Here is a 69,906-nt window from a genome sequence, read left to right as displayed (position 1 = left end):
GCTCTTCAGCTCAAGGTTAGCACTCTACCACTTGAGCCACAGTGCCGCTTCTGGCTTTTGCTGCTTATGTGGTGCTGAGGAATCGAACCCAGGACCTCAGACATGCAAGGCAAGCACTCTACCACTGAGCCACCTTCCCAGCCCAGAGCTTTTGATCTTGTAATGCTCACCAGGTGGTGCTGGTTTCAGGTTAATTTTTTCTGCTGGGTAATTAGAAATCCTTTCTGTTGCTATTGTTTTCATAAAGTTGGTGTTTATTTTCTGGTAAGAGCAACAACAACAAATTGGTAGCTGGGCACCAGTGGTTTGTGTCTAGCTGCAAGGCAGGCTGAGATCAGGAGGACAGAGGTTCCAGGCCAGCCTGGGCTTACATCTGTCATGAAGCTATGACAGGAAGCCTAACCTAGGCAGACTGTGGTTCAAGTACCTGGGCAGGAAATGAGACCCTATCTCAAAACACAGCAGCAAAGTCTGTGGCTCATGTCTGTAATCATAGCTACTCAGGAGGCTGAGATTTGGAGGATCAAGGTTCAAAGCCAACCCAGGCAGGAAAGCCCTCAAGATTTCACCTCCAAAATTCTGGAATGGAGTCATAGGCCAAGTGGTAGAATACCAGATGAGAGCAAAAAAGCTGGTGAGAAGGCAAGGCTCTGAGTTCAAACATCTGTACTAGCACAAACAAAACAGAACATTGCTGAGCCCCAGCCCTGCAGTATCTGATCACTGCCCTGGAGTGGGACTTGGGGTTGTGTATCTGTCAGGTTCTGAGGTGAGGCTGAAGCTGTGAGTCGGGGACCATACTTGGAGAATTTGTACTTTAGAGATGTCTCCTGAACTACTTTGCAATGGATTGATGGACCTGGAGCTCTGAGTCTGCCCATCCACATCTACCATATTGACATCGATCCACATCTACTGTACTGATGTACATCCACACATCTATTCTATTGCAGCAACTTGTGGCACCAAATGCTTTCCAGCCTCCCTGGCCTCCTCTCAGGACCTTCTCCCAGTAAACCCGTCCTGGATCTAGAGATCTGGGGAGAAGAGCCGGGTGAGGTGGATCTTACCTGCAGTGTAGAGATGACGCCAGTGGCCACCTGCAGGACTGCACTCATGGTGTCTGACACTTCAAACACAGCTTCCTTGTCCTCCTGTGAGGCACATGTCAGACAGTGAAGCCCAGCAACCCTGTCTCTGGGGGAATGCCCCATTGCCTCCCGGGACTCCCCACTGCCTCCTCATGTCTCTGTGGGAATGCTTCACTGCATCCCAGGGTACATTGAGTGCCTCATACACCCACATCAAGGAATAGTAGCAAGCCCATAGGGAGACCAGGGTTTGAGACAAAGATAGGAGAATGGCTGAGTCCCTGCCAAGGTGAGCTAGACTCCTAAGCACTGACTGCTGTTTGGCAGGGAGACAGGAGGTCCTTCCCTGCCCCGCAGACTTATACCTGTAGGTCCTTGTTGTAGGTACTAGGTAGTCCCTTGAGGGTCATCAGGAGCCCAGCACACTGCAGGAAGAATGAGGCTCAGGAGCTGGGACCCAAGAGCTGTTCTAGTCCCTTCAGGGCCTGCTGGGTCAGCCCACTTACCCGTCCAAACACTCGCCCTGCCTTGCTCCTGATCAGCTCTAGGCTGTCTGGGTTTTTTTTCTGGGGCATCAGGCTGCTTCCTGTGCTGGGGACAGAGAGGCTGGGAATGAAGCCTTGCTGGCCCTCAGCTGGTCCGCTGGAAGGGCAGGTTCGGGTCTGGGCATGGGTGGAGTGGGGAGGAAAAGAGTCACACAACAGGTGCAATGGTGAGCAGGCCATGTGGCAGCCCCGGCCTTACCTGTAGGCATCTGAAAGCTGCACAAAGCTGAATTCCTTGGTGCCGTAGAGGATGAGGTCCTCCGCCACCCTGCTGAGGTGCGTCATGCACAGGGAGGCCCAGAACAGGAACTCAGCTTGAAAGAAAGGGGAGAGACACAAAGCTCTGGGGCCATCAGGTCTTCACTGGTTCCACAACCAGCCTGGAGAAACTGAGGGTAGACCCTGTGGTGGCAGGAAGAGGCTGGAGAGAAGCTGGGGCCAGGGACAAAGCAGAGGCCATCTTGGAGACAGTGAGCTGGCTTCCAAAACTCACCCACAAAGTCTCGCTCACTGGTGGCGTCCATGCTGTTGAGCGTGATGGCCCCAAAGTTTAGTTCTGGAAGTGAGGAGAGAAGAGGTCTGGCTTGGAGGGCAAGGAGGTGGGCAAGGAATCTCTGCACAGGTCCCAAGAGGGCAGCATAAGCCCCCAGTTTCCCTGGCCATGGACAAGCCTGGGATCACAGCTAGTGAACCAACGACCCACCCCTTCTTGTGCTGTGTGAGTCTGTGGGACCTGGAAGTCCTCCTTAGGGAGGATGGAAGGTTACCTCACCTGCTCGGAGCAGCTCCCGGTCCACACCCAGGGGGTTGCCAGCAATGGCCCCACTGTCAAAACGGAAGACTCATGGTGACCAGACGTCTTGGCAGGCAGGCTTGGCATACCACACGTGCATACCCAGAACCCAGCCTTACTTGCCAGGGCTATGGTGCTCTCCCTGGCCCCACCATCTTAGGCACCAGAACCTTCCACATGTAGAGAACAGGGTGGCTGTGGGCCCTGGCTGGGCTCTCTGGGAGCCTCCTTGGAGAGCCTTTGTTTTCTGAAATAGTACTGGGGACTGAGCACAGGGCCTCACGCTTTTGCTCAGCTTTTTCCACTCAGGTCTGCTGTTTTACCACTTGAGCCATGTCTCCAGTGAGCTTTTGTTCTGCTCAGACACATTCATTAGCTTGGCTAATGAGACCTAGAGGCCCATACAGCGTGTCCTGGCTAATCACCAGCTTTCCTTCTTTCAGCATCTCCCTTGCTCTCCACTCTCAAGGCCATGTGCACCGTGAGAGTGCCCCCCCACCTTGAGGCCCTGCTTACCTTCCCAGGGGCAGGACGTTGATCCGCTTCTGCACCTCCAGCAGCCGCTCAGAGTCTCGGGTGAGTGCCACAGCATGGCTGGGAAAAGCCAGGGCTGGAGGTGAGGGCTGCCCAGGGCCTGGCCTCCTGCTGCCCTGGCCCCTGCGCTGCCCTGAATTACACCTGCTCACCTCAGAATCCAATGGCTCCAGCGGATGGGCTGAGCTCTCTGCAGGTGTGTGTAGCCAGGAAAGAGGATGTCACGCTCTCTATAGGGCAAGAAGGAATAGGACAGACACATGGGGGCTGGGTCCAGCTGGGCCTCAAGTAGAGGCTTAGGTGAGTCCTAACTGTGTTTGCCTGGGCCTTCCCAGTGAATAGCAAGGCAATGCTGTCAGACTGCCTGCACAAGGGACTGGGTGCTCTCCTATGGACAAACAGGAAGAATGGGACAGTGAGGTCTGGGGATGGACTGTGGAGAGAGAAAGTTTTCCTTAGCCTGGGCAGAGCCTGTTGGTAGCTCTAAGTGGGGCCCAAACAGAGGAGGAGGCTTGTGTGGGGACCACCTGGTAATAAGGCTATATTTGTGAATAAGGCTGTATTTATGGAGCTCCTAAGGACCCCAAGATAGAATAAAGTGTAGTGCTCATGCCTGTAGCCCTAGCTGCTTGGGAGATTGAAAGTAGGATTGTAGTTTGAGGCCAGCCCATGCAGAAAAGTTCAAGACCCACAAGTCCTAGCAGCTCAGCCCTCCCTGCCACCTGCCCATCTCAGGACTCACGCCTCTGCACGATCCACCATGGTTCTGATGAGTGCCCAGAGGAGAGCAGAGAGCTTGGAGCAGGTCTGCCTCATCCACAGCCTGAGGTCCGTGACCACCTGTGGAGAAAAGGCACGGCACTCAGTGAGGCAGAGTTGCTTTCCTGGGCTCTGGGGGCCCTGCACCATCTGGCTCCATGACTGGAAGCCACTTGGTGGGGCTCAGAGGGGCTGGTGGCACCTGGTCATTCCGGCTTCGTCCTGTGTGCAACTTCCCAGCGGTTTCTCCAATGAGCTCCTGGGAGTGAAGGGAGGCAAAGGCTTAGGGAGTGGCTAGAGCTCACAGCACAGAGCATCGTCCCAGGCTGGCTGCCCTCCCTCACTGCGTAATCCCTGGTCCTGCCAAGGTCTCCTGTTTCTGCTCTGCCCACTCTCTGACAATGAGGAAGGGAACCAAAGTGGCTGAGGGCAGAAGGGGCACCCTACCTTTAGGCGCCGCTCATTGGCCGTGTGGATGTCCTCATCATTGGGGTTCAGTCTGAAGATGCCTTGGGCCCACTCTTCAGCCACCTATAGCAAGGAGCAACAAACCCAGGGGACCAAATGGACAGGAATTATTAAACTAAGAGGACCCTGCTTGCTTCCTCCTCTCTTCTAGATGGCCAATGGTCCTTGTGCAGAGCTGAATCCTGTCCCCCAGTCCCTTGCCCACCTGATGGGGAAAGATGATACCACATCACATGGTAAGACCACCCGTGGCTGTGTAATGACTACAGAGATCCTCTCGGACTGTGTAATTACCATACAGTGAGATGCCAGCTCAGGGTCCTGTGCACAGGGATTGGGTGGGGGCCTGGTGCCACAGGAAGGGGCTCTAAGGAGGGACTCTGGTCTTGGAAAATACCTTGTCCAGGCCACTCAGGATCTGGTCCATCTCTGCCTTGGTGAGGAGCCCGGCCTTCTCCAGGCCCCTGCTGTAGGCCTTGCTGCCTTGCACATCCACCTCCCACAGGTGCCGGTCATAGGTGATAGACGAGTTGAATTTCTCCATGATGGGGTCCACTGCACCCACAAACCGGCCGCCCCACAGCTTCCCGCTCTGCAGAGAGAGAGCAGGCACCATCAGTCACCTCCACACCCTACAGAACAGAGCCTCTCAAAAAGGGCACCAGGAAGCAGTGGATGGGGTCATGGGCAGGTTTCTGGGCAGCATTCTTTCCCGCTGCAGAGCATGACCCCGGGAAGATGCTGGCATGCCCGGGACTATAACAGAAATCTGTGGACCTTTCTTGTCACTGACCAAAGGGAGAAGTGATCCTGGAACCTGAGAGTTTTTTTTTTTTTTTGGGTCCGGTTGTGGGGCCTGAACTCTGAGCCTGGGCGCTGTCCCTCAGCTCTTCAGCTCAAAGCTAGCGCTCTACCACTTGAGCCACAGCGCCACTTCCGGCTTTTTTCTTTTTGCTTATGTGGTGCTGAGGAATCAAACCCAGGGCCTCAGGCATGCAAGGCAAGTGCTCTACCACTGAGCCACCTTCCCAGCCCCTGAGAGCTTTTTGTTTGTTTGTTTTGTTTCTGTTTTGAAGCACCTGAGTTTGAACTCAGAGCCTCATGCTTGCTAAGCAAACTCTCTGCCATTTGAGCCATACTTCCAGTCCTTTTTCATTTGATCTCAGCTAGGACTCCCACTTTTTGCTATGGCTAGACTTGGATCACACTCCTTCTCCCTTTGTCACATGAAGAGCCAGGATTATAAGCTTGTACTACTACAATTGTCTTATTTGTTGAGAACCAGGCTTCTTTTTCTTGGCTGGGCTGGCTTCAAACCTTCATCTTACCATGTCCTTCTGAATAGCTGGCATCACAACCAGGGGTTTAAGAAAACCCCGTGTCCAATGAGAATAATACCTATAAATGTATTAGCTAGCATCTATTCCTTTCTCACTGTGTGCTAGGCACTGGCAGCAACCCTCTGAGGTAGGTGCCAATACCATCCTGCTACCGAGTCAGGGGACCCAAGGCACAAAGAGTTATGCAGCTTAGCCTCATAGCTCCCAGCCAAAAGTCCTCTGGTGCAGAGTAATCTCCATGTGACCAGGGGTGGGGCAATGGGTTGAGCTGGAGCAAATGATTGACAGCCAGATCAGAATCTATTTTCTATTATACCCTCTCTGCCTGCCTTTGGGGTCCTGACCATCCACCATGGGGATAAAGAGGCAGGTGAGGGTCACCTTCAGGTAGCTGTATCTCTCCCCACAGCTTGGTGGGGAGGCTAACATGTCACCTCCCACCACTCTGCCTCTGGAAAGCACTCACCCCAGTAATCACTGCCCTTCTAGGAAGTCACCCCCAGGAGCCGAGGACAGAGGGATAGGACAGAGACAAGGGCAGAGGAAAGGGGCAGAACCAAGGGCAGAGACAGCTGTGTTTTGAAAGAGGGCATAGGCCAGGGTATAGGGCAGAAGGGGGAGGGGTACAGCACGTGTGGAGCAGGCTGAAGGCATGGAGTGCCAAGGGCCAGGATAGTAAACCAGGGGAGGAAAGCATGGCTTCCTTTATGTAGAGGGAGTTCTAGAAAGGCCACATGGTATGCATGTCCTCCACTGCCCTATAACGCCCTGAATGTCTGTGAACACCTGAGCCTTGGGCCATCATAGATACAAACACGGTGATGTATGGCATTATATAGCATGTTATCATATGACTTCTCCAAACAGCAGTCTGTCTCTGTCTTTGTGTAAAGCAGGAATGAAACTGTCATCTAACAGGCCTGATAGAGTACTCAGTGAGATGGTGTTTGCAAAGTGAACGCACAGTACTTTCACGTGGTGTGAGGGCTTGGAAGATGTAGCTGTAATGAAGGGAGAAGCTAAGGTGGGCTTTACTTCCTCTTCTGATCCCTATGGGGACTCCATAGACCTCTACCATGCTCAAGCACCAGCCTGAGATGACCTCTGACCCCTCAGTGCTCATCAGCTCTGGCTGCCAAAGGACTCCAACCAGCAGAGGCAGCCTCCACCCCTCTCTGTGTAGTGATGGGATGCCTCAACCCCTCAGCTCCCTAACCCAGATTCATCTCTACAGAGCACCAGGTGGAGCTGTGGGCTTGATACCAGCTTGGGGACCAACTCCAGCTAGTCAGAATTGGAAGCCAGCCTGGAGGGGGTGCCCAGGAAAGAGCTAGGCACTGTCTCTCTTAGTAAGCTGTTGGACCTGGCTTGTTAGTAATAACTGATAAACAAGCACTACTGCAACCAGACCACTGTGCTTCCTCCATACTCTAGGACCAAGCTCCCTCTGACCCCTCCCTTCAGTATCTAAAAGGCACCTCCAACAGGGCACTGAAGAAGGGAAAAAGCCTACTTGGGGAGAGTGAACGCATCTCTCAGACAAGAGGTGTCTGATCCAGAATGGCTTCAGGACAGGGAGGCAAACACCACTGAGTTAACAGAACAGTTAGTTTAGCAGGCACAATTTAGCTGTGGCTTGGCTTGTAGGATTCAGCATATGAAATACGCCCTCCTGTGAGCTGGGTGCTGCGACCCTTTCCTTGATTTACAAATGAGCAAAAGATGTCCAAAGAGCTCGTCTGTTTGGCTCCAAAGTCCAGGCTGGGCTCAAAGCTCTTCACCATGAAAAAACGTTCTTAATTCATTTATTCTGCTGAACGGAAGGAGAGCAAGTGTCTGGAGAGCTAATAGGGGCCAGAAAGGCCTGGAAAGCGGAAACCGCTCGCAGGCCCCTGGTTCACCTCGCCAGCATCAAGCAAAGGGCGGTGAGCTCACGACCGAGGGCCTTGCAGATAGAGGCAGGCAATGCCCCTTGCTAAAGAGATCCACGGAGGCTCGCGGAGGCCCACGCCTGGTACTCCTGTCACTTTTTCTGCGTGGGGGCAATTGTTGGAGGGTCTGGAGGAGGGGGCGGCATCATTCCCCGCCGCGCCCTGGCGGGTCCCGCGGGTCAGCCCCGCCGTGGCGGGTGCGTTTTCAGCCCCGGCCTCCCAGGGGCGCCGGCAGCGCGGGCGCACGTGAGCCCCGGCCGCCGGCGCCGGCGAGGACCGGACGGAGCCCCAGCGCTCCCACTCACCTCCGAGGCCATGTCGGGCAGTTCTTCTCGTCCGGAGCCTCGGTCTGCCGGGTCTGGAGGACAAAGCCCGAATGAGGACCTCGGCCCGCGCGATCCCGGGGCTCGAGGGGCAGCTCGGAGCTCCGAGCCCGACCGAGCGCCGCCACGGGCCCGGTCCCCGGCGCTCCTCCAGGTTCTCCCAGTCCTGTCCCCGTCCCTCCTCCCGGTCCTCTCGGCCTTGCCCTTGTTCCTCCTCCCCGTCCTTCCGGTCCTGTCCCTGTCCCTCCCCCGGTCCTGTCCCCGTCCCTCCCCCGGTCCTGTCCCCGTCCCCCCACCCGGTCCTGTCCCTGCCCCTCCTCTCGATCCTCTCGGCCGTGTCCCTGTTCCTCCTCCCGGTCCTCTCGGTCCCATCCGGCTCCGTTCCTGGCGCTCCTCCCGGTCCCCCGGTCCTGTCCCAGTCCCGTCCAGCCCGTGCACGTCCTGCCTCCCAATAATCTCGGTCCTCCCGGCCCCGTCCCCGTTCCTCCGGTCCCGCCAGCCTCTGTCCCAGGCGCTCCTGAGGGTCTCGCCCAGCCCGTGCACGTCCAGCCTCCCAGTAATCCCGCCGCGTCCCTGGCTCTCCACCCGGTCCGGCCCGCGCGGACACCTCGCACTTACCAGGCTCACGGTGCACGCAGTTTCCAGCCCCGAGCGCGCCGGGCTTTTCTGGCCGGAGTGACGTCACTGCCACTAGATCCGCCTCCTTGTGGCACCTGAACCAATCCAAGCGGCACAGGAAGGTGGGTGTTTCCCCAGACCTCCAATCCCGGCTGTGGGCGGGGCCGCCTCTGGCCGAGCCCCAGGCCCAGGCTACCAGGCTGAGGCGCTAAATCAGCTCTGGTGGCTCCGAAGACCTAGGCCATGGGTGAAGTCACACGATCCACAAGGTGCAATAAATGGTACGCCCGCTCTTTTGTTCATCCAACAAACTCATTCCAGGCACTTCTGTAGCTTACAGAAACATCTAGGAAAAAGAAATGAGTGTGAGAAATGTCACCGGCGTGGTGGTGCGTACCTAGGAGGCTCAGGCGTGAGGATCTCAGCCTGGGGTACATAGCAAATCCACGTCTCATACACACATGCACACTCACACGGAGGTGGGCGTAGACTGGGGCCTGATGTAAGGTGAAGGACCTTCCTGAGGGCACAGCTCAGCGCAGAACCGAGCAAGTTGGAGGAGTTGAGTTCAAATTCCAGCCCAAGTCCACCTCCCCACAGCTTCCCCCATCGAGTCCTAAGCTGGGGGAGGGACTAAAGACGGAGGGTGAGGAGGGAGAGGGAAAGGGCGAGAGGATCTAAATATCAAGCAATTATTTGTTGAACTTATAGTCACAAAACGCCAGCTGATTTGAGGGTGAAAAGTTAAATTTGGCAACAATGTTGGAGGGATGGGGCCAGGGACGTGCCCTGTGGGTCTGAGAAACTCCCACCTCTCCACTATATCATTCTCAACCTTCCAGTTGGCCCTTAGGAGTCTAGCTGAACTTCAGCATCAGGTTGACTCCAGGCTGATTCAGGTATCTGAATCCCCAGTTCTCATGGGATCCTGGGAACAGGAACATCTAACAGTCTTTCCTGGGATTTAGGAACACTGTAGTAAAGGTGATTGCTTCCCAGTCTTCTCCATCAGCTGCTATGAGCTCACCCACATTGGCTATGTGACCTGATTCCATTCCTCTCCTATCTTCCAAAGAAGCCTCAGAACTGGGCTTCAGTAGGCCACTTGAGCAGATGTAAGCAGTGGGGTCCTGAAGGAGAAGTAAGTCTCTGGAGTCTTTAGCTGGTGTCTCAGGTGCGAAACCCTTCTTAAGAAACTGAATGAGAATGAGGTTAGCAGTCTGCAAACAGGAGTGCACATTGTGGAATAAAGCAATGACAACAACAAAGAAAAACCCTCTTGTTTCATTTCCTGGAGTTCATTTCCATAAATATCATTTTATATGATCAAAGCAATTATCTAATTTTATGTCAATCTCATGCTGTTTTGAATACTGTCATTTATAATAATTCTTGTGTTATCTTTTCAACTTCTTTTTCAGTGTTGTTTTAGCATTATTTGTATTTACATGTGAATATTGGAGTCAGCTGTCAGATACTATGAAAATAAATCTGCTAGGAATTTTTTTGTCAGTCATGGGCCTTAACTCTATGGGCGCTGTCCCTCAGCTCTTCAGCTCAAGGCTAGTGCTCTACCACTTGAGCCACAGGGATACTTCCAGCTTTTTTTCTGCTTATGTGGTGCTGAGGAATCAACCCAGGGCTTCATGTATGCAAGGCAAGCACTCTACCACTGAGCCACCTTCCCAGCCCCTCTGCAAGGATTTAACTAGGTTTGCATTACATTTATAGCTCAAGTAAGAGAGAACTGACATTTAAGACTATTGAAGCAGGGCATAGTTGGCATGTACCTGTAATCCCAGAACTGGGGAGGCTAAGGCAGGAGGACTCTGCATGAAAGCTACATTGTAATACTCTTTTATTGAGATCTTCAATTTCTCAAGCAATTTTTTTTGGAATTAAAAGTACAGATTGTTCACATCTCTATCAGTTTCCAAGGGTTGCTTTAATAAACTTCTGCAAACACAGATTTATGTTGATGTGGCTTAAGGCAACAAAAATGTATTGTTATAGTTAACAGATGGTAAAGTCAAGGTGTTCTTACTCTTTCTGAAGCCTATAGGAAAGCATGGCTTCCTGCCTCTCCTAAAGCTCCTAGTACAACTAGCTGTCTTTGCCGTCCTTGGTCATGTTGCTGTACCCCAGGCCTGTTTCCTTCACTTGGCTTCCTTCCCTGTTTCCTTTGTCTCTATATCTAAATCTCCCTCTCATTTCTCTTAAACACACCTATGGGCAAGCCTGTGTGCATGCCTTAATCCCAGCACTGGCAGTTGAGGTGGGTGAATCTGCAGCAAGGTATCATCATATATGAATGAATCCATAAACAAAAGAAATATTGGCTCTGTGTTTAAATTCTTATACTATCTCCTTAACTTAAAACACATAACCATTTCTCCATGTCACTCCCATTCTACTGATGAGAAACGACCTGGAACAACTAAATCATCTGCCCAAAGATCCCTGGGCAGGAAGTGGCTGAGCTGAAATCCAAGCCCAGAAGTTAGCCAGAGCTGCGTGCGGGGAGGGGGGGGGGGGAATGCTCCTGGAGTGAACCAGGAGTTGGTTTGTCCTAAGTTAATTCCCTAAGGGATCAAATTAATGAACAGCTGGCTAAAAGAATCATTTCTGAATCTCATGTGACCACTGCCTTTCTGGTCTTTGTGAAAACACAGGGCCTTGACCAAAGGGAGTAGGGCTTAGCTCAGCAGAACACTCCAAAGCGCTGGCTTGCACTCCCCACCCCTCCAAATTAGTTAAAAAACGTATGATTGCTTATTTCTGTTTTTTTTTTTTTTTTTTTTTTTTTTTTTTTTGTCGGCCGTGGGGCTTGAACTCTGGGCCTGGGCGCTGTCCCTCAGCTCTTCAGCTCAAGGCTAGCACTCTACCACTTGAGCTACAGTGCCACTTCCGGTTTTCTGGAGGTTTATTGGAGATAGGAGTCTCACGGGTCTCTCCTGCCCGGGCTGGCTTTGAACCTCGATCCTCAGATCTCAGTCTCCTTAGTAGTTAGGATTACAGGTGTGAGCCACCAGTGCCCAGTGATTTTTTTTTTTTTTTGGTCCAGTCGTGGGGCCTGAACTCTGGGCCTGGGCGCTGTCCCTCAGCTCTTCAGCTCAAGGCTAGCGCTCTACCACTTGAGCCACAGCGCCACTTCCGGCTTTTTTTTTTTTCTTTTTGCTTATGTGGTGCTGAGGAATTGAACCCAGGGCCTGGAGCATGCAAGGCAAGCGCTCTACCACTGAGCCACCTTCCCAGCCCCGCCCAGTGATTTTTTTAACAACCAGCTGGTTTCCTTCTGTGGACAACTATGAGATTCTGCATTTGATTCTCAAGGTTGTTTATCTGGCAGGGTCTGGGCTCTCAGCACCACCAAGAACAGCATAGTTCAAGTTCACCATGTTCTGTGCCTCCTTGTTTTATCAGGTCCTTGTGCTCTTCTCCTCCACAGGCAGAATCTAACCATGCTTCAAGTTCAGCCCAGACAACAGCTCTGACTCCTTGGGGCTGAGAATGTAGCTTAGTGGTAGAGGGCTTGCCTAGCATGCATGAAAACCCTGGGTTTGATTCTTCAGTATATAAACAGAAAAAGCCAGAAGTGGTGCTGTGGCTCAAGTGGTAGAGCACTTGTCTTGAGCACAGAGAAGCTCAAGAACAGTGCCCAGGGATTGGGAAGGTGGCTCAGAGGTAGAGCACTTGCCTTGCATGCATGAGGCCCTGGGTTCGAATCCTCAGCACCACATAAGCAAAAAAGAAAAAAGTTGGAAGTGGTGCTGTGGCTCAAGTGGTAGAGCGCTAGCTTTGAGCTGAAGAGCTGAGGGACAGCACCCAGGCCCAGAGTTCAGGCCCCACAACCGGACCCTCCCCCCCAAAAAAAGAGCAGTGCCCAAACACTGAGTTTAAGCCCCAGGACCCGCAGAACAAATAAATACCTCTGACTGCTTCAGCTTCCCAGGTGGAAGTCTCTGTCCCCTGAAACTGTCCACGTTTTCTCTCTTCCTTCTCTTACCTCACATTTCCCATCTACCTGGTATCATTTGAGGACACATCTCATTGTAACACTGAGCTATTTTATTTATTGCTTATTTTATTTGATTTTTGTCTGTGGTGGGGCCTGAACTCTGGGCCTGGGTGCTGTCCCTCAGCTCTTCAGCTCAAGGCTAGCACTCTACCACTTGAGCCACCTTCCCAGCCCCAGACTGCTTGCTTTAAATGGATTTGCTCACTGCTACATTCCCAGGTCTTTAGAAACTTGGTTCTGAGAACTTCCTGTTTAATGGAGAAGCAGCTCCATCAAGGTCAAGGAGCCCTTTAACATTAGTTCATTGAAGAAAAAAGACCTATCAGCAGGTGGCCAGGCTGCTGTTTGTGGGTGGGGTCCTAGGAATTCCCTACCGAAAGTCTCACCTGAGCTGTTTTATGGTGGGGTCTCAGAAGCCTTCCCTTCTCTTCCTCAGAAGTCACTCCCCGAACTTTTAGCCTTGTACTCCTCCCCTCCCCACCACAAACACCCTCCAGCTTTGGGAAGCCTCTCCACCCCATTAGTCATTCCCTCCTCTACTCCTGCAAGCAGTGAATACACTGTAGTTATTTCTACCCAGAGCTGGTTCCCCAGCCAGGCTGTCTGCCAGCAAGGGCAGAGCATGGGTTTGTTTCATCAGTATCCCACTGGTCATTTCTACCTGTTTCTTGAAACAATAACACAATGAACATCTTTAGGGTTTTTGTAGGGCCCTTGCTCCTGAACAGATGGACCCTTTTCACACAGGATCAAACCAGCTGCACCTGGGGTAACATTTCATTTACTTGATTGAAATATATGTACACATATACATACATACATAGGGAGAGAGAGAGAGAGAGACAGAGACAGAGACAGAGAGCGACAGAAAGCTGTTTTTTTTTTGTTCCTTGTTTTTGTGCCAGTCCTGGGGTTTGAACTGAGGGCATGGGTGCTGAGCTTATTTGCTCATGGCTAGCACTCCACCTTTGAGATACAACTTCCAACTTTTTAGAAATGCATTGGCAATAACAGTTTCATGAAGCCGGGTGCCAGTGGCTCACGCCTGTAATCAATCCTAGCTACTCAGGAGGCTGAGAGCTGAGGATGGCAATTCAAAGCCAGCTTGGGCAGGAAAGTCCGTGAGACTCTTATCTCCAATTAAAAAAAAAAAAAAAAACAAACACTAGAAAACCTTAAGCAGTAGAGCTCTCACCTTGAGCTGAAGAGCGCAAGGATATCGCCCAAGCCCAGAGTTCAAGCCCCATGACCGACAAAAAAATAAGTTTCATGAGGGGGCTGAGAAGGTGGTTCAGTGGTAGTGAGCTTGCCTTGCATACATGAAGCCCTGGGTTCGATTCCTCAGTACCACATAAGCACAAAAAGCTGGAAGTGGCACTGTGGCTCAAGTGATAGAGCACTAGCCTTGAGCTAAAGAGCTGAGGGACAGCACCCAGGCCCACAGTTCAAGCCCCACAATCGACCCCCCCCCCCAAAAAAAAAGTATGTAATAAGAGTTTCATGAGCAGGGCGCCAGGGTGGCTTACTCCTGTAATCCTAGCTACTCAGGAGGCTGAGATTTGAGGATCATGGTTCGTAGCCAACCCGGGCAGGAAAGTCCATGAAACCTTTATCTCCAATTAACCACCCCCCCCCCCCCCCCCCCCCCCCGCCAGAAACCGGAAGTGGCGCTGTGGCTCAAGTGGTAGAGCTCTTGTCTGGAGCTGAAGAGCTGAGGGACAGCACCCAGGCCCAGGCTTTTAACTGCAATCCTCAGATCTCAAACTTCTGAGCAGCCAGGACTACAGGTGTAAGCCATGGCACCCAGTTAGAGTTTTGTTTTTTTTTTTTTCCCCAGAGCTGAGGATGGAACTAAGGTGATCCCCACTACCCCCATCAGAAGTATGGCATTCAAGCTACTGTTCAGCTGCAGAAAGTCCTTACTCCTGCTGTCTAGCCACACTCCCTCTTGCTGCAGAGAACTTATTGTCTTCCCTGAGCCCTCCTTCCTTGGGAGAGGAGCTCCCAAGCATATCCCAAATAATGTATCTATCATTTCCCCTTGGAACTGCCAACACTTACTGAATGGATTAGGCAAGCATTAAAAACAGACCTGTAGATAGAAACCCCAGGTTAATTATTAAAGAAACTTCTCAAAAGTAAGGACTCAGAGAAAATTAAGGAGTTAGACTGGTTAAGTGTGATAAATAACAGTGAAACTCAGAAAGAGCCCGGAAACCTGGAGGGTAGTGTGATCTAGAAGATGAAAAGAAGTTTGGAATGTATTGTGATAAAGGTCAGCTAGACCCTTATCAGGAAGAAAACAAAGGGGAAGTCTAGAAATGACTTATTGCCTTGTTATTAAAGTTGTAATTGTTATTTGTAATTTCTTACTGCTATCTCTACTTTTTTTTTTTTTTTTTTTGTCAGTGGTGAGGTCTGAACTCTGGGCCTGGGTGCTGTCCCTTACAACTTGAGCCACAGCATCACTTCCAGCTTTTTCTGCTTATGTGGTGCTGAGGAATCGAACCCAGGGCCTCATATATGCAAGACATGCGCTTTACCACTGAGCCACCTTCCCAGCCCCCTGGCTCTGCTTCTGTAAGCCTGCTTTCTATCACATATCCCACCACCTGTGAGTGACCTTCCTGCCCCTTTAAAACCCTGCCACAAGAGAGCTTGGTTGCTGGTCTTCACTGTCTTAGTGTAGTGAAGGTCAGATGCTGCAGCTAATAAAGGTTCTTAGCCTTGGGCTGGGAAAGTGGCTCCTTTAGCCAATTGTTGGTTGGAGTCCCACAGGCCTAAGGAAGCTGGGATACTTACTAGGCAAATGCTCTTCCACTGAACTAAATTCCCAATCTCTATAGTGTTTTTGACAGGGTCTCAACCTATGGCCTATTCTGCCCTAGAACTCACCATAGTTTTCTCTCATCTTCCTGTGCTTCAGTCACAGGTGTGTGCTGCCATGCTTACTTCAGGAACTTATTAACTCAGGGTCTCAAGCTTGTTAGGCAGGCAGGTTCTCTACCACTTGAGCCACATCTCCATCCCTTTTTTTGTTACTTTGCAGATGTAAGATATACTAAGTAGGTAGGTGTCATTAGGTAGCCAATGAAGAGAACAACATGCGATATTCAGGCAGGAAAAGTTTATTTACCGAACTGCCCCTAAGTGCATGGTGGAGAGAGATGGTCGAAAGGGGGAACCCAGTTCCGAGCCAGGACTTATCTAGGCCCAAGGATGGGAAGAAGTGTGGCAAGGTGGGAGAAAGGTATGGCCACACTGGATCTGGATGTGACCTCAGGGCCTGAGACCCTTTTAGGGTCAGATGGGAGGTGTGATCAGGGGCAGCCAGGGATGTGATCTAGCAGGAGGAGGAGGTGACAGCTTTGTATGCCAGTTACCTAGGTAACAGATACTGGGCAGAAACTTAGCGGAGAGGTAGGGAGGTGTCTGCACAGGACCAGGGGCAGACCTTACAGCAGATAGGCCTTCCACTTTTGCCCATTATGTCTCCCTGAGTAAGTAGTAGGTAGGACTATAGATATACGTACCAAAATCTCTCTCCACGCTTCTCTTTCTTTCGCGGGTCCAGAGGCTTGAATACAGGGTTTGGGCACTGTGTCTGAGCTTTTTCACTCAAGGCTGGTGCTCTAGCAACGGCTCCACTACCCTTTTTTTTTTTTTTTTTTTTGCTTGCTATTGGACATAAGTCTCTCTCCGCTGGCTTCGAACCGTGATCCTCAGGTCTCAGTCTCCTGAGTAGTAACGTGTTGTTGCTTTGTGGTGTGTTTGTCAACGCATTCACACAACAAAATTCACCCAAGTGTACACTTCCTCGACTCTTCCAAAGCCTGCCGGCCGCAGCAGCACGCGATGATGAAGCAGAGCATTACTGATGCGTGGCGAAACCCAAACCATTAGAGGAAAACAAGACGGAGACAACACAAGCCCAGCCCGCCAGGATGAGGCCCTGAAGCCAGGGGCGGAAGTACCTGGCCCACCGAGCTCCCAGCGTGCCCCGCGCGCGGGGCGCGGAACCGTGACCCGGAAGTGCTGCGGCGGAGTGGCGGAGGCCGCGGTGGTGGCGTGCTGCGCGTGGGGTGAGGGGTGTTGTCTCCTGGCGACCAGACGCGGACGACATGGAAGTGTAAGCTCCCCCGAGCGTTGCCCAGTGCCGCGGGGCCCGCCTGCGGGGCTTAGACCGCGGGCCGAGTCTGAGGGGGCCGGGGAGCCGGCGCGGCCCGGGGTGAGGGGCCCAAGGAGCGGCCATGGGACGGTCACAGGGGCGTGTTGACCAAATGCACACGTGTAATTGAGGTGAAAAGTTCTTGAAATAAGCAGTGTGTTCTGACATTCTTTTTAATGAACAGAATGAGGAAGTGGCGCTGTGGCTCAAGTGGTAGAGCGCTCGCCTGGAGCTGAAGAGCTGAGGGACAGCGCCCAGACCCAGAGTTCAGGCCCCACGACCGACCAAAAAAAAAGAATATATATGTATATAAACGAATAGAATGATGATCTACTAAATTAATTTTGCAAACCTATCGGTGGAGTTTTAATTCACAACTTGACAAACCCTCATAGTCATCCCTCTAGGTTCCAGGACCTTACAGATAGCAAAATCCAAATCTCTCAAATAAAAGAGCTTAACATTTGTATGTAATAACCAAATCTACCTCCTGTAGATTTCTTGTGATACCTAATGTATCAAGTTGTGTGTACAGCTTCTATGCCGTGCTGCATGGGAATAAGAACAAGAGTCTGGGTAGGGGAAACAAAGGAGGAGGCTACAATGCTTGATAAGAAATGTAGTCATTATCTTGCCCATGTAATTGTAACCCCTCTGTACAGTATCTTCACAATAAAAAAAATAAAAATTAAAAAAAAAAAGAACAAGAAGGCTGGGAAGTTGGCTCAGTGGTAGAGCGCTTGACTTGCATGCATGAGGCCCTGGGTTCGATTCCTCAGCACCACATAAGCAAAAAGAAAAAAGCGGAAAAGCGGGAAGTGGTGCTGTGGCTCAAGTGGTAGAGCGCTAGCCTTGAGCTGAAGAACTGAGGGACAGCACCCAGGCCCAGAGTTCAGGCCCCACGACCGGACCCCCCCCCCCCAAAAAAAAAAAAAGAGTCTACATGTGCAGTACAAATACATATTTTTCCTCATATTTTTGAATAGCACTTAATTGAACCCAAGAATGCTGAACTTTGCAGATAAGGGTCAACTTATTGTGTTACTCAATCTGAACCATCATTATTAATTTTTATTTATTTAGCTAGTCCTGGGGCTTGAACTCAGGGCCTGGGCACTGTCCTTGAGCTGCTTTTGCTAAAGGCTGGCACTCTTAACACTTGAGCTATTGTGTCACTTCCAGCTTTTTCTGTTTATGTGGTACTGAGAATTCGAACCCAGGGCTTCATGTATGCTAGGCAAGCACTCTACCACTAATCCACATTCCCAGCCCTCATCATTAATTTTTTTTTTTTTTTGTCGGTCCTGGATCTTGAACTCTGGGCCTGGGTGCTGTCCCTGAACTCTTCAGCTCAAGGCTAGCACTCTACCACTTGAGCCACAGCACCACTTCCTATTTTCTGCTGGTTAATTGGCGATAAAAGTTTCAGGGACTTTCCTGCCTGGGCTGGCTTTGAACTTTAATCCTCAGATCTCAGCCTCCTGGGTAGCTAGGATTACAGGCGTGAACCACCAGCGCCCGGCTAGAATATATTTTGATATAATTATTTCCCACCATCGCTGCTGCTGATTATGCACTCTGTTATCTCTGTTCTAGATTAAGCAATATATTATTTTTGGATTCTATTCACTCCTACCCTCATTTTATTCTACACAGCAACCAGCAGTTTTACTATTATTATTTTTTAAGACAAGGTTTTTCTGTGTAGCGCAGGTAGGGCTTAAACTTAAACCTATGATCCTCCTGCCTCTAGAGTGTTGTAATCCCAAGCACTCACTATCCTGCTGGACTCAGAGCTGTCTGACTTTTTTTTTTTTTTTTTGTGCCAGTTCCAGAGCTTGATTTCAGCGCCTGGGCACTGTCTCTGAACTTCTTTTGCTCAAGGCTTTCACTCTACCTCTTGAGCCATAGCGTCACTTCTGGCTTTTTCTGCTTATGTAATTCTAAAGAATTGAACCCAGGGCTTCATGCATGCAAGGCAAGCACTCTACCACTAAGCCACATTCCCAGCCCCAGAATTGTCCTAAATATTGGTTGGACCAGGTTACCCTTTTTGTACAGTGAAGTTCATTTTTTATGTGTGCCAATACAGGGGCTTGAACTCAAGGCTTGGGGTGCCACTCCTAAGCTCTTTTTTTGTTGTTGTTGGTCATGATGCCTGAACTCTGGGCTTGGGCCCTCAGCTCTTCAGCTCAAGGCGAGCGCTCTACCACTTGAGCCACAGTGCCACTTCCGGTTTTCTAGTGGTTTATTGGAGATAAGAGTCTCACAGGCTTTCCTGCCCGGCTGGCTTTGAACTGTGATCCTAAGATCTCAGCCTCCTGAGTAGCTAGGATTACAGGAGTGAGCCACGGGTGCCTGGCTCCTAAGCTCTTTTGCTCAGGGCTGTCGCTCTACCACTTGAACCACAGCTCTACTTCTGGCTTTTGTGGTTAATTGTAGGTAGAGTCTTGGCTTTCTCCTGCTTAAGGCCAGTTTGGAAATGCGATTCCCAGATCTCAGCCTCCTGTTTTAATAGGATTTCAAGCATGAGCCAGCTGCAACTGATCACATTCCCAGCCCCTATTTTTGTTTCTTGTACACTTTGATTTAATGAAATCTTTCCTTTAAATAATTACAAGTTGAATCAAATGCTGGTGCCTTACACCTATAATCCTAGCTACTCAGGAGACTAAGGTCTAAGTTTGGAGCTAGCCTGGACTACTCTCCAGTTAATTATCAGAAAGCTAGAAGTGGAGGCATGGCTCAAGTAATAGAACACTATCCATAAGCCAGAAAAGTGAGCAAAAGTGCAAGACCCGGAGTTCAAGCCCCAGTACCAGCCAAAAAAAAAAGTACAAATCGTAATAGATATGCTTACTTGTTCAGTGCCATGAGAACAAGGGGCAGTGTCTGTTTACCTAGTGCTTAGCTCATACACAGAGCATCCAGGAAATATTTATTGAGTATGTGTGAGGCACTGGATTCAAAGCCTATTTTTGCAAAAGAAAACAAAAAAAAAAAACTTGGTGTGTGCATGTGGGGGGCGAGGGACAGGGTTTTACTGTGTATCCTAGACTGACTTTGAACTCATTATGTAGCCCAAGCTGGCCTGAGAGATAGGAGTACTGAGATTGCAGACAGGGGAGCTTGACCCAGAAAAACTTTGTGGGGTGGGGAGGAGGTGGGGTATAACTGAGTTTGAACTGGTGCTAGCTAGCCTGGTATCTACCACTTGAACCATGTTCTCAGCCCTCAAAAAATCTTCTTGAGCATCATTTGGAAATGTGTTTTTTTGAAGTAAAAGGACATAAAACAGAGCAAAATTAAATTATTCTGGACATGTCTTCTGAATGTTATATAGTGCTTCAGGATTATTTTATTTATTTATTTTTTTGTTGGTCATGGGGCATGAACTCTGGACCTGGGCACTGTCCCTGAGCTTTTCAGCTCAAGGTGAGCTCTCTACCACTTGAACCACAGTTCCACTTCCATCTTTTTCTCTTTATGTGGTGCTGAGGAATCGAACCCAGGGCCTCATGCATGCAAGGCAAGCACTCTACCATTGAGCCACCTTCCCAGCCCTGGGCTTCAAGATTATTTAATGCCTGGAGAGCTTTATGTCTTCTCCTCTCCCAAGAACCTACTGCTCTATTCCATGAGCTATGCCTCCATCACCCAGGCTGGCCTCAAACTCACTCTCCTACCTCAGCCTCCCTAGTTCTAGGATTACATACATCTACCTCTGTGTCAATACCTACTCACAGTTCTTGAATTTCAACATGTCAGGGAAATTATACACACTGTTTTGTAGAAGTTATTTCAGGATTTCTTCCATGTTTATAGCTAGAAAATACTGACTCAGATTTAGAAAAAGTGAATAATAACAGCAATTTAGTAACAGGACTGAAGATGATATTTGTTTGCTAGCTCTGAAAGGATGCTATAGGTTAAATTGCTCATTGACTTCAAAGCTTGCAATTTCTTGTAGAACCAAAGTTTAGTCTTTCAGAACATGAATTGATAGCATAGGTTGGAGATAGGGAAATTGAGCAATACTGTTTGTCATTGTATTCGTAAGATAACTGTGAGGCAAGTAATAGTGTTTGCCTGGGTTTTTGTGTCTGTGTGTGCTTTAAGGAACGTGTCAATAGTTCATTTTGTTCTGTTTGTTCAGAATTTGGTTTTTCAAAGTGGAAAATAAATTGGCTCAGCAAATTTAGCAGATTTTGTAGGTTAAATTTCAAATTGTTTCAGTCAACTAACTCATTACTTAAGGAAAATCAGTAGCTATTTCCCTGTGACATAGATTCAGTCTTTGAAATTTACTTGGAATATTTGTTTTAAACCCCTGTAGGAAGTGGAAGTGTGGCTTCAGTGATAAAATACTAGTCTTGAGCAAAAAAGACAGGAGAAAGCAAACCCAAGAGTTCGTTCAAGTCCCAGTACTGGCATAAAGTAAATTAATGAATGAGGTGAGCTTGTAGTAGATGATTTTATGATTGAAAGGCAGTACATAAGTCCTGCATGAGAATATCAAGTTTTGTGGAGGTAGGCAGTTTCTTGCAGTCTGATTACATATGACTATATTACATAATACTTAAGTTAGCAATATAGATCAGCAGTTCCTGAGTGTGTAATTGACAGGTGTGTCAGGGACTGATTCTAGTAGCTCTAAAATGCATTGGGAGAATGCATATTACCCCTCAATTATAAATCATAGGTACACTTTTTTTTGTTTTTGGTCAGTTGTGGGGCCTGAACTCTGGGCCTGGGCACTGTTCCTCAGCTCTTCAGCTCAAGGCTAGCGCTCTTCCACTTTGAGCCACAGAGCCACTTCTACGTTTTTCTGTTTATGTGATGCTGAGCAATTGAACCCATGGCCTCATGCATGCAAGGCCAGCACTCTACCACTGAGCCACCTTCCCAGCCCAGGTACACTTTTTTTTTTTTTTTTGGCCAGTCTTGGGTCTTGAACTCAGGGCCTGGACACTGTCCCTGAACTTCTTTTTCTCAAGGCTAGTACTCTACCACTTGAGCCACAGTGCCACTCTGGCACTGTTTCAGTGGTACTGAGGAATTGTACCCAGGGCTTCATGAATACTAGTCTGATACTCTACCACTAAGTCACATTCTCAGCCCTCTTTTAGCTTTTTTTTTTTTTTTTTTGTAGGTCATGGGCTTGTTCCTCAGCTCTTCAGCTCAAGGATAGCACTCTACCACTTGAGCCACAGTGCCACTTCTGGCTTTTTTCTGTTTATGTGGTGCTGAGGAATCGAACTCAGGGGCTCATGCATGGGAAGCAAGCACTCTACCACTGAGCCACCTTCCCTCTTTTAGTTTTATATTTCCATTTTCCTTAACTTTTTAGCTTGAAACATTTCATACTTACGGAATACTTACAAAAATAGCAATGTAAGTACCTGTATATTCTTTACACAGAGTTATCTACCATTTGTTAACTTTGTGTGTGCATACACATGCATGCTAATATTAGGGCTTGAATTCAAGAGTGTGGGCACTGTCCCTTAGCTTTCTTACTCAAGTCTGGTGCTCTGCCACTGGAGCTCTACCATCTGACTTTTTGGTGGCTAATTGGAGATGAGTCTTAAGGACAGGGTTGGCTTTGAACTCTGATCCTCAGATCCATTATTATTCTGGCTCCCAAATAGATACATTAGGCCGAGTGCCAGTGGCTCATACCTGTAATCTTAGCTACTCAGGAGGCTGAGTCCATGAGACTCTTATTTCTAGTTAGCCACTAGAGAAAACCATAAGTGGTGCTGTGGTTCAAGTGGTAGAGTGCTTGCCTTGAGCTGAAGAGCTGAGGAACAACGCACAGGCCCAGAGTTCAAGCCCCATGACCGACAAAAAAAGAAGTATATGAGGAGCAAGGATATAGCCTGATTTTATTTTATTTTATTTTTTTTTTGTCGGTCGTGGGGCTTGAACTCTGGGCTTGGGTGCTGTCCCTGTGCTCTTTAGCTCAAGGCAAGCACTCTACCACTTGAGCTACAGTGCCACTTCTGGTTTTCGAGTGGTTTATTGGAGATAAGAGTCTTACGGGGGCTAGGAAGGTGGCTCAGCGGTAGAGTGCTTGCCTTGCATGCCTGAGGCCCTGGGTTCGATTCCTCAGCACCACATAAGCAAAAAGAAAAAAAGCTGGAAGTGGCGCTGTGGCTCAAGTAGTAGAGTGCTAGCCTTGAGCTGAAGAGCTGAGGGACAGCACCCAGGCCCAGAGTTCAGGCCCCACGACTGGACTCCCCCCCCCCCCCCAAAAAAAAAAAGAGTCTTACGGACTTTCCTGCCCAGACTGGCTTTGAACACGATTCTCAGATCTCAGCCTCCTGATAACTAGGATTGTAGGCGTGAGCCACTGGCGCCCAACTGTAGCTTTTTTTTTTGGGTCCGATCGTGGGGCCTGAACTCTGGGCCTGGGCGCTGTCCCTCAGCTCTTCAGCTCAAGGCTAGTGCTCTACCACTTGAGCCACAGCGCCACTTCGGCTTTTTTTATTTTTGCTTATATGGTGCTGAGGAATCGAATCCAGGTCCTCAGGCATGCAAGGCATGCTCTACCACTGAGCCACCTTCTCAGCCCCTGTAGCCTGGTTTTAGAACCCTTGCTTATGCTTGCTTGATCTGCAGTGTAAATAAGCAAATAGAATGTGTGAAGCTGGGTCCTGGTGGCTCATGCCTGTAATCCTAGCTGCTCAGGAGGCTGAGATCTGAGGATCACAGTTCAAAGCCAGCCTGGCAGGAAACTGTGAGACTCTTATCTCCAATTAACCAACAGAAAACTGGAAGTGGCCCTGTAGCTCCAGCGGTAGAACTCGCTTTAAGCTGAAGAGGGCAGGGACAGCGCCCAGGCCCAGAGCTTAAACCTCACAGCACGACCGACAAAAAAAAAAAAAAAAAAAGAATGTTTGAAAGAGAACTTCCCACCTCTTGTGTTCTATAGGAAAGGATGTATACGGGTTCTTTGGATTCTTGCATTGGCAATACTAACTTCAGTAGTTGGTCAGTAACTTGGAGGGACAAGGACTGATTTCTCAGGGCATTAAATGTTCAGGGTGGGTATGATTTGGAAATGAAGTTGTATGGATGACATTTGTCTGCTGGCCCTGAGGAGAATTAGCATTTGTCTTTTTTCCTGGATCATGCTTTTGTGTCTTGATATCATAGGCACAGAGCTGCTTTGAATGTACAGAGAATTGTAACTCAATTTCAAGCAACAAAAGGAGGAAGCCTTGTAAGCTAATTTCCTGATTCAGAGGACAAGTGATGTGATTTGTCATTTTTAATATTAACTGAAGTATACCAGATAACACTAATTTTGCATTGTCTTCCTGTGTTAGAGGAGAGTGTGTGTGTGTGTGTGTGTGTGTGTTTGTGTGTGTGTGTGTGTGTGTGTGTGTGTGTGTGTGTGTGTGTGTGTGTGTGTGTGTGTGTGTGTGTGTGTGTGTGTGTGTGTGTGTGTGTGTGTGTGTGTGTTGTGGGGCCTGAACTCTTGTCCTGGGCACTGCTCTTCAGCTCAAGGCTAGCACTCTACCACTTGAGCCACAGTGCCACTTCTGCTTATGTGATGCTGAGGAATTTGAACTCAGGGCCTCATGCATGCAAGGCAAGTACTCTACCACTGAGCCACCTTCCCAGTCCATGTGTTAGTTTTCTTTGTTTTTTGTTTTTGTTTTTTAAAACTACTTTGTGACCAAAGTGCAGTGTGCTCAGTTAGGCAAAGCAGTGCTTATGAAATTGTAGCTGTTTGTTGAGTTACTCGTAGTGTTTGGTCCAGCCTTACATGCTGGCTTGATCATGGTGCTGATATTACCTAAGGTCTAGGTTGAGTCCCTAGGTTAACCTAGTTCTACTGTATTTGTTGACTGGGGAAATTGTCCATAGTTTGGTCCATGGTTTTCAAATTTTGTGTTAATAGTTTTCTTCATCAAACTCCACCTCTAGTGTAATAACATGTGGTAGTTCCTGTTATATGTTATGTCAGCTCCACGTGAATTTTTAGGATTTTGATTACTGATTTTCATTTAGTCTCTTTTTTCACAATTTGATGTTTATATTCCTTTTCTCTTGGGCTTCTTGCTATGTTGATCTGGAGCAAGTTACTTAATCTCTGAGCTTTAGTTTCATTATTTATAAAGCAGGAATCATATAATAGTACTGATAACTTCTGTATCACATATTTTATTCAGTAAGAATTAGGTGAACCAGGCACCAGTGGCTCACACCTGTAATCCTAGCTGCTCGGGAGGCTGAGATCTGAGGCTGAGATCCCTTTTTTTTTTTAATAAGGTTGTTCATATTCTTTTTTTTTTCTTTCTTTCTTTCTTTGGTCAGTTGTGGGGCCTGAACTCTGGGCCTGTGCGCTGTCCCTCAGCTCTTCACCTCAAGGCTAGCACTCTACCACTTGAGCCACAACGCTACTTCTGGCTTTTTTTTTTTTTTTATTCTGCTTATGTGGTGCTGAGGAATAGAACCCAGGGCCTCATGCATGCAAGGCAAGCACTCTACTGCTGAGCCACCTTCCCAGCACAGCCTGTGAGATTCTATCTCCAATAAACCACTCAGAAAACTGGAAGTGGCACTGTGGCTCAAGTGGTAGAGTGCTCACCTTGAGCTGAAGAACTTAGGGATAGCGCTCAGGCCCAGAGTTCAAACCTCACAAATGACCCCCCCCCCAAAAAAAAAAAAAGTCTCACTGGCATTCCCACCCAGGCTGTCTTTGAACCACGATCCTCAGATTTCAGGTTCCTGAGTAGCTAGGATTACAGGTGTGAACCCCTGGTGCCCAGCTTTTGTTGCTTTTTAACAGGGTTCTTTGTGTATGGGGGGAGGGAGGGGTCCTGGGGTTAACAGAATCCTTGATCATTGAATTTCCCAGTGGTAATGTTACTATAACATAGACCATTTCTGCTGATTATGCAGGAGGACTTGGCTGCCCAAGATGTTGGTGGCTGATTGGAGATAGGTGGTAATATTGGGGAGAAACATAGGCTCAAGATGGAGAAACACCCAAACTTCTTTTTGAGTCCCTTTCTCCTCTTTGGCTTTTGTCCTTCCCCCTCCTCCCGTAACCAACTCCTGCCAGGTGTCTGATATCTCTTATTTTTGTCTACATAGATTGGAATGAATGTCACCTACCTGGTGATAGATGTGTGTTATGCTCATAAAAAATAAAGTTTGAAAAGCCGGGCGCTGGTGGCTCACGCCTGTAATCCTAGCTACTCAGGAGGCTGAGATCTGAGGATCACGGTTCAAAGCCAGCCCAGGCAGGAAAGACTGTGAGACTCCTATCTCCAATAATCACCAGAAAACCGGAAGTGGCGCTGTAGCTCAAGTGGTAGAGCGCTCGCCTTGAGCTGAAGAGCTGAGGGACAGTGCCTAGGCCCAGAGTTCAAGCCCCATGACCGACAAAAAAATAAAAAATAAAGTTTGCCCTGAAGTTGTCCACAGCTAGCTAACTCCGCGAAGACCTTAGGCCATTTCTCAGTATTAGGTTGTATTCACACACTCCTGAACTAGACTACTTGATATTGGTAAAAGAATTATTTTATAGACATTTAATACTCAAAAAAGGATGTGAACCAAGACTGATATTCACTTGCTTTTCTTTTGCAGGAAAGATGCAAATTCTGCACTGCTCTGTAACTATGAGGTAAATAGCTTTGAAGTGTACTGTTGTATTTTCCTCTCAGTTTGTCTTTTGTGATGATTATAGAATTATTTTGGTTAGAAATTACTAAACTCAATTTGGACAAATTTTGTTATCTGGAGGAACTTGGAATAATATTCCAAGTAAATTATGATACTTTAGGAAGCTGGAAGACTTTCGTTTTCAGAAGGTATCCTTCCCTAAACTCAATTTGGACAAATTTTGTTATCTGGAGGAACTTGGAATAATATTCCAAGTAAATTATGATACTTTAGGAAGCTGGAAGACTTTCGTTTTCAGAAGGTATCCTTCCCTAAGTCCCAAAGGCTCTAGATCATCATTTGCGATGCCTTCATGTAATGGAGTATCATGTAATGGAGTAATTAGAGCCATTTTATTTATTTATTTATTTATTTTGGGTCCGGTCGTCGGGCCTGAACTCTGGGCCTGGGCGCTGTCCCTCAGCTCTTCAGCTCAAGGCTAGCGCTCTAGTACTTGAGCCACAGCGCCACTTCTGGCTTTTTTCTTTTTGCTTATGTGGTGCTGAGGAAGCTAACCCAGGGCCTCATGCATGCAAGGCAAGCGCTCTACCACTGAGCCACCTTCCCAGCCCCATGGCAAGATTTTTTTTTGCACACAAAAATGGCTCTAAGGGCTGGGAAGGTGGCTCAGTAGTAGAGCGCTTGCCTTGCATGCCAGAGGCCCTGGGTTCGATTCCTCAGCACCACATAAGCAAAAAGAAAAAAGCCAGAAGTGGTGCTGTGGCTCAAGTGGTAGAGCGCTAGCCTTGAGCTGAAGAGCTGCGGGACAGCGCCCAGGCCCAGAGTTCAGGCCCCACGACCAGACCCCCCCCCAAAAAAATCTTGCCTCATGCATGCAAGGCAAGCACTCTACCACTAAGCCACCTTCCCAACCCCTCTGCCAGATTCTTTTTTCTGCCGGTCGTGGGGCCTGAACTCTGGGCCTGGGCGCTGTCCCTCAGCTCTTCAGCTCAAGGCTAGCGCTCTCCCGCTTGAGCCACAGCGCCACTTCCGGCTTTTTTCTTTTTTCTTATGTGGTGCTGAGGAATCGAACCCAGGGCTTTGAGCATGCAAGGCAAGCGCTCTACCACTGAGCCACCTTCCCAGCCCTCCCTGGGCATTTTTTTGCTTTAGGCAAGTGCTCTACGGTTTTGAGCCACAGCACTACTTCTGGTTTTCTGGTGATTAATTGGAGATAAGACTCTCACTGGGGCTCGGAAGGTGGCTCAGTGGTAGAGTGTTTGCCTTGCATTCATGAGGCCCTGGGTTTGATTCCTCAGCACCACAAGCCCTAGTGCCACTGTGGCTCAAGTGGTAGAGCGCTAGCCTTGAGCTAAAGAGCTCAGGGACAGCATCCAGGCCTAGAGTTCAAGCCTCATGACCAAAAAAAAAGACTCACAGACTTTCCTGCTAGGCCTGGCTTCCAACTACTATCCTCAGATCTCAGCCTCAAGTGGTAGCTAGGATTATAGGCATTAGCCACTAGCACCTGGCTAGAACTCCTTTATGTTTGAGGAAAATTGACTTACATATACTAATGTGCCTTTCAGATCAGAGGAGATTAGTAATTTTGTATTGATATGAAACATTTATTTAATTTTGCTAGTCTTAGGGCTTGAACTCAGGACCTGGGAACTGTCCCTGAGCTTCTTTTGTTCAAGGTTAGCACTCTACTACTTGAGTCATAGCACCACTTCTGGCTTTTTGTATTTATGTGGTAGTGAGGAATTGAACCCCAGGGCTTTCATGCATGCTAGGCAACCAGTCTACCACTAAGCCACATTCCCAGCCCACATTTTAAGTATTTTAAGGAAACTTGTGAATTTTGGGTATTTGATTTATTTAAAAGCTCTTATTTGCTCTAAACCAAAAGTTGGGAGGTGGGTGTGTTAGAAGAAAGGAGGTATTTTCTGATTTTTCTTCGAAATCATAGATCTTGGAATACATTTCTCAAACTTACTCACAGAAGTCTTGTATATCTCTTCTCAGGTGTTCCAGTTACTAACGGATCTGAAAGAGCAGCGTAAAGAGAGTGGAAAGAATAAGCACAGTTCTGGGCAACAGAACTTGAATACTATCACCTATGAAGTAAGCCTGGGCTGCTGGAGGCCTGCCCTATCCTAAGGGACATTGGTTTGTTCTGCTGATAACTAGCTACCTCTCACCTGATTGAAGTAGTTTTACCTAGATCCAGGTTTTATTCTGTTTATAAAAATGAAAGGTGGGGCTATTCGTATAGCTCAAGTGGTAGAGTACCAGCTGAGTAAGCATGAGGTCCAGGGTTCAAACCCTAGTACCAATAAAATAAACAATTTTTTTTTAAAAAAAGAAAGGTGTTTGGCCGGCCACCAGGATCAGTAAGCTTCAAAGCTAGGAGTAGCTTGTAAAACTTCCCTCACTGTGAACACGTCAGGTTTGGGAATTCCTTCTTAGAACCATGATCAGCTTTTGTAATTCCCAAGAAGGGTCACAGAACTCACCAAACCTGTTATGTTGACAGCTATAGTTTATTACAGGGTAATGGCCAAGAGAAGTAGAAATAGTCCAAGGAACATTGCAGGATCATCCTCCTCCCTCCCAGTCAGGACATAAGTGTGTGTCCATCCACAGAGTTGTCAATCAGGGAAGCTCAGCTGGGTCTCTGTGTTTAGACTTCCTGCTCTAAAACTACAGATAAGACCAGCCTCGAATGTATGTCAGATAGTAAACCTGTCTAGTGTAATGGGGGCCCAAGCAACTATATGCCTGATTAGAGAAAGCATTCCAAGGGCCCAGAGATCATCCCTAGAAGCCTAGGGCAAAGCCAAGTTTTTTTTTTTTTTTTTTTTTGTCGGTCATGGGGCCTGAACTCTGGGCCTGGGCTCTGTTTCTCAGCTCTTCAGTTCAAGGCTAGCACTCTACCTCTTGAGCCACAGCACCACTTCGGGCCTTTTCTGCTTATGTGGTGCTGAGGAATCGAACCCAGGGCTTTGTGCATGCAAGGCAAGCACTGTACCACTGAGCTACCTTCCCAGCCCAGTTTTTTTTTTTTTTTGGTGCCAGTCCTGGGCCTTGAATTCAGGGCCTAGGTACTTCCCTGAGCTTTTTTGCTGTACCACTTTGAGCCACAGTTCCACTTTCAGTTTTGTAGTGGTTAATTGGAGATAAGAGTCTCATAGATTTTCCTGCCTGGGCTCTCTTTGAACCACGGCCCTCAGATCTTAGCCTCCCAAGTACCTAGAATTACAGGTGTGAGCCATTGGTGCCAAGCAAAGGAAACTTAATTTAATTCCTTTTTGCTAGGGCTTGAACTCAGAGCCTGGAGCTCTCATTTGGCTTTTTGTTTGTTTGCTTTTTATTTTTTGTTCACAGTGCTCTACCACTAGAGTTACGCTTCTGCTTCTGACTTGCTGGGTCTTCCTTTGTACTGTGATCTTTAGATCTCAGCTTCCTGAGTAGGATTATAGGGATGAACTATTTGTATCTGGCTTCTCCCCACTTTCCTCTTTTTTTTTTTTTTTTTTTGGGTCCAGTCGTGGGGCCTGAACTCTGGGCCTGGGCGCTGTCCCTCAGCTCTTCAGCTCAAGGCTAGCGCTCTACCACTTGAGCCACAGCACCACTTCCGGCTTTTTTCCTTTTGCTTATGTGGTGCTGAGGAATCGAACCCAGGGCCTCAGGCTTGCAAGGCAAGCGCTTCTACCACTGAGCCAACTTCCCAGCCCCCCACTTTCCTCTTTAGTGCTGGTATTAGAGCTTGAATTTATGACCTAAAGCTCTGATTCAGCTTTTTTGCTCATAGCTGACATTAACTCTTTTTGTTTTTGGGCCTGGTTGTGGGGCCAGAACTCTGGGCCTGGGCGCTGTCCTCAGCTCTTCAGCTCAAGGCTAGCACTCTACCACTTGAGCCACAGCTGGCATTAACTCTTGAATTATCTCTTCAGGTTGGGTTTTTGTTGGTTAATAGGAAACCAGTGAGTCTTGTGGAATTTTCCGGCAATGCTGGCTTTAAACACAACAGTCCTCCAGGTCTCAGCCTCCTAAGTAGCTAGGAATATAGGAACGTGCCAGTGGCTTGAAAGATACTTGAAATTTCCTAAAACTAAAGTATAACCACTGTTTTCCATTTTTATTTAGATTTCTTCATCTTATACTTTTTTTTTCATTTTTTTGTAGACATTAAAATACATATCAAAAACACCATGCAGACACCAGAGTCCTGAGATTGTCAGAGAATTTCTCACAGCCATGAAGAGCCACAAATTGACCAAGTAAGTAAATATTATCATAAATGGGAAGATTAACACATAATGAAAAGCCATCCTTAGCCACTGTATTTATATTTAGTTGAACTTTGGGTTTTTTTTTTTTTTTTTTTGAGCTTTGGGTTTTTAACTAGCATACAGTAAATGATGTTTTAAAGATAGGATCATGATTTTTTTTTTTTTGGTCAGTTGTGGGGCCTGAACTCTGAGCCTGGGCACTGTCCCGCAGCTCTTCACCTCAAGGCTAGCACTCTACCACTTGAGCCATAGCACCACTTCTGGCTTTTTTTTATGTGGTGTTGAAGAATGGAATCCAGGGCCTCATGAATGCAAGGCAAGCACTCTACCACAGAGCTACCTTCTAGCCCTAGAATTATGATATTTTGACAGCTGCAAGTTAGACATATAGTCCCATCCAGAGCCAAGAGCAGAACTTAATGATTTTATCTCTAGGTCCCAGTTCATATGACCCTTCACCCCCTCCCAGCATTAGGCTAATTTGGATAAAGAGTAGTGTTCATAAGTTAAAGTACTTTATAATCCTCCAGATCTCAACTTTTTTTTTTTTTTTGGCCAGTTGTAGGGCCTGAACTCTGGGCCTGGGTGCTGTCCCTCAGCTCTTCAGCTCAAGGCTTGCACTCTACCACTTGAGCTATAGTGTCACTTCCAGCTTTTTCTGCTTATGTGGTGCTGAGGAATAGAACCCAGGGTCTCATGCATGCAAGCCAAGCACTCTACCACTGAGCCACTTTCCCAGCCCCCAGATCTCAACTTTTTAGTAGCTAGGATTATAGACTTTGGGATAATTTTTCTTTCTTTTTTAAAATTAGCATATATAGCCGGGCGCCGGTGGCTCACGCATGTAATCCTAGCTACTCAGGAGGCTGAGATCTGAGGATCGCGGTTCAAAGCCAGCCTGGGCAGGAGAGACTGTGAGACTCCTATCTCCAATAAACCACCAGAAAACCGGAAGTGGCGCTATAGCTCAAGTGGTAGAGCGCTCGCCTTGAGCTGAAGATCTAAGGGACAGCGCCCAGGCCCAGAGTTCAAGCCCCACGACCGACAAAAAAAAAAAAAAAAAATTAGCATATATTGATGTTGGTATATGTGGAGGGGAAGGGAAAAAACAAATCGTTAAAACAGAGATACAGGAGGACCCATTGCAACAATGAAATGTACAAGTCGTTATGTCGAAAAACCAACTTTACAACTTTGGTGGGGGGGACGAGGGAGGGGGTGGGGGGAAGGATGCGAAGGGATGGGAAGGCAAAACAAAGGAGGAAGCAACAATGCTTGATAAGAAATGTACTCATTACTTTGCCCATGTAATTGTAACCCCTTTGTACAGTATTTTCACAATAAAAAATATGTTTATAAAAAAATTAGCATATATTAGTTGTACAAATGGATTTCATTTTGATATTTCTAAACATACATACAATATACCCTGATGAAACTTGCCCCATTTATTTTTTTCCCTCATCATCTGCTCTTCATTAAAACAATCTGAACGGGTTTGTCCTATTTTCACACATGCATATGTAGTACTTAAGACTACATTCACCCTCACTCACCCTTACCATTGAGGTAATCTCTGTCTTTGTTGGGTCACATTGTTTTTTCATCTTGGTTTTCTATTAAGCTCACATATACTTTTCAGTTCTAATGTTTAAATATGTTCATAACTTTGTCTCTTTCCTAGAACTGCTATTGTTCTGTTCATTTCAAGAATGTTTACTTTTACCCCATACTGTTATTATAGCTAATAATACCTTTGATAATTCCAAGATCTGGATGTGATTTTCCTTTTCCCTTGAGAATTGAGTTGTGTTTTCCAGATTGAAGTAGCTTTAAATTGTATCCTGAGCATTTTGAGTATTATACTCAAATAGTTTAAATACTTGTGTTTTGGTGAAAGTCTGGGCAACATTGAGTTGGTTTCGGGGTTTTTTTTCATGTAGAATATAATCAAATGATCAGCCTAGTTATGTTCAGAACTCAGGTCCTCCTTTCCATAGGAAGCATTTCACTGTTAATTTAGACTTTAGAACCTTTGCCTTGCACGTTAGATTTTTTTTTTTTTTTTTTTTTTTAAGTATGAGACTGTAATGTTGATTTAACAGGCTCACTCACAGGGTATTTACTGTACTGGATGCAGGGCAGAGTGGGTTCCCTTGCTGACCTCACCTGCTACTGTTGTTTCATCTGTGAGCAGGCCTTGCATTGTGAGCTTCACTTGGATTCCAGATTCTAAGGGCTCCCCCTCTCTCAGCAAGGGAAACAGCAGCAAGAATTCACATCTCTCTGGCTGGGAACACTTCCTCCAATCTACCTGTTTTTGCTTTTCAGAATCCTTTGATTATTGCTTTTGTAATTTTTTGAGATTTTTGTTGTGGAGATAAACTTTAGTGGACTTGCTTCATCTTGTCTGCATCAGAAGTTGCAGTAATTGATGTTTAAGTTTCTTCTCATTGAATTGTCTGGACTGGTGTTTTACTTCCTAATTTCTACATCTTTTCTACTACAAATAGGGACATGGCTACCATCCAAGAAACCCACAAATAGAAATGCCTTGCAAGCTGATTCCTAATTGGTTGTAATCTACATAAATTTAAAGCAGACTGTGGTGTTCAAGGATGATGATGATTGATAATGGTTAATTTGATGCCTGTGGTTCGAATTCAGGGCCTTGGTGCTGTCTGAGCTGCTTCTTTTTTTTTTGGGTCCGGTCGTGGGGCCTGAACTCTGGGCCTGGGCACTGTCCCTCAGCAATTCAGTTCAAGGCTAGCGCTTACCACTTGAGCCACAGCTCCACTTCCGGCTTTTTTCTTTTTGCTTTATGTGGTGCTGAGGAATCGAACCCAGGGCCTCATGCATGCAAGGCAAGTGCTCTACCACTGAGCCACCTTCCCAGCCTCCTGTCTGAGCTTCTTTTGCTGAAGGCTAGTGTTCTACCACTTTGAGCTACAGCTCCACTTCTGGCTTTTTTGGTGGTTAATTGGAGAGTTACATGGACTTTCCTGCCTGGGCTAGTTTTGAACTATGATCCCCAGATCTCAACCTCCTGAGTAGCTAGGATTACAAGAGTGAACCACCAAACACCCCGCCCTCAAGGATTAATTTTAAGTTCCTTTTTTTTTTTAAATTTAATTTAATTTTATTTGTGAACATACTGTACAGAGGAGTTACAATTACATGGGCAGGATAATGCGTACATTTCTTACCAAGCATTGCAGCCTCCTCCTTTGTTTACCCTTCCCATCCCTTCCCAGCCTCCCCACTCCCCCCCAATCCCAATCCTTCTCCTCCCCCCCCCCCCCCCCCCCCCCGCCTGCACCGATGTTGTAAAGCTCGTTTTGGACATGACAACTTGTACTTCTCATTGTTGCAACAGGTCCTCATCCTTAAACAACTATATCCTTAAACAACTGGTTTTTCCCCATCTCCTCCACAAGTTATACTGACATCAAATATAGTGAAAGCAGGGGTTATACTGTGGGGGAGGGACATACAAAGCAACAAAGAGATAATCTTATAAATGCGTTAGAAACACATGCATGAAAGAAAAAAACATTAAAATACACATCTAAGGGTTCATTTTCCTGATATCACATTATCTGACCTTTTCCTTAAGTTCCTTTTTTTTGTTTTGTTTTTTTTGTTGGTCGTGGGGCTTGAACTCTGGGCCTGGGCGCTGTCCCTCAGCTCTTCAGCTCAAGACTAGCGCTCTACCACTTGACCTACAGCGCCACTTCCGGTTTTCTGGTGGTTTATTGGAGATAGGAGTCTCACGGTCTCTCCTGCCCGGGCTGGCTTTGAACCGCGATCCTCAGATCTCAGCCTCCTGAGTAGCTAGGATTACAGGCGTGAGCCACCAGCGCCCGGCTTTAAGTTCCTTTTTTTATATGTGATTCCAAAACTGAGGATTCATGAAGTCCTTTGTGACCTATATGTGTGTATTGGTTTGGGGGCTTGAACTCAGGGCCTGGGCACTGTCCCTGAGCTTCTTTTGCTTAAGGATAGTACTCTACCCCTTGAGCCACAGCTCCACTTGTGGCTTTTTAGTGATTAATTGGAGATGAAAGTCTCATGGACTTTCCTTCCAGGGCTTGTCTTTGACCACAATCCTCAGATTTCAGCCTCCTGGGTAGCTAGGATTACAGGTATGAGTCACTGGTACCTAGCCCTTTGTGACCTTTTAAAGTATACCTTTAAGTAGTTGGTTCTATGACTGTTCAAGAAGCCACAGGCTTCAAAACAGCAGCCAGTAGAGGGTGCTGGCAGGCTTCTTTCATAAGGACTATGTCCTGTCGCCTGGCCTGGTGAACGGACCCCTTGGCTACTTGCCAGCTACAGTCACCAAGGCCCTGCTTGTGCTGGCTAGAGCAGTTTAACACAGGAAACTGCTTTATCTGATTATCCTCAGTAGCTTTTACTATCATGCTGTCAGGGAGAGATGATCCAAGATCATAGTATAGGGCTGGGAATGTGGCTCAGTGGTAGAGTGCTTGCCTAGCATGCATGAAGCCCTGGGTTCGATTCCTCAGTACCGCATAAACAGAAAAGCCCGAAGTGTTGCTGTGGCTCAAGAGGTAGAGCACTAGTCTTGAGCAAAAGAAGCTAAAGGACAAAGCCCAGGCCCTGAATTCAAGCCCTAAGACAAGATAATAGTATAACTGGTCCAGTTCTGTTAGGCAAATTCTGGGGCTCTGTTCATTTGCTTAAATTTGTATACTACCAGAGTGGGTTTTTTTTTAATGTTATTACAAAGGTGGTGCACAGTGAGGGTACAGTTACATAAGTCAGATAAAGAGTACTTTTTTTTTCTTAGACAGTGTCACACCTTCTCTGGCTCTCTCAGTCTTTTTTTCTTTTTCTTTTTTTTTTTTGGGGGGGGGTCTGGTCGTGGGGCCTGAACTCTGGGCCTGGGCACTGTCCCTCAGCTCTTCAGCTCAAGGCTAGTGCTCTACCACTTGAGCCCAGTGCCACTTCCGGTTTTTTTCTTTTTTGCTTATGTGGTGCTGAGGAATCGAACCCAGGGCTTCAGGCATGCAAGGCAAGCGCTCTACCACTGAGCCACCTTCCCAGCCCCTCTCTCAGTCTTTAGTGTAGACTAGGAACCACATTTTGTTTGACTTACTGGCCTCAAAATATCAGGTTGGAGCTCAGCTCTGGCACTGGCCTATATAACTTCTTATTTAGTGTATTATTCTCAGCCAGGTGCTGGTGGCTCACGCCTGTAATCCTAGCTACTCAGGAGGCTGAGATCTGAGGATCGCAGTTCAAAGCCAGCCCGGGCAGGAGAGACCGTGAGAATCCTATCTCCAATAAACCACCAGAAAACCGGAAGTGGCGCTGTAGGTCAAGTGGTAGAGCGCTAGTCTTGAACTGAATTGCTGAGGGACAGCACGCAGGCCCAGAGTTCAAGCCCCACGACGGACAAAAAAAAAAAAAAAAGTGTATTATTCTCCTGCCACCCAAAGTTGTTTTTTTGTTTTTTTTTTTTTTTTCCTTTAATAATTTTAGATGTTGCTTGAGGCTTTAAGTTCTGAGGGCCTGGTATCATCATGACACATATCATGTCTTCCAGGAATCAAGAGAAGTCTTGCCCTATAGTCCAGCTTAGGTTTGTAAATGACTTTGAGTCCCTAAAAGAACTCTCCTGTGCACAAGTTACTCCTAGGATTTGGTACTATATTTTATTTTAATTAATTAATTAATTTGGTCAGTTGTAGGGCCTGAACTCTGGGCCTGGGTCCTGTCCCTCAGCTCTTCAGCTCAAGGCTAGCACTCTACCACTTGAGCCATAGCACCACTTCGGGCTTTTTCTGTTTATGTGGTGCTGAGGAATTGAACCCAGGGCCTCATGTATGCAAGGCAAGCACTCCCACTGAGCCACCTTCCCTGCTCTACTTTTAACTTTTTAATTTTTGTTTATGTGGTACTGAGGAATCAAACCCAGGGCTTCATGCATGCTAGGCAAACAGTCAACTCTAAGCCGTATTCCCAGCCCTGTTTATTTTAATTAATTTATTTGTGCTGGTCCTGGGGCTTAACTTGGGGCCTGGACTCTTCCTGAACTTTTATTTTGCTTAAGGCTAGTACTCTATCATTTGAGCCACAGCATGCTTGTTTGCTTGCTTTTTTTCTTTTTTTTTAATGTCTCATAGACTTTCCTGCCTAAGCTGGTTTTGAACTGCAGTCTTCACATCTCAGCCTCCTGAGTAGCTAGGATTATAGGCCTCTCGCCATACTTTAGACTTATGCCTCTGGGACCAGATTTCCCTAGTGTATACAGTCCTGCTTATCCCATCCACTTTCAGAGCATAGAATCCTGCCTCACGTCTCCTCACAGTTCTCCAATTTGTTTCTCCTGTGCCCTTCTCTTGGAAGTCAGAGCTTCCTTAATTCTGAGTTCAGATTACATTGATTTTTTTGTCATCTGGGATTTGAACTCAAAGCCTTACACCTTTCTAGGCTGGTACTTTATTACTTGTACCTTCTGTCTTCATCTTAGTAGCTAGGATTATAGACATTCTGCTCTGCCCTTATGTTACTTGAGATGGAGTCTAACTTTTGCCTGGATTACTTCCAGTTTTGATCCTCTCAGTCTCTGGGAGGAGCTGGGATTATAGGCATGAGTTACCATACTTGGCCTTCATGTCAGCTTTGTCTCAGGTGTTGAGGATACAAAATAGAATAAGTATAAGTGCTTTTGATAGTGGAGAGATACTGAAGTATCAGGATTTGAGGCTAGGAGTTTGTTTATAGGAGATGGTGGTTTTAATGTAAAGGAACAGTTAGCCAGATACTGGTAAGAAAGTGTTTTCTGAACAGAGGGAGCACCATGGGATAAGTAAGGCATAGAATCAGGAAGCTTCCCAGAACTTTCCTGTGTAGAGTAGCACGTAGGGAAAGTAGAGCTATATTAATCTAGAGGGACTAACAGAGACCAGATCTCAAAGGGTCTTGGTGAGTAGACTGACGAAATTCTAATCTATACCCAAACCTATGAGGAGAGTGGACCTATAAAGAGATAGTAAGATTTCTTTCTATCTTTTTTTTTGGGGGGTCCGGTCGTGGGGCCTGAACTCTGGGCTTGGGCGCTGTCCCTCAGCTCTTCAGCTCAAGTCTAGCTAGCGCTAGCTCTACCACTTGAGCCACAGCGCCACTTCCGGCTTTTTTTCTTTTTTCTTATGTGGTACTGAGGAATTGAACCTAGGGCCTCATGCATGCAAGGGAAGCGCTCTAGCCACCTTCCCAGCCCTCTTTCTATCTTTTTAAAAGATATTTTAAGCTGGTGCTAGTGGCTCATGTATGTAATCCTAGCTACTCAGGAGGCTTAGATCTGAGGATCATGGTTCAAAGCCAGCTCCGGCAGGAAAATCAAATAAACATATCAATAAAGCTGGAAGTAGTGCTCTGGCTCAAGTAGTTGAGCCCAAAAGCTCAGGGACAGCACCCAGGCTCAGAGTTCAAATACCCTCTAGAGGCAAAAGAAAGAAAAGAAAGGTACTTTAAGAATAAAGACAGAAGTTGGCTCTAGCCTGTAATTCTAGCTACTTAGAAAGCTGATATAACCTGAGGATCACAATTCAAAGCCAACCTGGATAGGAAAGTCTGTGAGACTTACCTCCATTTAACACCAAAAAGCCAGAAATGGAAGTGTGTCTCAAGTGGTAGAGTGCCAGCCTTAGCACCCAGGCCCTGAGTTCAAGTCTCAGGACTAGCATTAAAAAATCTTGGAGGGGCTGGGAAGGTGGCTCAGTGGTAGAGCGCTTGCCTTGCATGCATGAGGCTCTGGGTTCAATTCCTCAGCACCACAAAAGCAAAAAGCTGGAAGTGGCACTGTGGCTCAAGTGGTAGAACGCTAGCTTTGAGCTGAAGAGCTGAGCTGAGCTACAGTGTACAGTCCCAGAGTTCAGGCCCCACAACCGGACCCAAAAAAAAAATCTTGGAAAAGGGCTAGGAAGGTGGCTCAGTGGTAGAGTGCTTGCCTTACATGCATGAGGTCCTGGGTTTGATCCCTCAGCACCACATAAGCAGAAAAGGCCAGAAGTGGTGTTGTGGCTCAAGTGGTAGAGTGCTAGCCTTGAGCTGAAAAGCTGAGTGACAGGACCCAGGCCCAGAGTTCAGGCCCCATGACCAACCCCCCCCCCCAAAAAAAAGAGAAAAATAGTAGGGTGCCAGTGGCTCACGCCTGTAATCCTAGCTACTCAGGAGGCTGAGATCTGAGGAAAGTCCTTATGAAAGACTCTTATCTCCAACTAACCACTCAAAAACCAGAAATGAAGCTGTGGCTCAAAGTGGTAGAGCACTAGCATTGAGCAGAAGAGCTCAGGGATAGTGCTGAGGCCCTGAGTTGAAGCCCCATGACTGACAAAAAAGAAAAAGAAAAAAAATTGGGGGGAAAAATAAAAAGAGTGAAGGTAGATTGGAAAGTAGCAGACCTGAAGATAGAGGCCATTGTCTTGTAATCAAGAAGCCAGAATTGCTTATGGAAATGTGGGGGAGGGCAGTGATATTTTTAATAGATAATAGTAATAGATCTGGACTGTGGGTGATGGGGAGTCAGGCAGGACCTCAGATTTCCAGCCTTGGGTTCTTCAAGACAGAATATACAGATGTACAGAGAGGAGCTACATTGTTGGAAGGGAGAGTCAGATCACTTTTCAGAGCATCTCATCTGTTGTTACCTGAGATATCTAGTAGGCACTTGGCTATACAGGTCTAGAAGTCAACTTACATTTCTTAAAAACGGATTTCAGGGGCAAAGCGTATAGTAGCTGTTGAGATTGTGAGTTTGGATAAAGAAGTCCAAAAGAGGGTCAGAAACAGGGAAGGACACAATGGGAATGCTAGAGGAGGCAAAAGAAGAAAACCTGGGCAGAGGTGAAGGAACAGCAGTTGGGAAGACAGGAGCCAGTTGGGAAAGCGCAGTGGAAGTCATGTGGTGGGGGGCAGAAAGTCTCCTGGTGAGGTGATCACAGGCAGGAAGAGACAATCACTGATAGAGTGATCAGTGAGGTGATGAACTGGATGATGATCCACGGAGATGGAATGATCAGTTAGGTGAGGCTGTCATGGATGGAGTGATGGATCAGCTAGGTGAGGTGATCAGATTAGAGGAGGATGGAGATGCATTCATAGGCTTTTCAGCAAGGACAGTTGGTGATCAACTAGAGCAAGAGCTAAAGTGCAGTGGATTGAGAAGCAAGGAGAGAATGTAGAGTCAAGGAAAACACTGGGTTCTGAAGCTAGGGAATATGTGTCCATTCCCCAGCTGGGGGCTGAAATTCCTGTGAGTGATTTGCTCAGCATTGTTCAGCTTCTGTATGTAGAATGGGGAACTGTTGGTTTGACTTGGAGTCAGGCTTTCCAGAGAGTGCTTGTGAAATGTGTCTGTTGCTAGGAGACTTTCTGTGACCAAAAGAGCATTTCCTTTGGTAGAAGGATCACAGTTGGATTAACTGAATTCCATTATTTTGCTTGACTCGGGGCGGAGTTACTCATTTATTCTACTGTATCTTTGTTCTTTTCTCATTCTTCATTCATATTAGTGGTAGTGATGGTGGTTAACAAGCAAAGCAAAACCAAGAAGTAACAATTTTATTTATAGTGAGGGCTCTGATTTTCCATTGCAGTTAGGTCTGCAAAATCCCTGCTAAAATATTCCCTGCCTTACCAGTTTCTCTGCAGCTTAGGCTCATGTTCTTCACATACATGCTTATAACCCTAAATGTATTTTCATATGTTTATAACTTAGGTCTGACTCCCACATTTGAGAGAAAACATGCATCCTTTGTCTCCTTGAACCTGACTTACTTCACTTACCATAATATTTTCCAAGTCTGTCCATTTCTCTGCAAATGAGATGACTGAGTACAATTCCATTGTATATATGTACCACATTTTCTCCATTTATCCATTGTAGGGCATCTGAACTATTTCTATTATCTTGACTCTTGTGAAAGCAATGAACATGGATGTGCAAGTGCCTTTACTAATATTCTGGATAGATACCCAAGAGTGGTATCATTGGATCATAGGATAGAAAAACATGACATTTGTGGTGCATGCCTTGTAATCCTAGCATTCAAAGCTGAGACACAAGTTAAGGTCAGCCTTGGCCACATAGACCAAAAAACAAAGAGAGGGAGGGAGGGAGGGAAGATAGGAACTTGGAAGGCGGAGTACATAGGTTTGTAACTTTGGACAGGTTCTTTTCTGTCTCAGTGATGATTAATCTTAAGTGTTAGTAAGTTTATTGCACAGAAAGCATGCAGTAAATATTAGCAGCTGTCTTTTTTTTTCCTTCAGAGCTAGGGATTGATCCTAGGGTTACCTCATACTTGTTAGACAAGTAATCTTACCACTAGAGCCAGACCTCCAACCTTTTTTTGCTTGCTTGCTTTCTTCCTTTCTCCCCTCTGTTCCCCTGCCCTTGCCCTTGCCCTAACCTTTCTGTGCCAGTCCTGGGGATTGAATAGAGGGCCTGGGCATTGTCTCTGAGTATTTTTTGCTCAAGGCTAGTGCTTTACCACTTAAGCCACAGCTCTACTTCTGCTTTTTTGTTGCTTAATTTGAGAGAAGTCTCATGCACTTTCCTGCCTGAGCTGGCTTCAAACAGTTGATATTCAGATCTCAGCTTCCTAAGTAGCTAGGTTTACAGATGTGAGCCCAATGTCTAGCCGCACTGATTATTTTTAAGGTAGTGTCTTGTTTTATGCCTTGTTTTATTTGTAGCTCAAATAACAAGTGTATACCACTGGGCCCAGAGTTAGTTGAGATGGAGTTTCACAAACTTCTTTTTTTGCCAAGGCTGATCTTGAATCATAATATCTGATCTCTACCTCCGAAGTAGTTAGGCTATAGATTTGATCCACTACATCTGGCAGAGGTCATTTTACATATAAGATTAGGGGCTGGGAATGTGGCTTATTGTAGAGTGCCCAGCATGCGTGAAGCCTAGGTTCAATTCCTCAATACCTCATAAACAGAAAAAGCTGGAAGTGGGGCTGTGGCTCAGGTGGTAGAGTGCTAGCCTTGAGCAAAAGAAGCTCAGGGACAATGCCCAGGCCCTGAGTTCAAGTCCCAGGACTGGCAAAAAATAAAAATAAGATTATTATTCCCCAAAGACTCCCTGAGGTATAATCAGCACTCTGGGTGTTAGGCTTTGGGAGGCTGGTTGGCTTGTGGTTCTTTTTTCTTTTCTTTCTTTTTTGGGGAGAGGGTCGGGGGGGCGGTGTCAGTCGTGGGGCCTGAACTCTGGGCCTGGGTGCTGTCCCTCAGCATTTCAGCTCAAGTCTAGCACTCTACCACTTGAGCCACAGCGCCACTTTCTGCTTTTTTTTTTTTTTCTTGTGTGGTGCTGAGGAATCGAACCCAGGGCCTTATGCATGCAAGGCAAGCACTCTACCATTTTGCCACCTTCCCAGCCCTTGTGGTTCTTCAAACACATCACTATAGGGCTTGTGATATTCATTTGTATTCCTAAGTACCTTTTGACTATTAAATTGGATTACAAGATGGACCTGAAGATTGAGTCAGATTAAGAAAGAAATTAGAAATTGTCACCTGCACAAGGAGGTGATTAAAGTCATTTTCTGTCTTTGACATCCTGTCATCTTTTCAATCACCCTTTCAACAGTGAACTGTGTATTCCCTTGTGACAAGTGGTAATTGGCACCTTTAATTGCTTCTTCAGTCTTTTATTAGGAAAATCGGCATGTGTTTTCTTCTTTCCTCTTAAGGATTTGTGCTCTTTTATCTTTCTTTTTTTTCTTTCTTTTTTTCCCCCGCCAGTCCTGGGGTTGAACTCAGGGCCTGGGCACTGTCCCTGAGCTTCTTTTGTTTAACGCTAGTACTCTGCCACTTGAGCAACAGCTTTACTTCCATCTTTTTGGTAGTTAATTGGAGATAAGAGCCTCGTGGACTTTACTGCTTTGCCTAACTTTGAACTTCAATCCTCAGATCTTAGTCTCCTTTAGATAGGATTACAGATGTGAGCCACTAGTGCCTGGCTCTATCTTCTTTGAATTAGACCAAGAAAATGTTCTTACATTACCAAGTAAAAATTAATATGACAGCTCTGGGTTTTGTTGTTGTTGTTTGTTTGTTGTTTTTTTTGCGAGTCCTGGTGCTTGAATTCAAGGCCTGGATGCTGTACTTGAGCTTTTTTGCTCAAGGCTAGCACTCTACTGCTTAAACCACAGTCCTACAGTCTGTGGTCTTTTGGCCATTAATTGCAGATAAAAGTCTCACGTCTCAATTTGTTTTCAAGGATTTACTCTGTAATATACTTCTTTTCTTAGTTAATGGAGAACATGTGCACTTTCTCATATGGTCTCTTCCTTTTTTGGGGGGGGAGGGGTCAGTCATGGGGCTCAAATTCTGGGCCTGGGTGCTGTCCTTGAGCTCTTCAGCTCAAGACTAGCACTCTATCACTTGAGCCACAGTGCCACTTCTGGTTTTCTGGTGGCATATTGGAGATAAGAGTCTCATGGACTTTCCTGCTGAGTCTGGTATTGAACCATGATCCTCACTCAGATCTCAGCTTCCTTAGTAGTTAGGATTACACAAGCCACTGGCGCCTGACTGGTCTCTCCTCTTGCCCTCCTGGCCTAGTCTTCCAAGCCAGAACCTGGGAGTCATTCTTCTTTTATTTTTTTATTTTTATTTTCTGCCATTCCTGGGGCTTGAACCCTGGGCCTGGGTGCTGTCCCTGAGCTTCTTTGGCTTAAGGCTAGTGCTAGTGCTCGACCATTTGGGCCATAGTGCCACTTCTGGCTTTTTCTGAGTAGTTTATTGGCATTAAGAGTCTCATGGACTTACTCTTTTTTCCCTATTGCATGGCATTTATTTTATTTATTTTTTTGTCAGTTGTGGGTGGGTCTTGAGCTCAGGGTCTGGGCACTGACCCTGAGCTTTTACTCTCAAAGCTAGTACTCTACCATTTTGAGCCACAGTACCACTTCTGGCTTTTTCTGCTTATGTGGTGTTGAGGAATCGAACCCAGAGCCTTATGAATGCAAGGCAAGGACTCTACCACTGAGCCACCTTCGAAGCCCCTTTTTTCAATTTTTTTGAGAAACGGTTTCACTACGTAGCTTTGATGTAGCCCAGGCTGGCATCAAACTTGTGATTTTCCTATCTTAGCCTCCTAAGTTCTAAGATTATAGGCATTGCCACCATACCCTTTAGTAAGTAATGACCTACTAATGACCTACCTTACAACCCTTGGGACTCTGCTGTGTATCTGTGCCATTAGGTGCATCCCAGTCTTACTCTGCTTTAAGTTGGAGGATTGAAGGCTGTGCTGTGGTAGTTCTCCCACTCTTTTTTGTTTTTGTTTTTTTGCTAGTCCTGCGGCATGATCTCAGGGCCTGGGCACTGTCCCTGAGCTTCTTTAACTCAAGGCCAGCACTCTACCACTTGAGACACATTGCCACTTCCAGCCTTATCTGTATATGTGAGACTGAGGAATCAAATCCAGGGCTTCATTCATCCTAGGCACGCACTCTACCACTAAGCAACATTCCCAGCTCCAACAGTTCTACTCTTTAACAGTATTTTCCTAACAGCTTGGTCAAGACCCAAGGTCTTGGGGAGGTTTTACATGTTTTGTACTTTTCTTTTGACAGAGCAGAAAAGCTTCAGCTGGTGAATCACAGGCCTGTGACTGCTGTTGAGATCCAGCTGGTGAGTGGGGGAGCCTTTGCATGAGGGGCTGTGTTTAGGACCTGACATGTGGAAAGGCTGAGGTTGCCCAGCCTCCCCACTTTACAAGTGCCAGGAGCCCTCACCACTGCTGTGGTCCTACTTAGTGTAGCCTTAGCAGAAGCAGATGACTGGAGGGAATAGGACTTTTCCCATGGAATTTAAAAGTGGCCTTATCTCCTCTGATGTCCTCGGCTATTCTGGCCCTGGCATCCATAGAGGTTGTTGCCAACCAGATGTTCTGAAAACATCCAGCTCAGCATGTCTTCAGTGGGATTTATGTCCTCTGCTCCCACCCTTCAGCCCTACTCTTCCCTTCTCTTCTCAGCTAATGGTGCACATGTGCACTTTTACCCTGGCCTAGTCTTCCAGGCCTGACCCAGGAGTCATTTTACCCCTTTTATCTCACATCAATTCATCCCTAAGTCCTGTTGGTTCTGACTCCTCTTACTTTTACTTTTTTTTCTTTTCTCAGTCATGAGGCTTGAAATCTGGGACTGGGAGCTATCCCTGAGTTCTTCAGCACAAGGCTAGTGCTCTGCCACTTGAGCTACAGTGCCATTTCTAGTTTCTGGTGGTTAACTGGAGATAAGAGGCTCAGGGGGGGCTGGGAAGGTGGCTCAGTGGTAGAGCGCTTGCCTTGCATGCATGAGGCCCTGGGTTCGATTCCTCAGCACCACATAAGCAAAAAGAAAAAAGCCCGAAGTGGCACTGTGGCTCAAGTGGTAGAGCGCTATCCTTGAGCTGAAGAGCTGAGGGACAGCGCCCAGGCACAGAGTTCAGGCTCCACGACCGGACCCCCAAAAAAACCCAAAACCAAAACCAAAACCAAAACAAACAAAAAAAAGAGGCTCAGGGATGTTCCTGCCTGGACTGGCTTTGAACCATGATCCTCAGATCTCAGCCTCCTGATTAGTGAGGATTACAGGCGTGAGCCACCAGCGCCCTGCTTACTGCATTAATTTCTGCCATTTCCCAATCCATCCCTTGAATGTCTCTCTGGTCTTCCTGACTCCAGTATGGCTACCACTATTGAAGATCACTTTCTAAACCACAGTGTATTCTTGTGTTTTTGTGTTAAAGGCTTTCAGTGGAGCATCAGCATTTGTAAAACATATTGCAAACATATGTTTCAGAACTGGGGAAAGCAAGCAGCAGGAAGGCCTGCTGGAGGCCTGAGAAGGATTAAGGAGAGTGAAGATGAGGGCCAGTGGTACAGAATGAGAGGCTGCCATGATGGCCACCAGCAGTTTCCTTCAGTTGGGCAGGGGGCATCAGCAGCTATTGAAGCAGATTATATAATCATGAGTAAAAGGGAGAGGAAAGGAAAAGGGGAGAAGGAGGAGGGAAGAAGGGCCGGGGGCATGGCTCAGCTGTAGAGTGCCTGCACTCTAGAAGCATTTTACCAAGCACAAGGTCCTGAGTTTAAACCCTAATATGGCAGGAGCGGGGAAGGAGAGGAAAAGAAGAAAGAGTTAAGCAATATTCAGTTCTTTATTAAATTTCCTTCAGAAAAGTATAGAAGAAAATATTCTAAAAAAAACCCCCAAAAAAACAAATGTAGAAAAGAGTTGTATTTAATTTTTGACTCAAACCTTCATTGTTCTTCCAGAGTTGTTTGTCCTTCAAATTCTCCCCAAATTAAATTAGAAAATTCCTTCCATACAGTGTATCTTTCTGGGAGAACTGGCCTTTGGGCTAAATAGAGCTTCCTTTTGTATATCCTCATTACTGTAGTGCTTTAGATTTAGAGACCGGCTTACAGGAGAGAAAAGACAAACAAAACAGCAAGAAGTTAATCTCTGGCCCCCTGGGTGAAAGATCACATGTCATGTCTCCTCCAGCTTTAATCGGCAACATGTGTTACTTGTGGCTGAGCCACAGGCAGAGGAGGCATGGGGAGGATTAGATGAATTCATCCCCAAGCCTGTAGAAAGCTCTCCCATCGTTTGGTTGCTATTAAGTGTGTGTAGTATGTGTCTTGATACCTGCTATTAAGAGTGTGTAGTATGTGTCAGTATGTCCAAGGAGCCTTGTCTGTGTCACTTTAAATACCCTCACCAGAGTATTTGGAAGAGGACAGGTACTCTGTCCATTTTAGCCAGAGGACTATGGGGTGGCTGCCTAGGGTCTCGTTTAGAACCATTACTTCTTTTAAGCCATGAACTTGGCATGGTATGTTAATCCAAGGTCCCAGAAAGACTACCAGAGTATGTCAGCAGGGATTTGTTAGAAGAATAGGCTTGTGGAAGTAGAGGGATCCACAATAGGCTGAATACCCTGGGATACCGGTAGCATGGCTCAACTCAAGAGCAAAATTCTCAGAACCAGAAAAGCTAGTGGTTTGATTCATACTGTGGCCAGAGACCTGCTTGTGTGCATTCTGGAGTCCAGAGACCAGAGAACCTGGAGTTCTGATGACGAAGGCCCTGACCAGAGTGCCCTAGTTCTGGGACAAGAGCAGAGGGTGAGAAAATTCCATCTTGGTCCCTGCCAGTTGGATGCTACTGACATGGCTGCAGATTTTCCCCTTCAGGCCAGTAACCAAACCAACTCACACACCAGGCTTTTCTAGATTAGACTCACCTAAAAGCTGTGATTTACTAATTCTCTAGTTGTTCTTTAGTTTGTTCAACACCTGAACTCTACCATGATACCTACTGAGAACCAAGTCTGTGTGGCCTTCCTCAGTGGTTCTTTCTTCTACAGACTACATAATAGAAAATTTTGTGTGTGTTGGTCCTGGGGCTTAAACTCAGGGTCTGGGAGCTGCTGTCCCTGAGCTTTTTTTGCTCAAGGTTAGTAGTTCCCTACCTCTTGAGCCACAGCTCAGTTGGCTTTTTGGTCATTAATTGGAGATAAGTCTCATGAACTTTCCTGCTTAGGCTTGCTTTGAACTGCAGTCCACTGATTATAGGCATGTGCTACTGGTGTCTGGCCTTGGGCCTTTTTTTTTTTGGCCAGTCCTGGGGCTTGAATTCAAGGCCTGGGCACTGTTCCTGAGCTTCATTTGCTCAAGGTTAGCACTCTACCGCTTGAGCCATAGCACCACTTCCGGTTTTCTAGCGGTTTATTGGAGATAAGAGTCTCATAGACTTTCCTGCCCAGGCTGGCTTTGAACCGTGATTCTCAGATCTCAGCCTCCTGAGTAGCTAAGATTACAGTCGTTTGCCCGGAGCCTGGCGCCCAGTGGAAGTTCACATTTAAAGAGGTTTTGTGGATTTGTTCTAGGACGAATAGCTGAAAGTTACTGCTCTTGCTCTATCCAGGTCAAGTATCCAGTATCCAAGATGCTTGGGAACAGAAATACTTGGTTTTTCAAGATTGTGTGTAAAAGTGTGTGTATGTGTGTAAAAGTATGTGTGTAAGTAAGTGTACTATTTGCAATCTACTTAGTGAGGTACCTGGAGAATAGGAGTCGAGACTCAACACAGAATTAATAATTTATAGAGGTTTCATAAGTACCTAACACATAGGCTTGGTGTAATTTTACACGTAAGTTTTGGTGTATCTACATTTTGACAGCAACTGGTCATGGGAGGTCAACTATGGAATTTTCCAATGAAGTTTTCCTTAGATTACTATGTATAATGCTATTGTCTTGACATGGGTTTTAGGCTCTGAGTTTTAATGCCTCCTCACACTGCATTGGTGGCAGTGATTTCTGCAATGCTCCTCAAAAAGTACACTGTCATCTGCTTTTACCAACCAGCCAAATGCTTGGAGATATTCTTTTCTCATTTCCCTTCTTTCTTCTTTGTGGACAATCAATACTAGATTACTAATTTGGAGCGGAGCAGTACTAGGGTTTGAACTCAGCCTCAGGCTTGCTGAGCAAATAAATACTCTACTGCTCCAGCTCTTTTTTTAAACTGGTTATTTTTTTCTGGGCCTTGAATTTGGGCCTGGGCGCTGTCCCTAAGCTCCTTTTTGTTTTTTGTTTTTTTTTTGGTCCGGTTGTGGGGCTTGAACTCTGGGGCTGGGTGCTGTCCCTCAGCTCTTCAGCTCAAGGCTAGCGCTCTACCACTTGAGCCACGGCGCCACTTTCGGCTTTTTTTCTTTTTGCTTATGTGGTGCTGGGGAATCGAACCCAGGACCTCATGCATGCAAGGCAAGCGCTCTACAACTGAGCCACCATCCCAGCCCTGTCCCTAAGCTCCTTAAGTTAGTGCTCTACCACTTGAGCTACAGCACTATTTCCCCGCACCCTCCCCCCAACCCCCAGCATTTTCTATGATTAATTTGAGATAAGAGTCTCACAGACTTTCTTGCCTTGACTGACTTTGAGCCTTAATCCTCAGATCTCAGCTTCCTGGGTAGCTAAGATTATAGATGTGAGCCACTAGTATGTGGCTTTACACTGGTTATTTCTGAGGTAAGGTCTCAATTCTTGCCCAGGGGGAACCTGGACAGAGATTTGCTTATTTTAGGCTTCCTTTTGTAGTCAGGATGGCAGCTGTTTGCCACTGTGTCCAATGTCTTTCTGTTGATAGAATCTTTCAAAGTTTTCCTGACTGGGTTAAATACAAATCTTTTTTTTTTGTCAGTTGTGAGGCCTGGGAGCTGTCCCTGAGCTCTTCAGCTCAAGGCTAGCTAGCGCTCTACCACTAGAGCCACCTCTCCAGCCCCTAAACACAATTTTTTTTTTTTTTTTGTCGGTCGTGGGGCTTGAACTCTGGACGTAGGCACTGTCCCTCAGCTCTTCAGCTCAAGGCGAGTGTTCTACCACTTGAGCTACAACGCCACTTCCGGTTTTCTGGTGGTTTACTGGAGATAAGAGTTTCATGGACTTTCCTGCCTGAGCTGGCTTTGAACCACGATCCTCAGATCTCAGCCTCCTGAGTAACTAGGATTATAGGCCAGAGCCACCAGTGCCTGCCTAAACACAAATATTAATCCACCCAATTTCAGCCTATCACGCAGCTGGTATGTGAGGAACATCCTTTTCTTTCAAGAGAAATACTGTCCTGCAGCTTAATTTTTTTACTGACCTGCTTTGAGCATTCACTTTGGCTTAGGCTGGGGTTTGAGCTGGCTTCATCCTGCTGTGTGGAGCCTAGATGAGGAGGACATGGGTGCAGAGGTAGCTCAGGATCGGGTGGCGCTCTATGCCACAAAGCAGGAGTTGTGGGATGGGATGTATGAGCAAGGGTAGGCTGGGGCTGGAAGCTCACTGATCCCTGAGAGTCTTGTTCTTGTGCAGATGGTGGAAGAGAGTGAAGAGCGGCTCACAGAAGAGCAGGTGGAGGCCCTTCTCCTCACGGTCACCAGCATCCTGCCTGCAGGGCCTGAGACTGAGGAGAAGAAAGCCCCCAGTAACGAGGTGGCAATGGAGGAAGAGGACCCAGCGTAGAAGAGCACACAGCAGCTGGCCCAGGCCTTTGATGGAGTTAGGGCCCAGCAGCTATTTCCTGGACACTGAGAGAGTTTTTATTTGATTTTACCCTGATTTCATGGTAGGTTGGGAAGAACTCACAAAAATAAGCTGACAAGAAGTATGGATGCCTCAGGGAAAAGAAATGTGGTGAAGGCAGGCTGAGAGCAAAAGGGGAGGGCGTGGATTACCAGATGCTCTGAGGTAGAGGTTCTTTATGGCCTTACCACAGCTGTGGTGAGGCCGAGCACACAGCTAGTACACTATTCGTGTTGCCTTTGATGAGCCAGGTTGTAATGAATTTCATCGGCTTCCCCAGGAACTTCCTGGGGAAGGCACTCACAATGCTATTGAGATGAGAGCGGACTTGCAATTACAGAAATCCAGTGTTGTGCCTAGAAGGTCCAGAGCAGCAAGTAGTTACTGTGAAGCTGGCTCATCTCTCAGGAAATTCTAAGAGTAAAGATAAGAAAGAGTGATAAGCAAAGAATGGACTGGCCTGTGCTTCCCAGGGTCTGAGGAACCTTTCTCTCCTCTGTTGGCACAGGCTTGGTTGACTGGTATACTAATTTGTCTTACTATACTAGGCCATCTTAGTAGGCCAGCTCACTGAGCTCAGAGGAGGCACTGCAGACAGAGGCAGTCAAACAAGTGCATGCTGGCTGACCTCTGACTACTTATTTGTATTTCCTGTCCTGAGAAACAGCTTCATTGTCTACTAAGAGCTGGTGGTCAGCTTCCTGTATATCCTTAAATGGGGCACAGTTGTGTGGCTCTTAAGAAAATGTGAACACCAGAGCTTGGTTAATAAGGATTTGAATTTATGATGCAAGATTGCATTAGTTATTTAAAATATTAAAAGACCTTTTTTAAGTCAGACTTTGCAAAGTTTAGTAACTCTACATCTGAAAATCTGACCTCCTACTTACACTGCTCTTTTGTTTGGGGAAGAAAATACCCCATAAACATTAGTTTTCCTAGAGCTTGTTCATTTTGTTGTGGATTATATATTCTTAGTGCTACTATTACTTGAATTACTTCTGACCTTGTAATTCCCAGCTTATTTCAAATCACCCATCTCCTCCTGCTTTCCCTGATCTCAGCCTCGCCCACCTTGCCCTCTGAGGAACAGCTGGCAGCAATGCTGAGGCAGCAGGAGGGTTTTGTTCCTAAATCTCCCTTGAGTTTTGGGGATTTGATCAGAAGCCATGGATGGATTTATTGAGTCACAACGTGTGCCTGCACACGTGTTACATGGTTTTTCTTGACAGATTTAACATTTAAAGCAGTTAATTGCTACCAGGTGATCGCCTACTAATGACATTTTACAAATCCTGGAAGAGTTTATATTGTTGAGGATTGAGAAAAATAAAGTGAAATCTGACTTAAAGGCATGATATGTGGGATCTTTTTTGTTTTAAAATTGAATTTAACAGCTGGTGATGCTGGCTTATGCCTGAGGCTAAAACCTAAGGATCCTGTTTGAAGCTAGCCAAGGAAGGGAAGTCTGTGAGATTCTTATCTCTAATTAACCAGCAAAAAGCCAGAAGTGGAGCTGTGGCTCCAGTGATAGAGTACAAGCCTTGAGCACAAAAGCTTAGAGATAGCACCCAGCTCTGAGTTCAAGCCCCAGAACCAGCATAAAACAAGAAGGAAAAAAAAACAGTATGTCCATCTACATATTGACCTTGTTGGACAGTTTAGTTGCTATCCTAAGGTGAAGACCAGGACCTACCTTGGAGTCAAGCGAATGGGTTCTGTGGCTTAGCAAGAAGACAGGGAGAGAATGCTCATTCCAGGTCTGTACTGTGACTAGCTGCATGTGATATGCTTCTGCTTCTGTTTACCAGTCTGTTTTTCTTTTTTTTTTTTTGGGGGGTCCGGTTGTGGGGCCTGAACTCTGGGCCTGGGTGCTGTCCCTCAGCTCTTCAGCTCAAGGCTAGAGCTCTACCACTTGAGCCCCAGCGCCACTTCCGGCTTTTTTCATTTTGCTTATGTGGTGCTGAGGAATCAAACCCAGGGCCTCATGCATGCAAGGCAAGCGCTCTACCACTGAGCCATCTTCCCAGCCCCAGTCTGTTTTTCTTACCTTCTGCAGTTTGCCAGACCTGTATCTGGGGACTTTACCTACAGGAGAGCTCTGATTTCTAACATGGCAGAATTTTTAGTTAGCTGTCTTGAGGTACACAGCTTTGCTTTTTTTTGCCAGTCCTAGGGCTTGAGCTCAGGGTCTGGGCATTGTCCTTGAGCTTCTTTTGCTCAAGGCTAGCACTCTACCACTTGAGCCACAGCCCCACTTCCAGCTTTTTCTGTTTATGAGGTACTGAGAAATTGAACCCAGAGCTTCATGCATGCTAGCCAAGCACTCTATCACTAAGCCACATTCCCAGCCTCCTAATTTTCCTTTTTAAGTAACAATTTATGGGGCAGTATTAAGGTAATAAATCAAATTATCACTAGTTTTAGCTCTTGTGTCTGTTAATAGCTACTAGGTTTTTGTTCAAATGTTTTGTTTTGAGACAGGCCTCAAATTGTAGCCCAGGCTGGTCTTGAACCTTTATTTTTTTTTGCCTCAGCCTCCTGAGTGCTGAGATTACAATTGTGTCCTGCCTTACCTGGCTTGTTGATTTTTTTGGGGGTGGGGTGGGAGGATGGTAGTGGTCCTGGGGCTTGAACTCAGGCACTGAGTGCTGTCCCTGAGCTTCTGCGCAAGGCTAGTGCTCTACCACTGGAGTCACAGCACCATTCCCAGCCTTTTCTGAGTAGATTATTGAAGATTAGAGTTTACAGACTTTCCTTCCTAGGCTGGCTTTGAACCACAGTCCTCAGATCTCAGCCTCAAGTAGCACCAGTGCCCGGCTTGATTTTTTTTTTTTTTTTTTTTTTTGGTCCAATCGTGGGGCCTGAACTCTGGGTCTGGGCGCTGTCCCTCAGCTCTTCATCTCAAGGCTAGCGCTCTACCACTTAAGCCACAGCGCCACTTCTGACTTTTTCTTTTTTCTTATGTGGTGCTGAGGAATCGAACCCAGGGCCTCAGGCATGCAAGGCAAGTGCTCTACCACTGAGCTACCTTCCCAGCCCTTGATTTGTTTTTGAGACAAAAATTTCACTGTGTGGCCTAGGCCTTGTCTTGAGCTCCTGGCTTTCAGTGATCCTTCAGCCTTAGCTTTCTTTTTTTTTTTTTTTTGGTGGGGTGGGGGAGTCCAGTCATGGGGCCTGAACTCTGGGCCTGGGCGCTGTCCCTCAGCTCTTCAGCTCAAGGCTAGCACTCTACCACTTGAGCCACAGCACCACTTGCGGCTTTTTTTTCTTTTTGCTTATGTGGTGCTGAGGAATCGAACCCAGGGCCTCATACATGCAAGGCAAGCATTCTACCACTGAGCCACCTTCCCAGCCCCCTCAGCCTTAGCTTTCTGAGTGCTGGGATTACAGGTATGTACTATCTTGCTAGGCTACAGCTACAAATTTTAACATCTGCCATTTCCAGGAATAGGGCTGGGTGATTCCCATGCATTATCCATGGGTCACGGCTACAGAAGTGGAAACTAAAGATGTGCACATACGGTATACAAGCAGTACAAATGGGGGAGTAGATTCTAGGACTGTGCTTGTAGCCAGAGACATGGGCTCAGACTTGGGACTAGACAAATGGGTGTTTGTTTCCCAGATACCACCTGACCAAGCTCTTGGTAGGTAGAGCAGGCTGACTTTGGGACTGGGAACTGTGGCAAGTCAGGAGTCAGTTCTCAGAACAACGCCAACTATGAGACTTGCCCCTTGTTGGAAGCCTTGCAGGTCCGTGTGTGTGTGTGTGTGTGTGTGTGTGTGTGTGTGTGTGTGTGTGTGTGTGTGTGTGTGTGTGTGTGTGTGTGTGTGTGTGTGTGTGTGTGTGTGTGTGTGTGTGTGTGTGTGTGACTTGCCCCTTGTTGGAAGCCTGTGTGTGTGTGTGTGACTTGCCCCTTGTTGGAAGCCTTGCAGGTCCGTGTGTGTGTGTGTGTGTGTGTGTGTGTGTGTGTGTGTGTGTGTGTGTGTGTGTGTGTGTGTATTTTTTTTTTTTTTTTGCTAGTTGTGAGCCTGAACTCTGGGCCTAGGTGCTGTGCCTCAGCTCTTCAGCTCAAGGCTAGCACTCTACCACTTGAGCCACAGTGCCACTTCCAGCTTTTTCTGCTTATGTGGTGCTGAGGAATCAAGCCCAGGGCCTCGTGCATGCAAGGCAAGCACTCTACCATTCAGCCACCTTCCCAGCCCCGTCACTGTGTATATGTATGCATGCAGACCCCTGCAGGCACAGTGAGTTGGAACTGCTTGACGCCACCCTAATTCCCATGCTGTCCTTTCCAGGCCTGGTAAACTGGCAGATTCTGGGTTAAGCCCTCCTATTGTTCTCCCATGGGGCCTGAGCTGGGAAGACCAGAACACAGGCAGGGTGGGGTCCTAGATCCAGAGCCTTGAGTCATAAGGAGACTGAGGAGTCTGAGCCCAGGCAGAACACGCTTACCCTGGGCAATTGGAGGATCTGGAGGGGTGTGCAAGGTCATGGGAGGAGACTGCCATTGGATTAGAGCCAAGAACAAGCCAGCAAGGCCAGATCACATGGGATTGGAGAAAGCCTGAGTGCATCTGGAGAGCCCTAGAGCTGCTGGCTGGCTCCAGGGCGGACAGTGGTCTGAGCCTAGAAGGTTGGCCCAGGCCTGGAATTTCTTAAGGTCAAGCAGTGTGCATTAACTGTGGTGCTCCCAGGATCAGGCTGCATCTCTGCAATGCAATGGGGCATTTCCACTAGGCCTTCAGGCTATGCCCAGCTGAGATCCTCAGGCCCAACTCCAATGCTGTGATTATTCTTGTCACTCAGACCCTCTCTGGGTGAAAACTGCTGTCTCCCACATCTTACTTTCAGAAACCTTTAAGAAAACAAAAATTATCTAATTGGAAACAGTGTTTAAACTTATAGAAAGTAGACCACATTAAAATAAATGCATAGCTGGGCACCAGTGGCTCATGCCTGTAATGCAAGCTACTCAGGAAGCTGAGATCTGAGGATCACGGTTCAAAGCCAGCCCAGGCAGGAAAGTCCATGAGATTCTTTTTTTTTTTTTTTTTTTTTTTTTTTGTCGGTCGTGGGGCTTGAACTCTGGGCCTGGGCGCTGTCCCTCAGCTCTTCAGCTCAAGGCGAGCGCTCTACCACTTGAGCTACAGCGCCACTTCCGGTTTTTTTCTGGTGGTTTATTGGAGATAGGAGTCTCACGGTTTCTCCTGCCCGGGCTGGCTTTGAACCGCGATCCTCAGATCTCAGCCTCCTGAGTAGCTAGGATTACAGGCGTGAGCCACCAGCGCCCGGCTGTCCATGAGATTCTTATCGCTAATAAATTACTAGAAAACTGGAAGTAGTGCTGTGGCTCAAGGGGTAGAGCGCTCACCTTGAACTGAAGAGCTCAGGGACAGACAGTAGCCAAGCCCAGAGTTCAAGACCCACGACTGAAAAAAAAAATACAGTCTTCCTCCATCATCTTACAAATGGATTAAATATACTGTGGCCCTTTCTCAAGTACAATCGCATGTGCGTGCATGCGAGTGCCAGAGCACATGTACACACACACACACACACACACACACACACACACACTGTTCCATAGTATCTATCATTACTGCCTTCTGTTTCTCTATTACTACTGAAAGCAGTTCAGAAGAGCCTGCAAATGTAGTCTATATCGAAACAGCCCCACTCCAAGGAGTAGCATCCACTGATGATCCTTACCTAAGCTGATCTTTTCTAACTTTTTTTTCTGTCCAGTATCAGGGTTTGAACTCAGGGCATCATGCTTGTCAAACAGATGTTTTACCACTTAAGTCCACTCCAGCCCCTTTTGCTCTTGTTTCCTCTTACCCTTCAGGTATATTTTAGTATTGCTTTTTGCCCAAATAGCACTGTGCCCAGCTTTTTTCTCTTGAGACATCTTGAAAACTTTTACCCTAGGCTGATCTGGAACTGTGATCCTCCCAATTCTAGCTTTCTGAAAAGCTGAGATATGACCGTTATTGGTTGGGATGAAGTCTCATGAGCTTGTAGCCTAGGCTAGCCTGCAGTGGTGATCCTCCTGATTTCTACTCTTCCCAGTAGCTAGGATTACAGATATGAGCCACCAATAGTTAGCTCTTTTTTTTTTTTTGACACAGTTTCCCTATTGTGGCCTTTCCCATTATGGCCTGGAACTCATCCTACTGCCTCTGCCTCCAGAGTGTTGTACTTACAAGTGTACACCACCATGCCTAGTTGAGTGCTGGTTTCTAGTAGCAATGGTACTAGAGATGAAGTTCAGGCATTTGGTATATTCATTTTTGGGTTCTTTGAACATGGAGCTAGGAGTTAGGCACATGTATGTGCTAATCTAGTCCCTGTTTCATACGTGTATGCCCTTGGTGAGCATCTTACCTCCAGCTCTTCTGCCCTGTAGTCAGATGACCCTGTCTTCATGACAAAACTGAGAGGGCAGCTGAGTTAACAATTTATTCTGGCAGGTGGTTTCAGAAGTTTCAGTCTGAGGTCAGCTGGCTCCATTGCTTTGGGTCTGAGTGAGGCAAAACATCATGGTGGGGGTGGGGCTGAATGTGTGGCAAACAGGGGCTGTGCTTGAGTTCTCTTGTTGTTGGTTTTGCTTGTTTTCTGTCTCTCCTCTCCCCACCCCTCCCCTCCCTTTTGCCCTCCCTGTGCATTGAATTCAAGGTCCTGAGCTCTTTTTACCACTTGAGCCATAGCTCCACTTCTGGCTTTTTAGTGGTTAATTGGAGAGTTTCACAGAGCCAGGCGCCAGAGGTTCACACCTGTAATTCTAACTACCCATGAGTGGCAAAAAAACAGGAAAAAAAAATCTCACAGACTTTCCTGCCTAGGCTGGCTTTGAACTTCAGTAATTAGATCTCAGTCTCCTGAGTAGCTGGGAATACAGGTGTGAGCCACCAGTACCTGGCAATGTCTTTTTTTTTTTTGGTCAGTTATGGGGCCTGAACTCTGGGCCTGGGTGCTGTCTTCTTCAGCTCAAGGCTAATGCTACCATTTGAGCCATAGCACCACTTCTGGATTTTTTTCTGCTTATGTGGTGCTGAGGAATCGAACCCAGGGCTTCATGCATGCAAGGCAAGCACTCTACCACTGAGTGATCTTCCTAGCCCTCTAAATATTTCTTTTTTTTTGTCAGTCATGGGCCTGAACTCTGGGCCTGGGCGCGATCCCTCAGCTCTTCAGCTCAAGGCTAGTACTCTACCACTTGAGCCACAGCGCCACTTCTGGCTTTTTCTGCTTATGTGGTGCTGAGGAATTGAACCCAGGGCCTCATGCATGCAAGGCAAGCCCTCTACCATTGAGCCACCTTCCCAGCCCCCTAAATATTTCTTTATTGAGATTAAGTGACTACATAAATTTCACAATACTGTGGCATAGTTATACTTCACTAAAGTCACAAACAATTTTGACCTTCACAATGATCATCCTCAGTATTTTAATCTACATGTCTTTTTTTTCAGTCATGGGACTTGAATTCTGGGTCTGGACACTGTCCTTGTCAAGGTAGAATTCTACCACTTGAGCTACAGCACCACTTACAGTTTTCTGGTGGTTAATTGGAGATAAGAGTCTCACAGGTTGGCTTTGAACTGTTATCCTCAGATCTTAGCTCCCATATCCCTTTGTGTTGTATTAGAATGTAGCAACAAAAATACACCATCCTTTTATGATTAAAAAAAAAGCCCTGGAGAGGCTAGAAATAGAAGGAAAGTACATTAAGTACATATTAAACATCTTACTAAATGGGGGGAAACCTGAAACCATTTCCTTTAAAGTGGAGAATGAGACAAGAGAGTTCATTTTCTCCATTCTTACTCAATATAGTACTAGAATATACTACTAGAATTCCTAGTCTGAGCAATAGGGAGGAGAAGGAAATAAAATGGATCCAGATAGGAAAGAAAGAAATCAAATTTTATCATTATTTGCAGAACATATGGATCTGCAAAAAGACTCTGAAGATTCTACCCTAAAACTGCCTGGGCACTGTCCCTGAGCCTCTCTGTGCTCAAGGCTAGCACTCTACCACTTTAGCCAAAGCACCACATCCAGCTTTTTCTGTTTTTGTGGTACTGAGGATTCAAATCCAGAGGTTCATGCATGCTAGGCAAGCCACATTCCCAGCCACCATAGTATCATTTCTATATAGTAGCTAGGATTATAGGCGAGAGCCCCTGGCCCCTGGCATGTCTTGTCTTTTTTTTTGTTTTTTGGTCAGTTGTGGGGCTTGAACTCCAGGCCTAGGCGCTGTCCCTCAGCTCTTGAGCTCAAGGTGAATGCTCTACCACTTGAGCCACAGCGCCACTTCTGCTTTTTTTTGCTTATGTGGTGCTGAGGAATCGAACCCAGGGCCTCATGCATGCAAGGCAAGCGCTCTACCACTGAGCCACCTTGCCAACCCAACTGGGCTTTTTTTTTAATATGGTGTAATAATTAGGGCCCAAGGCCTACCCCATGCTGATATCCTAGCCCTGCTGCCCAACCCCCTGGAGGGGACAGGGTGTCAAGAGGCTGACATCACCGCCCCACAGGGTGAGCTGTTTTGTTTTGTTTTTTTTTTGTCAGTCGTGGGGCCTGAACTCTGGGCCTAGGAGCTGTCTCTCATCAGCTCTTCAGCTCAAGGCTAGCACTCTACCACTTGAGCCACAGCACCACTTATAGGTTTTTCTACTTATGTGGTGCTGAGGAATCAACCCTAGGTCTTCATGCATGTAAGCAAGCACTCTACCACTGAGCTACCTTCCCAGCCCCAGGGTGAGCTGTTAAGAGCTGTCAAAAAGTGGTTGGACAGGGCTGGGAAGGTGGCTCAGTGGTAGAGCACTTGCCTTGCATGCCTGAGGCCCTGGGTTCGATTCCTCAGCACCACATAAGCAAAAAGAAAAAAGCCGGAAGTGGCGCTGTGGCTCAAGTGGTAGAGCACTAGCCTTGAGCTGAAGAGCTGAGGGACAGCACCCAGGCCCAGAGTTCAGGCCCCACGACCGGACCCCCCCCCCAAAAAAAAAAAAAAGTGGACAAGGCTGGGAAGGTGGTTCAGTGGTAGAGTGTTTTCCTTGCATGTATGAGGCCCTATATTCAATTCCTTAGCACCACAAGCAGAAAAAAGCCTGAAGTAGTGCTGTGGCTCAAGTGGTAGGGCGCTAACCTTGAGCTGAAGAGTTACAGGACAGCTCCCAGGCCCAGAGATCAGCCCACACAACCAACCAAAAAAAGTGGTTGGACAGTGGGCAGTTTTGGGGAGGAATGTAAGTGGCCATTGAAACCATTAGATCCATTGGAGTGGAGGAGGGGTGCAGCCTATATATATGCTGAGAGTTCCAAGCAGGGGGTAGGGTGGAGAGAGAGACAGCAGGAGGAGAAAGGGAAAAAGGCCCCTACTGGAGCAGAGCACAGCAGGTCTGTGGAGAGGCAAAAGGCCTTGAGAGGCCTGTGGAGAGGCCTCTACTAGAGCAGGACAGGCATGTGGAAAGGCCTGCAGAGGAGGAAGGAAAGAAAAGGAAAAGCCTTCCCCTTTGGAGCTTTGGAGGTTTGGGGTTGGAGATTTACAAACCAACTAAAGGTCAGGGCTGCCCATTGGAGGCTTGGAGGTTTGGTGGTTGAGGCTGCTCTTGGTTCTGGGTATCTAGCCCAGGACAAGGTAGTCGCAGGCTTCTTTTTCTGGTATGAACAGTGTAAATAAAATTCTTTAACCGTGCCTTGATGGATTGTCCTGCTCTCAGGTCATAATACCTCCTGAGTAGCCGGGCATGAGCCACCGGCGCCTAGCCCAAAGGTTCTTGTGCCGGGGACATGGGACCCAGTTTGGTGCTACTGGGAGGTGGGGAGCCCTTTAAGGGTGGGGTTTAGTGGGAGGTCCTTAGGTTGCTGGGCTTGTGTCCTTTGGATTGAAGGGTGCCAGCATCATCTCCCCTTTTTGCTGTGGCCACCATGAGGTAAGGGCTTCTCCACTATGTTCTGCTGTGCTGTGCTGTGGTCCCTTGCCACAGGCCCAAGAGATGGTGATGGATAGAAACCTTTTTTTTTTTAACTTGGTTACTTGAGGTGCTTTGTTATGGAGTGGAACACAAACACCCTGGGTTTTGTCATGTAGCGGCAGGGTTGCTTTTGTACCCAAGCTGGCCTCAGACCACAATTTTCCTATTGATGCCTCCCTGGTAGCCAGGACCATAGGCATGAGCCACCATGCCTGTTGTTTTTGTTTCCTGAACCAGGGTCTTGCCCCTGTAGCCCAGGTTGCCCTTGTATTCATGGTCCTCTATCAGTCACTTAAGAGTACACTTTTATTTCCATATATACCTATAGATACATGAGACAAAAGTTTCATGAATATCTTACTTTTAGTAGGTTTACTGTTTTCTTATAATTCCCTCTTATATTGTAATCAATTAGATCATATTCTCCTTCTTGTAAACAAGGACCTCATTGAATTCATCCTGAATCTCAGTAGTGGGGTACCACCTGTTGTTTGAAGGCTCTTCTAGCAGCACTTTTGGGTCTCAACACTTATACCAGGAATGAAAAATTGAAAGGAAAACAAAGGAGGCAATAAGGAACGAAATTACATAAGGACAAAGGAAGTATGTGTTCTTTGCTGTACATGTATTTTTTAGAAGTGGAGTTGAGTGCATCATTGTGACTCATGCAGAGCCTTGTGCTGTGTGCCGTGTGGTGATTATGCACCCTCCCTGGGCAGTGTAGCCACAGGACTGACTGTGGCCTTTGGAATACACAGCTCATGCCATGTCGGCAGGAGATACAATTGCTTGGTTTGCCTGTCTTAGCCTTTGGTGACTTTGTCCTTCATTTTGCAAGCAGTGTGTTCTAGATAGTTCTATTTGCTCATCCTGGGATCCAGAGCAGAATATGGTAAGTCTCAACCCTCATGGAGTATCAGCAACTAACTCTTGTCATAGCCACTGAAATGTCAACATCATTTGTTATAACCAGGCTGATTAATCTGAGAAGTAATTAATTTAAAAAAAAGTGATTGACTCCAAAGCTAGAGCACTCTTTTGATCATTTAAACAATACAGAATTTCTATATAGAATGTAAAATCCAAATATTCTTCCACCTCCTGATTCCTGTAAGAAATTTTTTTTTTTTTTTTTTTTTTGTCGGTTGTGGGGGCTGAACTCTGGGCCTGGGCGCTGTCCCTCAACTCTTCAGCTCAAGGCTAGCGCCCTACCACTTGAGCCACAGCGCCACTTCTAGGTATTTTCTGCTTCTGTGGTGCTGAGGAATCGAACCCAGGGCCTCTCATGCATGCAAGGCAAGCACTCTACCACTGAGCCAACCTCCCAGCCCTCCTGTAAGAATTTTTGCGGTGACATCTAGAGCCTTTCAGAGAAAGAAAAAATTTTAATGTCTGGGTTCTAATTTTAATGAGAAAATTGATTTTTTTAGAACACTAAGAGAACAAAGCCTTTCATGACACATTAAAATAAATTTAAATTTCACTGTCTATAAATAAAAGTTTTCTTGATGGTCCTGAGGGGTGCAGTCAAGACCTTGTGACCGGGCCTCACCCTGGCTTCTCCCCAGGCCTGGTCTCAGGCCGGGGTCTTCCTGTCTTAGCTTCCCAAGTACCGAGGTTTCAGGTGTGAACACCAAGCCTAGTTGAAACTGACATATTTGAAGAACCCAGGGCAGCAGTTTCACAGGCTGCCTCTCAGTCTGCCTTTTCTGCTTTCTTCCCTCTCTCGTGATCAGATTTCATTTTGTTTTGGTTTGGTTTTTTTTGGTCTGTTGTGGGGCTTGAACTCTGGGCCTGAGCGCTGTCCCTCAGCTCTTCAGCTCAAGGCGAGCACTCTACCACTTGAGCTACAGCGCCACTTCCAGTTTTCTGGTGGTTTATTGGAGATAGAAGTCTCACGGTCTCTCCTGCCCCGGCTGGCTTTGAACCGCGACCCTCAGATCTCAGCCTCCTGAGTAGCTAGGATTACAGGTGTGAGCCACCAGCGCCTGGCCAGATTTCATTTTTGGCAGAAATTCTACCTGGATGATATATGCACTCATGGCTTCAAATCAGTGAACTGTTCTGGTGTCACTTTGTCCCTTTATTGTGATGTTAAGTTCTGTCATTTACATGGTATCAGCCAGATTTGGCTATTGAAATAATCAGAATTCCACTTATTTATAAGTGACCTCTGGAATAAATTTTTTTTTTTTTTTTTTTAGTCAATGAGGCTTGAACTCTGGGCCTGGGCATTGTCCTGAGCTTTTTAGCTCAAAGTGAGCATTCTACCACTTGAGCCACAGCATCCTTCCAGTTTTCTGGTGGTTTATTGGAGATAAGAGTCTCATGGACTTTCCTGCCTGGGCTGGCTTTGAACTGCGCTCCTCAAATCTCAGCCTCCTGATTAACTAGGATTACAGGTGTGAGCCACCAGCACCCAGCTTGGGATACATTTTTTTGAGCAGTTTCCCAACAACCCTAACCTGTGGTTGGAGCCTCCATTCTGTTTTTTTTACCTTTGTTTTGTTTTGTTTTTGTTAGCATGTATTAGTTGTATAGGGGATTGATGGTGATATTTCTTTTCTTTTTTTCTTCTTTTCTTTTTTTGTCAGTTGTAGGGCTTGAACTCTGGCCTGGGCTCTGTCCCTGTGCTCTTCAGCTCAAGGCAAGCACTCTACCACTTGAGCCACAGAGCCACTTCTGGTTTTCTGGTGGTTAATCAGAAATAAGAGTCTCACAGACTTTCCTGCCCAGGCTGGCTTTGAACCACTATCAGCTAGGACTACAGGAGTGAGCCACTGATGCACCGGCCCTGGTGATATTTCTATATGTATATACACTGTACCCAGCCGGGCGCTGGTGGCTCACGCCTGTAATCCTAGCTACTCAGGAGGCTGAGATCTGAGGATCGCGGTTCAAAGCCAGCCCGGGCAGGAGAGACCGTGAGACTCCTATCTCCAATAAACCACCAGAAAACCGGAAGTGGCGCTGTAGCTCAAGTGGTAGAGCGCTCGCCTTGAGCTGAAGAGCTGAGGGACAGCGCCCAAGCCCAGAGTTCAAACCCCACGACCGACAAAAAAAAAAAAAAAAAAAAAAAAAAAATACACTGTACCCATCAGATTCACCCTCAACTCTCTTCTCCTCCTTTCTTCTTATTAAAACAACTTCAGGGGGCTGGGAAGGTAGCTCAGTGGTAGAGTGCTTGTCTTGCATGCATGAGGCCCTGGGTTCAATTCCTCAGCACCACATAAGCAGAAAAAGCTGGAAGTGGTGCTACAGCTCCAGTGGCAGAGCACTAGTCTTGAGCTAAAGAGCTGAGGGACAGCGCCCAGGCCCAGAGTGCAGGCACCAAGACTGACAAAAAAACAAAACAAACAAACAAACAAAAAACTTCAGCTGGGTACCAGTGACTCACACCTGATCTTAGGATCAAGGTTCAAAGCCAGCCTGAGGAGGAAAGTCCATGAGACTCTTATTTCCAATAATCCACTGGAAAACTGAAATTGGCTCTGTGGCTCAAGTGGTAGAGTGCTTGCCTTGAGCTGTAGAGCATAGAGACAGTGCCCAAGCCCAGAGTTCAAGCCCCACAAACAAAAAACAACAATTTCAGCAGCCCTCATTCTATTTTCTGTGTGCATATACAGATTTACTTTCCTGTCATTCATATTTGTGTATGTATGCATGTGTGTACACATATGTATTTTGTGCTTGTATCATAGCCTCCATTCTTGCCTGAATCAGTTGTCTTGGAGGATGGGAATGGATGTCAGTGCTTAGATGGTCCCCAAGTGATTTTAAAGTGCAGCCAGGGCTGGAAATCAAGGCTCTCTGGGCAGTATTTTCTCTGGTATTCACAGCACTCTCACTGGTATTCACAGATTCCCCTGGAGATCTTGTTAAAATGCAAATATGTCCTAGCACAGGAAAAAAAAAGTGTGCGTATGAATTTAGCAGAACTGCAGTAGATGTGTTTGTATATTTCTTTTTTTTTTTTTTTTTTTTTTTTTTTAATTTTTTTTTTATTGTAGAGATACTATACAGAGGGTTACAGTTACATGAGTGAGGTAATGAGTACACTTCCACTTCCTCTTGAACATTGTTACCCCCTCCATTGTTTTCCCCCTACCATCCCCTCCCTCCCTCCCTTCCCCAAGGTTCTTTTTTTTTTTTTTTTTTTTTGATCGTGATTAAGTGATTACTTAATTTCCGGAAATTCACAGTATTGTGGAATAATGATGCTCATTTAAAGTCACAAGTTCATTCTAACTTTCCTGGAGCAAATTGTCTATCACAGTCTGTAATATATAACGGTGCTCATATGTTATATACCATATATGTGATCAGCAGCATGGGGATATTTAGTAGTGGTTCAACCAGATGAGTGGGAGTTCTTTGTTTCTTAAGTCCTGTTAGTTTTGTCATATCACCTAACATTTTGGATTCATCATCCACTTATCAGGGAGACCATGTACTGTTTGTCTCTTCGTTCTTGGCTTACCTCGCTCAACATGATTCCTTCTAGCTCCATCCATTTCCCTGCAAATGCCATTATTTTGTCATTTCTAATGGCTGCATAATATTCCATTGTGTATAGATACCACAATTTTTGGATCCATTCATCTGTGGTGGGGCATCTAGGTTGTTTCCATATCCTAGCTATTGCGAACAGTGCTGCAATAAACATGGAGGTGCATGTGTCCTTGTATATTGGTTCCTGTTGTTCAGGGTAGATGCCTAGAAGTGGTATGACTGGGTCGTAAGGGAGGTCAATCTTTAGCTTTCTAAGGACCCTCCAGACTGCTTTCCAAAGTGGTTGTATGAGTGTACATTCCCACCAGCAGTGTAATAGCGTTCCTCGTTCTCCACATCCCCTCCAGCATTTGTCGTTGGCTGATTTGTGGATGTGGGACATTCTGACTGGGGTAAGGTGGTATCTCAGGGTTGTCTTTATTTGCATTTCCTTCACCACCAGGGATGATGAACATTTCCTCATGTGTTTCTTTGCCATTTTTATTTCTTCATTTGAGAAGTCCCTCTTTAGTTCCCTTGCCCATTTAGTAATTGGTGTGTTGGGTTTGGGAGGGATTAGTTTCTTGAGTTCCCTGTATATACAGGATGTTAACCCCTTGTCTGATATATTGCTGGTAAATATTTTTTCCCAATTAGTTGGTTGTCTTTCTAGCTTGGTTGCGATAGCTTTATCTGTGCAGAAGCTTTTTATTTTAAGGTAGTCCCATTTGTCGAGTCTCTCTCCAATTTGTTGTGACCCTGGGACTCTGTTCAGGAAGTTCCTTCCTGTGCCTATTAGTTCAAGTGTCTCTCCTACTCTGTCCTGCAGTAGTTTCAGAGATTCAGGTTTAATGTTAAGGTCTTTAATCCATTTTGAGTTGATGTTGGTGCATGGTGATAGGCTGGGGTCCACTTTTAGTTTTCTGCATGTGGCTGCCCAGTTTTCCCAGCACCAACGGTTGAAGAGGCTGTGTTTCTTCCATTGTATGTCTTTGGCTCCTTTGTCGAATATCAGCTGGCTGTAGGCCTGTGGATTTATTTCTGGATCTTCTATTCTGTTCCATTGGTCTTCGGGTCTGTTTTTGTGCCAGTACCATGCTGTCTTTGTTATTATAGCTCTGTAGTAGAGTTTGAAGTTCGGCATGGATAGCCCTCCCATATTGTCTTTATCCCCTAGAATTGTTTTGGCTATTCTAGGTCTTTTGTTGTTCCATATGAATTTTTGGACTGTTTTCTGTATTTCAGTGATGTACGTCATTGGGATTTTAATAGGAATTGCGTTGAATTTGTATATTAGTTTTGGAAGTATTACCATCTTTACTATATTAAGTCGGCCTATCCAGGAGCATGGGAGGTCTTTCCATTTCCTAGTGTCTTCTGCAATTTCTTTCTTTAACTTTTTATAGTTCTCATTAAATAGTTCTTTTACATCTTTGGTTAGGTTAATTCCTAAATATTTTATTTTTCGGGAGGTTATTGTGAATGGGGTTGCTCCCTTTATTTCCCTCTCTTCCTGTACATTATCAGTGTATAGGAAGGCAACTGATTTTTGTGGGTTTATTTTGTATCCTGCTATTTTGCCAAAGTGATTTATGATTTCTAAGAGTTTGGGGATGGAGTTTTTGGGATCGTGGAGGTATAGTATCATGTCGTCTGCAAAAAGGGATAGTTTAACTTCTTCTTTTCCTATGAGGATCCCTTTAATGTCTTTTTCTTGCCTTATTGCCCTGGCTAAGGGTTCTAGGACTATATTGAAGAGGAGTGGAGACAGTGGGCATCCTTGCCTTGTTCCTGATTTTAGGAGAATTGGTTGTAGCTTTTCCCCATTAAGTATAATATTGGCTATTGGTCTGTCATAAATGGCTTTTATTGTTTTTAGAAATGTTCCTTCTATTCCTATTTTCTCCAGAGCTTTTAGCATGAATGAATGTTGAATTTTGTCAAAGGCCTTTTCTGCATCTGTAGCGATAATCATGTGATTCTTGACCTTGGCTCTGTTGATATGTTGGATTACATTTATTGACTTACGTATGTTAAACCATCCCTGTGTCTCTGGGATGAAGCCTACCTGGTCATAGTGAATTATTTTTTTTATGTGTTTCTGGATTCTGTTAGCTAGAATCTTGTTAAGGATCTTTGCATCTGTGTTCATCAAGGAGATTGGCCTGTAATTCTCCTTTTTGGTTGGGTCTTTGCCTGGTTTGGGGATGAGTGTGATATTGGCTTCGTAGAATGAGTTTGGGATAGCTCCTTCCTTCTCTGTTTCTCTGAAGAGCTTGAGGAGTATGGGTATTAGTTCTTGTTTAAAGGTCTTATAGAATTCTGCTGTGAATCCATCTGGTCCTGGGCTTTTTTTTGTTGGAAGACTTTTGATAGCTTCCTGTATCTCATTATAGGATATTGGCTTATTTAATTGGTTAACTTCTTCTTTGCTCAGTTTGGGCAACTTGTATTTCTCTAAAAATGCATCCATTTCTGCCCGATTTTCTTCCTTTAGAGAGTATAGCTTTTGAAAGTAGTCTGTTAGAATTGTTTGGATATCTTGGGTACGTGTGGTGATGTTTCCCGTGGCATCCCTAATCCTATTAATATGGGTTTCCTCTCTTCTTTTTTTAATTAATCTAGCCAATGGGCCATCAATTTTGTTTATTTTTTCAAAGAACCAGCTTTTTGTTTGGTTTATTTTGGTTATGGTTTTCTGATTTTCTAATTGGTTAATCTCTGCTTTTAATTTGGTTATCTGGCTTCTTCTAGTAGCTTTAGGTTCCATTTTTTCCTGTTTTTCTAGCTGTTTTAATTGCAACATGATATTATTTACTTGGTCTGTCTCCATTCTCTTGATGTGGGCACTGAGGGCAATAAATTTGCCCCTCAGGACTGCTTTTGCTGTGTCCCACAAGTTTCTTTGTGAGGTGTTTTCATTTTCATTGAGTTGTAGGAAATGCTTTATTTCTTCTCTGATCTCTTCTGTTATCCAGGCATTGTTAAGGAGTGTGCTGTTCAATTTCCATGTATTGGAGAAATTTCTGCGGTATGCTTTGTTATTGAGAGCTAGCTTGATTCCACTGTGGTCAGATAGGATACAGGGGATTATGTCGATCCCTTTGTATTTGCTTAAGTTCCTTGCATGAACTATGATATGGTCTATTTTGGAGATAGTTCCATGAGCTGCTGAGAAGAATGTGTACTGTGTTGTTTTAGGGTGAAATACTCGGTAGATGTCAGTTAATTCCGCTTGCAGTATGGCCTCTCTTAATTCGGTAGCTTCTTTGCCAATCCTCTGGTTGGTAGACCTGTCCTTTGGTGAGAGTGGTGTGTTAAAGTCTCCTAGTATTATCGTATTGGGATCTATTTTATTCTGTAAGTTTGAGAGCATTTGTTTGACATATCTGGGTGCACCAATATTTGGGGCATATAAGTTGATGATGGTTATATCCTCCTCTTGGATTGTTCCCTTTATTAATATGTAGTGTCCGTCCTTGTCTTTCTGTACTGATTTTAATGAAAAGTTTATTTTGTCAGATATCAGGATAGCTACACCTGCTTTCTTACTGGGGGCGTTTGATTGGTAGATCCTTTTCCACCCCTTCACTCTGAGTTTGTTTGTATGTTTGGCTGAGAGGTGGGTCTCCTGAAGGCAACAGATGGATGGGTCTTGTTTTCTTATCCAGTCCTCAGTTCGTTTTCTTTTAATTGGCGAATTCAGCCCATTTATATTAAGAGAAAGTATAGAGAGATGCATTGTTGTCCCTGCCATTCCGTTTTCCTAAGTTTTTCTTTTTTCCTTTCCTCCTGTGCTTGCTCAGTTAGACTTTGAGTAATGCCTGTTTGGGGCAGGCCCCAGTTCCTGGCTGCTTTCTTCAGGTTGTGTCCCCCCTCTTAGAATTCTTTGTAATGCTGGCTTAATGTTTATGAATTCATTTAGTTTTTCTTTGCTATTAAAAGTTTTCAGTTCTCCATCAAATGTGAATGCTAGCTTTGCCGGGTAGATCAGTCTGGGTTGGCAGTTATTGGCTCTCAGGGCTCGTATGGTGCTTTCCCAGGCTTTTCTTGCATTCATTGTTTGTGTGGAGAGATCTGCAGTAATTCTTATTTTTTTCCCATTGTAGTATAGCTCCTTCTTCATTTTTGCTGCATGCAGGATTGTTTCCTTATTATTCAGATCTATCATTTTTACTATAATGTGTCTAGAAGTGTTTCTCCTGGGGTCTTGCTTGTTGGGTGTTCGATAAGCTTTTGTGATGTAGTTAAGATGGTCGTTTTTGAGGTGGGGAAAATTTTCATTGATTATCTTGTTAAATAGGTGTTGCATTCCCTTGCTCTGGAATTCCTCACCTTCGTCCACTCCAATTATGCGAAGGTTAAATTTTTTAGCATTATCTGCTTGCTCTTGAATATCCCTTTGGTTTAATTTGAGTAATTTTTCCATATCTGTCACTTTTTGGTCCAGTTGGTGTATTCTGTCTTCTGTATCTGACACTCGACCTTCCATTTCATTCACTCTGTTGACAGTGGCTTCTATTGTGGTTTGCATGGAGGAAATGGATCCCTTTATGGATTCAATGTTGGTTCTCAGAGTACTGATCTCACCTCTCAATGAGGTATGCATTACCTCTAATTTGGCGTTTATCTCACTTCTTATTGAGGTTTGTGCAGCTTCTATTTTTGCATGCATCTCTTGTTTGATACCCTGTATCTCTTTGGATAGTTCATCCTTGTGCTCTTTCAATTTCTGATCAATTTCTCGCTTTATTTCTTGAGTCATTGCCTCCAGCAACCCTTGGAAGTAGCCTTTGTCTTCCATTCCTGCTTTGCTCCCACTGGGGCTCTCCCCTGTGTGGCTGCTGGCTTTTGGGGTGAGCTTGCTGTCCTGGGTGGTAGTAAACCTTGTGATTTTTCTCTGTGATTTTCGCATGGAGGTTCAGGAGACTGCTCTTCAATTTTGTTTTGGTGTGTCTGTCTTTGCTTGGTTGCTGATTCTGTATTGGTAGAGAGAGTCTGTGCCTGATCTGGGTTCTGTTGGGAGCCTATTTCCAGCTGCTATTCTGACTTACTTAGGATTCTCAGCTCTCTGCTGTAGATTGCTGACAGTTCCCGCCTTTGGAAGGGTTGAGCAGCCTAGACTGCTTGTGTTTGCTCCTACGGGTGCTCTTGTGAAGAACAGATGCTCTGGATGCACTCTCCCAAATGCTGGAGTCTGCTATGGGCTCCTGATGTGTTTTTGTTTATTTGTTTTGGGCTGGTTGTGGGCTTGAACTCTAGGTTTGGGTGCTGTCCCTCAGCTTTTTCAGCTCAAGGCTGGCACCCTACCGTTTGAGCCACAGCACCACTTCTGACCCTTTTTGCTTTTGTGATGCTGAGGAATCAGATGCAGGGCCTCATACATCCAAGACTATCACTCTATTGCTGAGCCGCCTTAACAGTCTGAGCTCCTGTTTACTATCAGGTGCTGGCAGCCTGTGTTGCCCAATTCCCAGTCTAGGGTATATGGGTGGAGTTTTGGTGGGGTTTGGGCTTCTCTTGTCCTGGGCCTCCAGGTCTTTTGTTGTCACAGGCGTGCTTCCCGGGGGAGTGTTGTTTCCTGGTTTTCTCCCCTCTGTTGAGGCGTATGCTCAGCTTTTTACTTCAATTGGGAGGAGTTGGTTGTGTTGTTCAGGCGCCGGATCCCCGGGCTTGGTTCCGGCCCCAGCCTGGAGCGCGCTTGTTAGGCCTGTGCTGATGTGTATACCCCCTAGGTTATACAGCCTGGGGGACACAGTTCAAATTTCTTCTACTGTTGGTAGTCTTGACCCAGGGGCGCT

The 69,906-nt window shown here is 46.3% G+C and overlaps 2 protein-coding genes across 2 annotated transcripts in view; one reads left to right on the top strand and one right to left on the bottom strand.

The window, feature by feature from the left end:
• Asl (argininosuccinate lyase) overlaps positions 1-8,590 on the bottom strand; it is a 9,909-nt gene extending 1,319 nt beyond the window's left edge. Inside the window, exons 1-14 of the mRNA XM_070035619.1 lie at positions 8,403-8,590; positions 7,767-7,819; positions 4,588-4,782; positions 4,170-4,253; positions 3,925-3,981; positions 3,706-3,803; positions 3,116-3,193; positions 2,946-3,023; positions 2,409-2,461; positions 2,130-2,192; positions 1,836-1,950; positions 1,598-1,682; positions 1,457-1,516; positions 1,071-1,154 (exon numbers count right to left, since the gene is read on the bottom strand). Of these exons, the coding sequence (XP_069891720.1) occupies positions 1,071-1,154; positions 1,457-1,516; positions 1,598-1,682; positions 1,836-1,950; positions 2,130-2,192; positions 2,409-2,461; positions 2,946-3,023; positions 3,116-3,193; positions 3,706-3,803; positions 3,925-3,981; positions 4,170-4,253; positions 4,588-4,782; positions 7,767-7,778 (1,062 nt within the window). The 5' untranslated portion in view covers positions 7,779-7,819; positions 8,403-8,590. The remainder of the gene's footprint in view (positions 1-1,070; positions 1,155-1,456; positions 1,517-1,597; positions 1,683-1,835; positions 1,951-2,129; positions 2,193-2,408; positions 2,462-2,945; positions 3,024-3,115; positions 3,194-3,705; positions 3,804-3,924; positions 3,982-4,169; positions 4,254-4,587; positions 4,783-7,766; positions 7,820-8,402) is intronic.
• A 7,855-nt stretch (positions 8,591-16,445) lies between these two features.
• On the top strand, positions 16,446-50,979 carry Crcp (CGRP receptor component). The gene is made up of 6 exons (XM_070035620.1): positions 16,446-16,549; positions 26,198-26,234; positions 28,241-28,339; positions 30,404-30,498; positions 44,136-44,193; positions 49,415-50,979. Exons 1-6 carry the CDS (start codon positions 16,542-16,544, stop codon positions 49,562-49,564), a joined length of 447 nt encoding a protein of 148 aa, XP_069891721.1. The 5' UTR covers positions 16,446-16,541; the 3' UTR covers positions 49,565-50,979.
• The last annotated feature ends 18,927 nt before the right edge of the window (positions 50,980-69,906 follow it).

This window comes from Dipodomys merriami, unplaced genomic scaffold (assembly GCF_024711535.1).
Source record: "Dipodomys merriami isolate MVZ:Mamm:240054 unplaced genomic scaffold, mDipMer1.0.p SCAF_26, whole genome shotgun sequence".
Taxonomy (NCBI): Eukaryota; Metazoa; Chordata; class Mammalia; order Rodentia; family Heteromyidae; genus Dipodomys; species Dipodomys merriami.
This window is presented reverse-complemented; position numbering and strand designations above follow the sequence as displayed.

What these genes read in the sequence shown, in the direction of transcription:
- Crcp (XM_070035620.1), top strand. An exon ending in TGAATACTATCACCTATGAA is followed by an intron (nt 28,340 to 30,403) that starts GTAAGCCTGGGC and finishes ATTTTTTTGTAG; the next exon opens with ACATTAAAATACATATCAAA. An exon ending in CTGCTGTTGAGATCCAGCTG is followed by an intron (nt 44,194 to 49,414) that starts GTGAGTGGGGGA and finishes GTTCTTGTGCAG; the next exon opens with ATGGTGGAAGAGAGTGAAGA.